The sequence below is a fragment of the Pinus tabuliformis genome, chromosome J, assembly GCF_031772625.1.
Source record: "Pinus tabuliformis cultivar Carrire ecotype Pingquan chromosome J, CPIR1, whole genome shotgun sequence".
NCBI classification, from domain to species: domain Eukaryota; kingdom Viridiplantae; phylum Streptophyta; class Pinopsida; order Pinales; family Pinaceae; genus Pinus; species Pinus tabuliformis.
The window spans coordinates 1,607,426,380-1,607,498,468 of NC_142295.1; the positions used below are offsets into that span (position 1 = coordinate 1,607,426,380).

Consider the following 72,089-nt stretch of genomic DNA (forward strand, 5'->3'; position numbering starts at 1 on the left):
TATGCATTATTTTTCATCCATCACATAAAAATATCAACATAAATATTTTGGATCTGATATCACTTTTATCCCCCAATTAAAAAAAAGATCATCCATCAAGTGGTCCTATAGAGTCCAGAATTATACAAATAGCATCTCAAGATAGTGTTCGAACTGTACCTGAGATCTCAGTACATAAATAAAAAGAAAAGCAAAAAATAGTGAAAACATAAGTTTGCATCCATGTGATCATACCAGGGATCTCAGTGCATAAATAAAAATAAAAACATTCTACCTGAGATCTCAATACATAAATAGAAAGAAAAACAAAAAATAGTGAAAATGTAAGTTTGCATCCATGCGATCATACCAGGGATCCATGTGATCATACTAGGGATCTCAGTGCATAAATAAAAATAAAAGGAAAAAATTCTGAAAACATAAGTTTGCATCCAGGTGATCATATATGGGTTGCTGATTGGTGAACTACAGGAGATCGGCTGGGTAAGTATGAAATCGATGTGTCTCCGTGAAATTCTAATATTCGCCAGTTTAGGTCCTTTCTAGAGATACCTTATGCTCTTTGATTTTATTCCTGGTAAATGTGTTGGCATGAAAAATGAGTGAGCATATTTTTTAATGTGAGAACTTCTTCCAATATGGTACATAAAAGAAAATTTCTACAAGCTTGTGTGTCATTCAACCAGTTGATCAAGCAAGAAGACTAGTAGTGTTATTCAATCCAACAAAACTCAAAAATTAGGAATGAAATTTGGACTTTATATTATGATGAGTCTAAGACTCATGACGCACCCGGTGCCAATTGTATCTTTATGGAACCCCAAAAAACCAAATTTTTGACTTCTTGTAGGTTATAATTTCAGTGCACTAACAACACTGTATAGTATGAGGCATTGATCCTTCAACTCAAAAAGGTTGTTGACATAAAAGTTGAATGTTTGAAGGTGATCGGTGATTCTGAAATTATCACGAGGCAAGTATGAAATATTATTCATTGTTTATCACCACATCTAAAAAATTATTAGCAGGAGGTATAGTGCTTCATTTCTTCTTTTAAATATTTCGGTATTAATTATGCTCCTAGGGTCAACAATGTCACCATTGGCACTTTAGCTAATGTTGTAGCTAGGTTTCACCTTTAAGAGATGGTTTTACAATTGAGATTTTTTACAAGCCCGATGTCCCGAATAATGTAAATAATCTACACGTTTTCAGTGATGATCAACAAATACTCGATTTTATGACTAATACCGAGTTGTTCAACGATGCGACAATAGATGAGGAAGAGCATGACAGAGTAGTGGTGGGCTCCAGTATTGTAGCAATAATGTTACAACTCCTGGAGCTTCCTATCTCTAATTTTATCAACCCGGTAGTTCGTAACAAACTTGGAAGCGACGGTGCTGTATTCACAAGTACTAGCTCTTGTCGCAGCTGTCACTTGGTCAGCTGGCACAAGTCTGCTAGGGCTCAAGCCAACTTCTATATGTTCTTAGAAGAAGCTTTCTAAATGATGGACGAAGGCTATCTCAAAGGAAATTAACCTACTTTGCAATAATGAACTGAAAGCCAACCAAACATGGAAACCCTAGTAAACCCTAATCTGACTAGCTTAATCTCTATGATGCAATGGTGGGAGTGCAAACTTCTATAAATGATGCCATTACTTCTAGTGATATGAGATGCATGAATTTAAACTACTTCTACTGAAAAGAACATTGTTTTTATATTTTTGCTTAAGTGGTTGGAGTTATTATGACTTTGTTTCTTATTAGGTTTTGACTGTGCAGGGGTAGTTCGAAGGGAAAGAAAGCTTGGGAAAGGTCAGGAGGGCTAGGAGAGGTTCCATGGGATCCAAAACATCATTCCACAGAAGTCCACAATGTTCAGGTGCTCGGCAACTGAGTTTGCAGGCTTCTACAGGATGTCTGCAGGGGATCCTACAGGAAGCTCGGGACTTCTACAGGAAGTCTGCTAACTTCTACAGGATGTGCTATAGTTGGAGTTTCGGGTGATGGAGGAGTCGAGGAGCTGTATGGGTGGATAGGTAGGATGAAAAGGGAGCTTGTAATGGCTCAGAGACAGAGGGATAAGATGGAGAAAGAGTGCATGCAGTTGGTTGGTGGATAGAAGGGTGGAAGCAATGAAAAGTCAAAAAGGTGGAGCTACGTGAACAGTAGAAGGGTTGGAAGGCAAACGAGCTGGACAGAGGTTAAGTAGGTGACTTTAGGCGCGGTTGAGAAGGAGTAGAAGATAATAGAACAATGATGCGCAGTGTAAAGGGAACAGATCTGCACAAAACCGAGAATTCATCAACCTATCCTAACTGTGTTATTAAACCAACGAACAGCAATGTAAACTTCAGAGAGAAATCGTGCATGGTGTTGGAATGAAAAAGTATTGATCAAGATCAGAATGCATGGATGGATCTACAATTGAAATGACTGTGTTGCAGCTTGCATGAACGTATAAGACTGCGTTTTTTTGGTGGCTGGTACGGTCTACACCCCCAATCTCTAAACAGAGATGGCAGTGAGTGCACTATCAACCTTTTCTTGGAGGTCTAATGAATGCTAATCCTCCTACTCTATTCTAAGCTACTGAAAGCACTTTAACCATAAACTAATCCTACTCAATCACATTAAAGAAATTAAATCAGCAGACTGTGTTTTTCAAATGCATGTCAAAGCAAAGAAATGAAGTGCTGAAAGGAAAGACAAATAACAATACAAGGAAAAGGAGGTCTATTTCTCTCAGGTTGGGCCCTAACCTAAGAGCTATAGCTCCCTTAAAAACTCAGAATTGGATCCAAAGCTGCCTGCCTTTATTAAATAATAATCATGAGTCTAACATCATGCCAAAACTGGCTTACAAAAAGCAAAAACCGAGCTGTAGCTCGTGCTTAGAAATTGCAACAGTAGTTCAAAGGTTCAAAAAGCCCCTATCAAAGAGCACGGCCTTAATATTTATACATGATGAGGATCAAGCTGGCTTCCTCAATTAGTGGAGCTCGGCTGTCCAACTAAAAGTAAACTGCTGTAAACTGCTGTTCCTGTAGAATCCGTTGGCTGCCTTTAAGCTCGGTGGGGAAAGCTGTTGGAGCTCGGAGTTAGGGTGGAGATCACGAGGGAGGTCATTTAAGGCTGTAGACAACCTCCCTATAAACCTGCAATGCCACCTTTGCTGTCTCCTTGTCTCCTTCTGCGTGGTATTTGCTCCCTTTAATGCCAAAAAACCTGAAATCATCATGTATTAGCCACATAGATATAATGCCTGCCCTTCTTCCTACAAATAACACGAATATACTAAGAAATGAATGCATAAGTGATAAAAGATGAAGGGTTGAGCAAGGTAAGTAGGCCAAATGAGCCCAAATTGTTACCAAAAATTGGGGCTCATCATCACCCCCCAGCTAAAATATTTGCTCATCCTTGAGCAACTTAGTCCAACTCTTCATCCTTCATTGCTTTTACTACTACCCTTACATCCCAAGCCTCCGTAGTAGTGTCCTCCTTGCTGATATGAAACCCAGCTTTCCTGTTCACCTCTTCCCATTGTTCACTGTCATCCTTCTCTGTGTTGTCTTCAGTCAATCCTAGCAGCAGTGGTGGGCTGAGTTTAAGGCCAATCCAGCTGGCCTGGAGGTTTTGCATGGATTTCTTGTAAAGGGCTACCCTTACCAAAGCTTCCCTCATCCGAGTTGGGGTATGGTACTCTCGGATTTTCAAACTGTGTGCCAATGTATTCCATCTGCGTGTGCATGCTTGGGCAGCATTTTCTCCTAACAGTCTTTCCATGTCTTCAAAATGAGCTATGGCTTGGGCCTGTTGATCCATATATCTCAAGGAAGCTGTGGGATCAGTAGACAAGTGTTGGTGTGCTGAGATGAGTGCAACTGGATCCTCTGGTTCTGCTTGAATGAACAATGGCTCGTTCAATTCTCGGTTCATGACCGATTTTGCTTCAGCTGCTCTTTGATCCTCATGGTTCAACCATGAAGCGAACGCCATAAATTGCATATCACCCAAGGCAGTATTGGGATCCCAGGAAACTTCATTAGGCAAGGCCAAATTGTGGAGGTAGAACTCTGCTAATTTGGCTTTATCTTCTGACGAACTAGTACTGCACAACTCAGAAAATTGCTGTGGGTCTTGGATCCGAGAAATACCTCTTTGTGCCAAGGTATTTATTTGGAACTGCAACCATTAGTCTTTCAAGTACAAACCATAGGATTTTGCATGTTGTCTGCACTGTATTGCCTCCATGGCCCAACTGGCCATGCAGGCCAATTGTGCCTCTTTTTGCTGCAGCTGTTCTTTTAGAGCTTGCACTTCAATTTGTGCTTGCTGTTCTGCTTCCTGTAGAAGTGTCATTGGCTCCTCAAGACCTGTGGTCAGTTCCTTTTTATCTTGCTGCTCTTCTGTGGTGTCTTTGGAGGTTGTACCTGTCCCTGCCTTCAGCTCCTGTAGCTGCAATCTTAGCTTCTGGTTTTCTTCCTGTAGGTACACTCTTTGGCAATTGGCCACATGTTTGGCCATGGCCAATTCACTCCTGGCCTCCTTGAGTTGCTCTTGTAAAGGACCTATGTCCGCCACACCCTTTGACTTGGCAATCTTCATCCACGTGTGTGTACGGACTCTTTCTTCCTCTAATGCAAAAAACAGGGGCACAGTAAATTTCTGCGGTATGATTTTGCCCGCCTCTAAAAAGGTGTATTATGAACTCAGACTAGGCTGAGGGCTGGGTTCTGGTATATGTTCTTTTTCTGCCTCTTTAGGTGGCTCTACCTCACCCTCCCTTGGTGGTGATGAGGGTCCTTCTTCTTCCCTCCTCTCTGTTTCCTGTAGCCGGGTCAGAGTTTCCTGTAGAACATTTTCAGCCTCCTGTAGCCGAGCTTTTTCAGTCAACAGGTCTAACCTTTCTTGCCACTTAGTTTTCTTTGGGCTCCCCTTCTCATAGGTGACTGTTATCCTTGAGGGGGACTTTTCCTTGGGAGAAGTAGGGGTATCTTCAATGACAATCGGGCTGCTGGACGAAGGCTGTGGTTTGCCCGTCTTTATTCGGACACTTCTTCGAGCTTTAAAGTATAGAGGGGTCTCCCTCTTTCTCTTCTCTTTTGGCTTAGGTGGCGTGCTGAGGGCGGCCAGCACAGCTGCTGCCTCCCTTGCTAGAATGTCCGCCTTCTTCTCCTTGGGTTTTACTTCTTCAGGGCTTCCTGTAGAAGACCCTGTTTTAGTCAATTTCGGGCTTCCTGTAGAAGACCCTTTTTTTTGTTTTCAGGCTTCCTGTAGAAGCCTGTTTCTGCTTTCCTGTAGACACAGGTGTCACCACCTTGGCTTGCTTTGCTGCATGGGTTTTGCTTTTTTGTTGGGTTGCGGGTGCTGATGAAGTACTTGTGCTGATGTGGACCTTCTCAGCTTTGTCCGTTCTGCTCTGCAACCTTTTCTCTCTTGCTGACAAGATGGGTGTGTCATCTTTTTCTTTGTCATCCTTTTTCTCGTGCTTCCTCCTTTGTTCTTTCTTCTGCACTGTGGTCGGAGTCTTCTGGCCTGTTTCTTTCTTTCCCGCGGCCACTGATTCTTTTCCTCACTGCTGGAGGAACCACTTTCTTCAGTCAACATCCTTATGTCTCCATCTCTTGTCAAATTTCTGAATGCTTCCCATGAGAGGGGAACCTTATATGAATGAAGCGCATCCTCCACAAGAAGTTTGATCAATCCATGGTGGGCTACCTGATCTGGTATGCCTTCTTTTAACTTTGTGGCACACTCAATTAGAGACTGTAGCAGGAAATAAGGGATGCTCAGTTTGTTTTCTACAGGAAGATCAATCTGGTGCCTTAATTCAGTGAGCAACCTAAAGTGATACCCGTACACAATGCTAAAACGGCCTTCACAGGTTATATACTTCATGATCTGCAGGCTAACTTCATTCCATGGTGGCAGCAAACTGGTTCTACGTACCCCATTTTTGTCCTCCGAGAATTCCTCCTCAGGTGGAAAGAATTCTTTCTTGGCCTGCTGGCTCAACTTCCTTTCTTCCTTATCCCATGGCAAACCCATTGGAAGTTCAGTAATTCGACTGATATATTGCGGGGTGAGCTTGAGGCTTAGGCCCCTGAAGTTCACGGTGGCCAATGTTTTGGATTTCGGCCTCAAAGCTTGTAAAAATTCTTCTGCCACTTCGTCGTCATAACCCTGCAACTTGTCACAAAAGGATATCCATTGCACCCGTGTGAAGAGTTCCACCACCTCCTGGTTTTCCCTTAACTTTGATGAATCAGTGGGTTCCCGTCTAATAAACCCACCCGGCATGATAAAAACTGTTGCTAGAGGTGGTGAATGCGGAAGAAATTTGGCCTACTGAGACAGAGCGTAGAATTACGCTTCTGTCACGTACATAATCCACGAAACTTATCCCTGAGGACCTTAACACAGTTTAATTACACTGACATCCTGTAGAATGACAGTTTATGCATGGCAGACAACAATTGCAACCATTTCCTACGACCAGACTGTAGACGACGATTCTGCCACCTTTAAAAACCAATTGCATGGAGAGTTCAGGGTTACCTTTTTATCTGCCACCTTTTTACGTGAGGAACCCGCCTTCCTGTAGAAACAGCTTTCCTGTAGGAGCAGCGCGTGATTCCTGGGGAAGACTGCAGTTGGTCTGCGCTCTCGGTGTTGCTTCACAGACGTTCTGATAGCCAAAGGCTTGGAGTTTCGAACTGCAGAGGGATCCGAATGTTCACTCGAGTTTCAAACGGTGAATGATAAATGCATGCGGGCAATCTAGCCGATTAGATTTGAATCGGCGGAATCCGTGGCGCGGGGGTGAGCTGTCCCCACCGGACCGTTGGATGACGTCGTTCCATCATTTGTCTGCGAGTTCACTTACTACCGCATCATCCCTCCAGCAGATCCGCCGCCGTTTCTTCTGCTAAATCTGTTTTTCCCGACGGGGATTGCTCTCACGTGTGTGCTGCCCATTCCTTTTGTCACGGCCGCCACCCAAACATCTGACTGGACCATTAACCGGTCGACGTGGCCAGTCAACTGGCCATACAGCCGCTCAACCCATTCACTTCACACTTTGCAAACAATTCAAAGTAAAATTCATGCAATCTGACGGAAGAAAGGGTCGAGACACTTACCTGCGCAGCTGCAACACGATTTTTCGGGTTTTGGACGATGATGAATGGATCTATCTGCTGCTGGTGAATTTGCACAGGCCCGGAGGTTCACGTTTACAGGCTGCCGACAATGGATTTGATGCTTGGCTGCATGCGTCCCCGTTTTCATTGCATATGGCCAGCGCTGTGGATAGTATACACTCTAGCGGGCTTAACTGTTACAGGACTCCCGCGGGATGTCTTGTAACAGTTCTTCCTCCTTGGGTGCATGCTGCACGACGAAGGATCTGGCCTCCCGATCACACTCCCAGGGCTTCTGGATGACTGGGATGGATATGGTATGAGATCTCAGCGTTTTTTATTTAAAAATTGCTTTTTCGTGATAACTCATCGATCTGCTTTGCTGGTGCAGGTAACTTCGTTGCATGTCGACAAGGATGGCAGGACGAGGTGACAACAATGTGCAAGGGAGATAACAATAGCTTGCATGCGTCCAAACCGATCCTTAGTTGTTAGATCTCCTCATAAAATGGATAATGGGCCGTCCTGAACTTCTACAGGAAGTTTCCTGTAGAAATACAGAGCTTCCTGTAGAAAGGTTGCGTTTCCTGTAGAAAGTCTTCGCCTTCCTGTAGAAATCTGCATTTTCCTGTAGAAAATCTGCGTCTTCCTGTAGAAGACTCAAGCCGTGATAAAATTGCACATACCTTGGAGAAAATGAGTATTCTTGGAGGAGGTGCTGGTGAGGTCTCCTAACAGCATGATAAGGAACCTTGGCTTTGAGTTGAGAGGCTTCCTCTCCTCCATAGATAACCTGCAACCTGCATGCAATTTTCACATTATGAACTTGCTGACCTTGTTTTTTTTTTTTTTTTTTATTGTTTTTTTTTCTCTTTTTTTTCCTTTTTTTTTTGAAAGATAACAGGGGCGCCTCAAGGAGGTTTTCACCCTTGCCATCTGCCTTAAGCGCCTCAGAGAGGTTTTCACTCAAGGATCTTTTTCAAATCTTTTTTTTTTTTTTTTTTAAAGACAATAGGGGCGCCTCAATGAGGTTTTCACCCCTACCACCTGCCTTGGGCGCCTCAGAAAGGTTTTCACCCAAGGATCTTTATTATTTATTATTATTATTATTATTATTATTATTTTTTTTTTTTTTTTTTTTTTTTTAAATCTGTCAGGGTGTGCCCAAAGCAGAGGCAGAACCCTTCTCTATGACCAACACTGATTTCTCCATTGTTTTGATGAACTCTTGTCTTGAGAGAGGTTTCCTGTAGATCTTCAATCGATGTCCATTGACAAGCATGGGGATGGCTTCCTCATCAATGGTCCGAATAAGAACAGATCCATTGTCATGACATTTTTCCACTGCATATGGCCCCAACCATCTGGTTCTCAGCTTTCCCTTGAAATCTTTGTATCTGGAGTCATACAACAATGCCCAATCTCCTGGCTGGAATTGCTTGTCATTGAGGTGTTGGTCATGCCACACCTTTCTCTGAAGTTGAACCACTTCTGAGTGAAGGAGGGCCTGCATTCGGTGCTCGTCCAGTCCATTCAGCTGCAATAGCCTTTCTTGTTGTGCATGGCTGAGATCTAGGTCCAGCTGAGCTGCCATCCTCAAAGTGTTGTATTCAAATTCAATGGACAGCAAAGCTTTCTTCCCATAGACCAGCTCATAAGGTGTGAAGCCGGTGGTGGTCTTCCAAGTGGTGTTGTAAGCCCATGTGGCCTCAACCAGGCGATCTGCCCAGTCCTTTCTGCTGCTGCTCACCACCTTAGTCAAGATCCCTTCCAATGCTCTATTGGTGACTTCCACCTGCCCATTTGCTTGAGGGTGATAGGAGGTGGAAGTCCTATGCTTGATCTTGTGATGAGCTAGTAGATCTTCAACTAGGTTGGATGTGAACTGGCTCCCTTGATCGGTGACTAGCTCTCTTGGGTAGCCAAACTTGTAGAAGATGTTTTCTCTTAAGAACTCGGCCACCTTTTCTTCTGTTGCTGCTTTGATTGCTTTAGTCTCTGCCCACTTTGTCAGGTAGTCAGTACACACCATGATGTAAGACCTTTGCCTCGAAGGAGGGTTGATTGGACCCACAAAGTCCATACCCCACTTCTCAAATGGCTCAAGAGTCACTTGAGGTTGGAGAGGCATCTCATCCCTTTGAGTCGGTTTCCCCATTCTTTGGCATTGGTCACATTGGCTGATATATCTTCTGACATCTTGATGAAGTGTGGGCCAATAGTAGCTTGCCTGCAGGATTTTGAAGGCAGTTCTCTTTGCTGCAAAATGTCCTCCACAAGGCCCATCATGACAGGTGAGGAGGATATCAAAGACTTCCTCCTCCCTTACACAATGCCTTAAGATCTGATCAGGGCCAAGCTTGAACAGATTGCCCCCGATCCAAGTAAATGAAGCACTTTTTCTGATGATTCTGCTCTTTTCTCTTGAAGATAGGTGCAGAGGGAACTGTGCTGAAACAAGGTAGTTAGCTATATCAGCAAACCATGGAGAGAGTGCTGAGATAGCAAACAGATGTTCATCGGGCATCTGGTCATCCACTGTTCCATCCTCATCTGCAGACAAATCCAATCTAGATAAAAAGTCAGCAACAACATTTTCTTTACCTGGTTTGTCAACAATGGTCAAATCAAACTGCTGCAACAAAAGTAACCATCTAATAATACGAGCATTCACATCTGGTTTATTCATTAAATATCTAATTGCAGCATGGTCAGTATGTACAAATGTTTGATAGCCAGTGATATAGTGTCGGAACTTGTTCAGTGCATGGACCACAGCCAAAAACTCTTTCTCAGTTACAATGTAATTCAGCTCAGCTTTGGACAAGTTTTTACTAACAAAGTAAATGACATATGGAAGTTTTTGTTCAACTTGTCCTAAATCTGGACCTATGGCTTTGTTCGAGGCATCAGTGTGGATGTGGAAAGGTAGGGCCCAGTTTGGACCTCTCAATATTGGGGCTGACACCAACTTGTCCTTTAATTCATTCAAAGCCCTCTGACAATCGTCAGTCCACTTAAACTCCACATCTTTTGCCAACAGGCCAAACAATGGCGAGGCTAGCTTGCTGAAGTCTTTAATGAATCTCCTGTAATACCCTGCTAATCCTAAGAAACTCCGAACATCCCTTACCTTTTGAGGAGGTGGAACCTTCTTGATGAGAGCAATTTTGTTAGGATCCACCTGTAACCCTTGGCAAGAAATGGTATGGCCTAGCACGGTCCCTTCAGTCATCAGGAATTCACATTTTTCAGGACTAAGGGACAGGTTCATCTCAATGCATTTGGTTAGGACTTTTCCCAGATTGGACAATGCTTCCTGGAAGTTGGCCCCATAAGGAGTGAAGTCATCCATATAGATTTCCACTGCATCATGGACCAGCTCCGAGAAGATGCTCAAGACAGCTCTCTGGAAGGTAGCAGGAGCATTGCATAGCCCAAAGGGAAGAACTCGGTAGGAAAAGGTACCCCAAAGACAAGTGAAGGTGGTCTTATCTTGGTCTTTCGGGGTGATTTGGATCTGATTGTACCCGCTAAACCCATCCAGGAAATAGAAGAACTTCTTTCCTGCCAGTCCATCCAACACTTGATCTATGAAAGGTAGAGGGAAATGGTCTTTCTTGGTAGCTTTGTTCAGTTCCCGATAGTCCACATAGATTCTCCACTTCCCATTTTTCTTGGGAACCAACACCAGAGGGGACACCCATTCACTATCTGAGATGGGGTAAATGAATCCGGCATCCAACAGTTTTTGCAATTCTTCCTTGACAATGTCCTTAAGGGCTGGATTCATTCTCCTCTGAGGTTGCCTAACCGGTTTACAACCCTCTTTGATGTATATGTGATGGGTACAGACCGAGGGATGGACTCCTTTCATCTCCTTATAGCTCCAAGCAAAAGCATCTAGGTGACTGGCCAACAGGCTACACAGCTCCTTTTCCTGGGAAGGAGATAGGGAGGAGCTGATCTTTAACGTTCTCTCAGGGCCGAACTCCACATTCTTGACTCTTGGAGTGACAGGGTTGGTTGTACAAAGATCCACTAAGGTGCTGGCTTGGCATCCTCCACCAATTCCTCTAAGGATAGTGCACTGGAAGGTGGATTCTGGATCAAGGTCTCAATCAAGTCATCCTCGGTTGGGGGGTCTCTTCTAGTGGTATCTAGGGTGCACAAAGGTGTTGACTACACTTCATCCTCTTCTCCTTCCTCCAACCAAAGTGGTAAGTCATGCTCTAAGGAAGGTTGGGCAGGAGGGTATAGGACTAGCTGCTTGGACATAGGACCATTTTTGATGGTCATATTTCCTGCACGACAACTTATGTAAGCATCTGCAGTGGCTAACCAAGGCCTTCCAAAAATAAGAGGATATCCAGTAAGCTTTGCCTTGGGTTGCAGAACCAAGAAATCTGCAGGGTATTCCCAAGAGTCGACAGAGACCAAAACATCCTCCACAATCCCTTCGAGAGTCACAGTGGAGCGATCTGCTAGTTGCAGTACTGTCGAGGTCTTCCTCAAGGAACCCTGAAGATTGAGTTTGAGCATGGTATCCCTGGTCATCACATTAATGGCAGCCCCCAAATCAATCAAGGTGTGAGGTATGATGGTGCCATTGATGTGGACATCTACTACAGGACTCCCAGGATCTAGATACTTTGGGCAGATGACTTGTCCTAACATAAGGTCAGACAGTTGTCCTAAGACATTGATGGTTAAAGCATCTCTCTTTCGCCTGCCTGGGTGTTTGAAACACTTTTCCTTAACCAGTTTGTTGTATATTGGCACATCCTTGATGGCTTGGAGAAGTGGTATTTTCACACACAACTGCTTGAGCTCACCCAGAAGCTCATCCTCCTCTGGGTTGGGTTGTGTGGTGGTTGTTAGTCTCTCAGGAAAGGGTGGAATAGCCTTTGGTTCACTTTCCTGTTTATCCTCCTCGTCCTCTGGGGGAGGAGGTTGGCGATCTGGAAGAGTCTTTCCAGATCGAAGATTGATCTCCTGGATCTCCACAGCATAAGTAGGGCATGATGTTTCCCCAGTGTATACCTGCTGGGCCTGTCTATTGTTGGGGTTCGGGTTCGGTTGAGCAGGCATCTGAGGTTGCCTTGGAGGAGCAGGAGGTAATGGTTGAGGTTGAACTGGTGGTGGAGGCAAAATGGCAGGAGGAGTGTTGTACTGGGGCCTCCACCCCGAATGAGGTGCATTCCACTGAGGCTGTGGCTGGGCATGTGAGTGATAGGAATGAGTAGTGGGTTGAGTAGGGTACTGAGGTGGGTAAGACCATGGAGGAGGCATAGACCAGGAAGGATGAGCAGGGGGACCCCAGGAAGGCATAGGAGTCGATTGGTTGGGGCTGTAATAAGCTTGGGGTGCCCCTTGCATCCCCTGCTGGTAAGGTCTAGGTCCTTGTGGCCTTCTTTGGTTGAGGAAATAGAGAGGTTCAGTGGGAGCTTCTGTCCCTTGGTACATGGCTTTAAATCCCGGTAAGGTTGGACATTGGTTTGTGGGGTGGTCCTCCTCACAAACGAAACACACTTCAACCGAATGCAATGGGCATTCGTTCTTAGGGTGTCTCCTTGTACATCTAGGGCAGAAGATAGCCAAGGCTCTCTCAGCTTCTTCCTTCTTCTGCTGGATCCTGAATGTGTCCAGCTGCATGGCAATGGTCTGTCTCACCTCACTCTTAAGATCTTCTAATTGATTTTCAAACTCATGTTTGGAGAAAGGGACACCAGCTGAGAGGAGGTTTCCTCTACCTCGTTTTCGAGCTGCCCTGGAGTGGTTTCTAAACACAGTCTTGATGTCCTCATAAGGTAGTTGGTAAATATCCCCCCCAGCTAACATGTGAAGGGTATCTAAGAGGTCTTCAAGGACTCCTCGGAGCAGGACCAACTTGAGGGATTCAGGGTCAAGTGTGCACCTGGCCCGCTTATAGCTAAGTTGGAACCTCTCCTCATAATCCTCTAAGGACTCATCAGTTCCCATGGTCATCTGAAAGATCTCTCCCTTGGTTTCCTTGGACCTACAGTAGTCCCGGTACTTGGTATTGAAAGCTTGCTGCATTTGAGCCCAAGTAGTGATACTATTCCCAGGTAAGCCCGTGAACCAGCGTAATGCTGCATCCTTAAGAGTGGAAGGGAAGAGTTTCAACTTCTGCTCATCTTCAGTATAGTCATAGGTTCTACAAAGGACAACAAACTCAAACAGGAAGGTATCAGGATCTTCAGTAGTCAGTCCATGGAAGTGAGGTAGGGCGGAGGGACTAATGTTTTTCATTTTCATGTCCCCATTGGTCTCTCGGATGGGGAAGGCACCTTCTATTCTCTCATCTTCTCCTCTATTGTCAGCCATAGCTTCAGATGGGATGGTCTCTAATTCTTCTTCTGCTATAGGATCTTCGTATATCTCAGGAGGTTCACCTATAGGTTCTTCTGGATCACTGTCACCGAAGAAGAGAGAAGGGTGACTCAGTGATGTGGTGGGGGTGTTGGGTAAGAATTTGCCTGTTTTATCTCGATTCCTACGAGGCATGAAATAGAAAGACTTTTTTTATTGCTTTTGTTTTTTCTTTGGTACCTGCAAAACTGAAACAGATTGGTCTACAACTAACTATCTTACTGAAATAAAGATGCAGAATTGAAAGAACTAATCTACTTTGCTCAAATGAAATTGCAGGAATGGAAAGGCTAGTCTACGCTTGCAGAATTGAAATGCTAATCTACGCTTGCAGAATTGAAATGCTAATCTACGCTTGCAGAATTGAAATTGCGGAATTGAAATGCTAATCTATGAAAGCAGGAAATTCTAATCTACTTTTGCAGAATGGAAATGAAATAAACTACTTGGCAGAAAGCAAGAGTAGGAAAGTAGAAGAAAAGCAACAATTACTAATACTCTGATGCTTCCCCGGCAACGACGCCAAAAAGATGGTGGGCTCCAGTATTGTAGCAATAATGTTACAATTCCTGGAGCCTCCTATCTCTAATTTTATCAACCCGGTAGTTCGTAACAAACTTGGAAGCGATGGTGCTGTATGCACAAGTACTAGCTCTTGTCGCAGCTGTCACTTGGTCAGCTGGCACAAGTCCGATAGGGCTCAAGCCAACTTCTATATGCTCTCAGAAGAAGCTTTCTAAATGATGGACGAAGGCTATCTCAAAGGAAATTAACCTACTTTGCAATAATGAACTGAAAGCCAACCAAACGTGGAAACCCTAGTAAACCCTAATATGACTAGCTTAATCTCTATGATGCAATGGTGGGAGTGCAAACTTCTAGAAATGATGCCATTACTTCTAGTGATATGAGATGCATGAATTTAAACTACTTCTACTGAAAAGAACATTGTTTTTATATTTTTGCTTAAGTGGTTGGAGTTATTATGACTTTGTTTCTTATTAGGTTTTGACTGTGCAGGGGTAGTTCGAAGGGAAAGAAAGCTTGGGAAAGGTCAAGAGGGCTAGGAGAGGTTCCAGGGGATCCAAAACATCATTCCACAGAAGTCCACAATGTTCAGGTGCTCGGCAACCGAGTTTGCAGGCTTCTACAGGATGTCTGCAGGGGATCCTACAGGAAGCTCGGGACTTCTACAGGAAGTCTGCTAACTTCTACAGGATGTGCTATAGTTGGAGTTTCGGGTGATGGAGGAGTCGAGGAGCTGTATGGGTGGATAGGTAGGATGAAAAGGGAGCTTGTAATGGCTCAGAGACAGAGGGATAAGATGGAGAAAGAGTGCATGCAGTTGGTTGGTGGATAGAAGGGTGGAAGCAATGAAAAGTCAAAAAGGTGGAGCTACGTGAACAGTAGAAGGGTTGGAAGGCAAACGAGCTGGACAGAGGTTAAGTAGGTGACTTTAGGCGTGGTTGAGAAGGAGTAGAAGATAATAGAACAATGCTGCGCAGTGTAAAGGGAACAGATCTGCACAAAACCGAGAATTCATCAACCTATCCTAACTGTGTTATTAAACCAACGAACAGCAATGTAAACTTCAGAGATAAATCGTGCATGGTGTTGGAATGAAAAAGTATTGCTCAAGATCAGAATGCATGGATGGATCTACAATTGAAATGACTGTGTTGCAGCTTGCATGAACGTATAAGACTGCGTTTTTTTGGTGGCTGGTACGGTCTACACCCCCAATCTCTAAACAGAGATGGCAGTGAGTGCACTATCAACCTTTTCTTGGAGGTCTAATGAATGCTAATCCTCCTACTCTATTCTAAGCTACTGAAAGCACTTTAACCATAAACTAATCCTACTCAATCACATTAAAGAAATTAAATCAGCAGACTGTGTTTTTCAAATGCATGTCAAAGCAAAGAAATGAAGTGCTGAAAGGAAAGACAAATAACAATACAAGGAAAAGGAGGTCTATTGCTCTCAGGTTGGGCCCTAACCTGAGAGCTATAGCTCCCTTAAAAACTCAGAATTGGATCCAAAGTTGCCTGCCTTTATTAAATAATAATCATGAGTCTAACATCATGCCAAAACTGGCTTACAAAAAGCAAAAACCGAGCTGTAGCTCGTGCTTAGAAATTGCAACAGTAGTTCAAAGGTTCAAAAATCCCCTATCAAAGGCCACGGCCTTAATATTTATACATGATGAGGATCAAGCTGGCTTCCTCAATTAGTGGAGCTCGGCTGTCCAACTAAAAGTAAACTGCTGTAAACTGTTGTTCCTGTAGAATCCGTTGGCTGCCTTTAAGCTCGGTGGGGAAAGCTGTTGGAGCTCGGAGTTAGGGTGGAGATCATGAGGGAGGTCATTTAAGGCTGTAGACAACCTCCCTATAAACCTGCAATGCCACCTTTGCTGTCTCCTTGTCTCCTTTTGCGTGGTCTTTGCTCCCTTTAATGCCAAAAAACCTGAAATCATCATGTATTAGCCACATAGATATAATGTCTGCCCTTCTTCCTACAAATAACACGAATATACTAAGAAATGAATGCATAAGTGATAAAAGATGAAGGGTTGAGCAAGGTAAGTAGGCCAAATGAGCCCAAATTGTTACCAAAAATTGGGGATCATCAAGTAGTACAAGGAGAAGCAGATGAGCACAAGGGCAATCCCATGCCCAAAGGTGTTGTTACGCTAGAAAATGTATTCGATCTACAGAACCATTTCTGGGGTCCCCCGAATACCAAGACTCAAATCTCCACACTCTCTCATGAACAAATCAATCTCGGAACTGAAGCTAACCCCAAGTTTATCAATCTGGGTGTCGGGTTTTCACTTGATAAGAGGAAATCATTTGTTAGCTTTTTCATAAATTATCGAGATGATTTTGCCTAGACATATGATGACCTAAATATGCATGACACCGAGATCGTCCAACATGTTATACTTATACAAGAAGGGGTCAACCCGTTCCAACAGAAACTAAGGAAAGTACATCCCATGTTGGAACCCCTTATCCAGAAGGAGTTGAAAAAGTTGTTGGATGCACACATCATTTTCAAAGTCATCCATTCTACTTGGGTGTCGAATCATTAGGGGAATTTTGAGGTCTAAAATGGGCCTCCTAAGGAAATTATAAAATAATAGTGGAAATAATAAAATAAGATTAGATTACATCATCAAATTTTAGAGGGAAAAAATAGAAAATTATTTATTCAACTCGTATTTTCAACTTATCTCCCTATGTGTTAACTCAAATTTTGAGCAACATCACTCGTTGGATGCAAAATTTGATTCCCCGTCCAAGGAGTATCCATGTTGCATACTTTCGATGAACCCTGCTACATGAAAAATGAGAAATACATGAAAAACATTATTGCAATCACATTGTTTCATGTATATCTCATTTTTTCATGTAGCAGGGTCCATCAAAAGTATGCAACATGGGTACTCCTTGGGTGAGGAATCAAATTTTGCATCCAATGAGTACTCCCGCTTGAAATTTGAGTAAAACCTTAGGAGATAAGTTGAAAATACGAGTTGAAAAAGTAGTTTTATTATTTTATTATTTTTTAAACTTTTTACTTTTTTACTCCAAAAATGGTGAATCATCCCCCATGGTTGACATTGTCATTTTGAATCATATTGGTTCCAATAAAGTTCATTTTGGTTGTACATTTTTCTTAGGAGGATGTTGGTTCCCGTATGGAAGAAGTCTTGCGAAATTTGGTTATGCATTGATTTTTGGAATCTAAACCAGGCTTCAGATAAAGATAACTATCTAGTCCCCTCTATGGAGCAGATCCTTCAGATGGTATCTGGTACAAAAATGTTCTCTTTTCTCAATGTTTTCTCCAGGTACAACCAGGTGTTGGTTACTGAGCCAGATCGTTTGAAGACAACTTTCAGAATGAAATGTGGAACATTTGCATTTTGGCGCATGCCCTTCGGCCTTATAAATGTCAGAGAAACATCCCATAGGGTGATGGATATCATTTTCAAAGGACTAATGGGTCAAATCGTGGTGGAGTATATGAATGATGTCATGGTCTTTTTGAAAAGGAGGGCATATCACCTCCACCATCTGAAGCAGATATTTTAGTGTTGTTGATGGTATAGGATCTCACTAAACCCCAAGAAAGGCATATTCATAGTATCTAAAGGCAACCTCTGTAGGCATATCATAACCAAAGACTATTGACCTTGAACGCATAAAAGTTATCGCAGAATCCCGCTCCATAGTAGCAAGAAAGGTATACAGTCTTTCCTGGGTAAAATCAACTTCCTCTGCAAATTTATTTCTGATTTTGCCAAAATCATTAAGCCCTCACAAAATATGATCAAGAAGGATGCGAGAGTTAACTGGAATCATGATGAGAAGGAAGCATTTGACCATATCAAGAAATCCATCACAGAAGCCCCTTCTCTATATAGCCCATGCTTCAACAAGGTTTTCATTCTGTACACTTTCGCCTTAGACTTATCCCTAGTTGTTGTTCTTACTCAAAAGGATGGTAACAACGATGAGTGGCCCATATACTTCATGAGAAAAGGATTACAGGGTGCATAGCTCAACTACTCGGACATGGATAAATAGGCATACATAGTCTACAGAGCGGTTAAACATTTATGACCCTACATTATGAAGAACCATGCAACAATGTTCAATGCTCATCCTGTTGTTACGTCATTGTTCATCCAACAAGAGTTAGGTGAATGAAGAGCTAACTAGATGACTTGCCTTTAAGAATATGACTTGGATTTCAAGCTAACTCACACGGTTAAAGGGCACATATTATGTAAATTGGTTGCCAAAGTCGCAGATCAACAAAATGAAGAATTAGAAGGATGGGACCATGAGATCGAGATGTACGAAACAGCCTCACAATGACACACAACTCTTCATATTGGTATGTTGATCTGCAATAATATTTAGGGCAAGGGACCCTGCCTCCTACCTTGTCTGCGAGACAGAAATGAGTTGTGAGGCTTAAAGCTACATCTTATTAGCTAATACAAGGAAATTTGTTTCGTAAACATCACAATGTCGTGTTTCTCAAGTGCTTGGTATCTGACAAATCTCAGCAGGTGTTGAAGGATCTACGTGATGGGCCAACAAGAGGCGATTATGCCAACGGTACCATGGCCCATAAAATCATGAGGTTTGGTTTCTACTGGGCCACCCTATTTAGATATGCTCATGTGTATGTTTGTAAATGCTCTATTTACCAAAAGTGCGCTAGAAGAGAATCTCGATTAGCCGCCCCACTCCAAGCTATAGTAGTCAAAGAACCATTTCAATGGTGGGGACTGTATGTCATTTGGGAAATTGTGCCACACTTGACAAAACAACACAGGTACATTCTCACAGCTACCGAATATTTCACAAGGTGGGTGGAAGTCATCCCGTTGCAGAAAATCAATGATCAAGAGGTAATATCTTTTATTATTCAGCACCTCGTGACCAGCTTCGACGTTCCAACCTCCCTCATTCTTTATAATGATACTTATTTCTTGTCTTTTAAGTTATATGATTTTTCTTTATAAAATGGTATTGTCTCGAAACATTTAGCTAACTATTACCCCCAAGGTAATGGCCTAATAGAGCCCACCAACAAAAAACTAATCCTCATTATCAAGAAAACCTTATTGTCACACCAAAGGAACTGGCACAATCCCCTAAAACATTCCTTGTGGGCTGACCGTGTCACCCCGAAACCATCTCTTGGAACCTCCCCTTATTTCCTAGTCTACGGGAAAGAAGCCATTTTACAGCCGAACTTGTTCCTACCCATTCTCTGGTAGGAAATCGACACCCTTCTTAAGCTAGAGGAAGAAAGATAAAAGGCTAAGGAGAAGCTTGTTGTGCATCAAAGCTGAATCAAGAGGTGGTTTGACAAAAAATCCGCAGGGAGTAATGAGTTTAATGTGGGTGACCTAGTCCTCAAATGGGATAAAGCCCATGAGGACAAACGTAAGCACACCAAATTTTAGGCCTTCTGGATTGGTCCCTTTCAAGTTAAGGAGAATATTGGTCAGCATACCTATAGAATACAAACCTTAGAAGGGAGGTTTGAACCCTTCCCCATAAATGGCCATGACCTCAAATTCTACTTCACCTATTAGCTCTCACAGTTGCTTCCTCATCCCTGTGCTATAGTTTCCTTTCTGGTTTTTTTTCCTGCATTGTTCTTAGTTGTAGCCCTGATTTTGCATTTTGCACTTAGTTTCATCTTCTTTCATGCCTTTTAATCATTGTATTTATGTTCTTTAATAAAGATCCTGCCCTAAATAAAATATCTTGGAATGTCGCCTAAGTGAGACACCTTAGGGTTGGGGTAGCCTCTACGCCAATGGCTGAGTTGTACCATTTATTATGTCTGCACTTGATCACTTCTAAAGTCACGACCTAGGGAAGGTGTGAAGATATATCTCGGTGGGAAACTCTGGTTATCCATGGCACCCTATCTTTCAACAGTAAGTCTCACTTTTGACGTGGCTATAGCTTGAATGGATCAGTTCATCCTACTGAATCGAGAAGAGGAAAGGAAAACCTTAATGAGTAACATATTTTGGGAAAACAATAATGTCTCTGAAAACAAAAAACAACCTCTCTTGCAAATAAAATAAGTCGGTATCCCTCATCCGCCCAATAAAATAAATTCCCAATGAATAAGTTCCAATGAGCACATGAATAAAATTTAAATAAAGGGAAAAGGATTGAGAAAGTATTCTTGCGCAGAGAGGTAATATAAATACTTTGTCAGGGTACTATCTAGGCTCACTATAAGTGGAGCAACACCAGACACCTATAGCCACAATACCGAAGATCTTTATGGTTCATTATCTTTGGTCTGTGTGGTTAACAAGGCAAGTCAAAGTAGTAGGGAGCTTATGATCAATACTAAGGGTAACTTGGAGACATCAGTGGGACCCATGATCTTGGAATGATGCACTCACAAAGGTCCACTACATCCTAAATCAAGGGCAAGCAAAGATACTGAGGTTCTACTAGTGAATCACCAATTGTTGTAGCCTCTACAACAACCCTCCCAAAATTTCTGCCCCTTCAAAATTTTGGGACCCTTGCACCAAGTTTGTACCTTTCACTTACCTCTAAAATATTGCCTCCACTTCTGGGCAATAAGCCAAGGCTCCTTGGTCCCCTCAAAATCCTAGTTTTGTGATACTTAAGGTTCATCTTCTTCCCAAGTTGCAGGTCGCACAAAATGAGCTTACATATAGTTGAAATCAGCTACTTGCAACCTTCATTTCCAAAATTTTATTTGTAACCAAGTCAAGTCGCAAGGTCGAAATTTAGTTTGATTGACTAACTTAAAATTTTGCAACCATCATCTCCTTACGACCATGCAACTAGGTGACTGGGTCATTAGGTCGCGACATAACTTATGTCCTGGCTCCAAAATTTGCGACCCTCACCAGCTTGTGACTTAGAGACCTCTCACTTTGAGGTCGCCAGGTCGCAATTCATTCCTATTATTCAAGACCAAGATTGTGACCCCACAACCTTGCCACCTTGTGACCTCAACTTTATAGGTCGCCAGGTCGCAAATTCACACGAGACTCTTAGACATCTTCCGGGACTTCACAACCTTGCGACCCAATGAGCTATGTCAACTTCGCAGGTATGAAATTTTTTATTTAAGCCGCTCACTCGCTAGTTCATTTGTTCATCCCACTAGAGCACTCGAGAAGCAGGAAGATTAGGTGACTGAGGGAGGCGTATGATTTCTTCGAGGTAGGTGACCCTTCCTCTCCCCTATGATCATTACTCCTCACCATTTTTCCTCCCTCATGGGGAATGTTTTAATTGGTTTTTGCCTCCCCTTTGAACTCATATAACCCTGAAACCATCTAGCTTGTCTTTCCTCCATCCAGCTTCCCTGTGCCTTAGCAATCCATCCATTCTATGGTTATTCTCCCTTGCCTCTTAGTGATCCAGGTTTTAGGGTTCAAAGAGGGCCTAAAAGCCGCAACCCAAGCCTCCTTTCTCCGTCGGACGGGTTGAAAGGATGGGCCATGCTACCAAACATTGCGATAGGTCTAAAGCCGCGACTTGCGACCTATGCGACCTGTGACCCAACAACTTATGTGATCTCACAACCCCATGACTTTTGCGGCCTATCTGTCCCTGCGACCCCCGCAACCCAGTGACTCCCTCTACCTATGACCTAGAAACTTACTTAATTCTGCGACCTAGTTAACTGAAGTCCCCGGGTCACTAATTTGGCTCCCTTGTTTCTTTTGACTCCTATCCTGTGTGATCCAGTGACCTCCCTTCAAGCTGAACTTTGGCCTGAGACTTTGTCCAATTTTTCAAAGTTCTAATCATATTTTTATTTTTTTATACATTATTCATGTTGTCTCTCTCATCGTGGGATTTATTGTTTGACATGACAAGTGACGACGATCTCAAGTGCATTGCATTTTCTTCTTTCTTTGGAGAAGTGGCACCTCTAGTAGTCAATCCTTCCTGCAAGAGAGCTAAAAGCAATATCCAGGAAGGCCACCAAAGGGAACTTGCTCCTATCTACATGGACATTGCATGCAACATAAATAAGACTACCAAACACTTCTAGTTCGACATATATGCAGACTTTTCTAAGCAGGACATCCCTGAGGACTAGGAAGACATCAAGGTATACCTCAACATTAAGAGGTTTACAATAGGGGTATTCTTGGATTGACCGTTGGGTCTACTCTTCTCAACAGGAACTTTGGGAGTAGGTGTCTTCACAAGGTGGACATCTTTCTTGGTCTGATCTATAGGCTTCATCACACCTACAAGTGGCCCTTTACTTTGTGTGTGGATTCATTAGTGTGGATTTATGCCATACTGTCTCCTTGGTCATCATTGTTCTCATTTGTATAGAAATCCCACAGTACGTTGATTTGGGATTCTTCTTCCAAGGGCTCCTCTACTTGGTATTCTTCCTCATCTTCTTGTTCTAGCTCTAGTTCCACTATAGAGTTGAGGAGCGATCCGATAAGAGCCAGCTCTTTTGTGTTTAAATTCCATTCATTGGGTGGAGCGGGCAGTGCAAGTTGACCATGACCACCTTCTGTTTTCTTACGATAGAAAGGCTTGAAGGGATTTCTGTTGTTATAGTCTCCTCCACTACTACTAGTACTCTCTTTATGATTCCTTTTCATATCAATGACTATGTTTGTCAGTTTCTTAATGATCCAATGCAAACCTTCCACATCCGTGGTATCCTTGTCTTTGGTTTCAGCCCCTTTGTTATCACTCCCATTATTCTTCTTGGATGCTTGAGAGGCTTTATTTTCTCCAGTCGTAGGGTGGCATGCTGTGAGACTGAACATTTCATTCTTGACTTTTACTGCTTCATCGATAGCACCTTGTAAGGTCTGCATGTTACTCCTTTTGACCCACATTGCAATAGGGACAGGGAGAGCGGTGATGTATAATTCCATAAGCACCTCTTCTGTAGGTCCGGAGGTGGCCAGAATTTTGTTAAATAAGGTTTTGAACCAGATATTAAAATCCTTAACCTTTTCTTTAGTTTCCATTTTCGAACGGGATAGTTCTAGGACTAAGGTAGCAGGGGTTTTGTCATTGCCATACTTTTCTAAAAAGGCATTTTGAAAGGCATCCCACGAGGTGATCGATCCAGTTCTCAAGCTAAAGTACCATGTGGAAGCTGCACCAGTCAGGGTAAAAGGGAATAGGTGACAGACTATATCTTCATCAACTACCCCAAGCATGCGCACGACCAGGAAAAATGAATTGATATGGTTTTCAGTGGTGTCTCCCCGCTTAGGGTCGAATTTAGGCAGTACCTTTTCTGCATTCTTGGGTAAGGGATGCTACTGCCCAGGTATCGTAATGGCATCCTGAGTGAGCCAGGGAGGCAGAGCTCCAGGAGGAGGTGGGAGTTGCTTTCCACCCAGTGGAGGAATATTAGCCATATCGAGGATAGGGATGTTCTGGTTAAGGGTTTCTTCGTTAGGATTTTCCAAATCAGGCCAGGGATTGCCTTCAGAAGGGGAACCCTCAGGAATTTATTCCCAAGGAGAGTCGATACTCTACAAAGAATCAAGCACAATATCTTCAAGAGAAGGGGCTACAGATGTCTCTTCGTTTATGTGATTGACCCTTGGCTTTCTTTTCGCTATCGGAGGTAAAGACTGAAAGATAGGGAGCTGTGATAGGGAATGAGCGTAAGCTTGAGTAAGTCTTCTGACTGGTTGTTCCTGAGTGACAGGATACTCCCACAGTGTCTCCTCTACGAAATGACGCTTTTCCGAATGAGAGGAAGGGTCTTTTCGACCTTCACAATCCATGTATTACTCTTTTTGAATACATGCTTGGCACTTATAGATGAAATCTTGAAACGCTGTGGATGACAGTTCAGGCCCTCATTCTAGCGCCATTTTGTTGACATGGCAAATTTCCACTATGCCAACAAGGGGAACTAACCCGATTGCAAGCCCCAATTAGACCTACTTTTGTTTGGGATGGATAGTTCCAACGGGTTTTAAAGGACCCCGTAAACTGTTAAATGTGTTGGTAGATTGCTTCTAGGAGGAAGACTTCAATTAAATCAACAAAATAAAACAGCTAACCTCTATGTATTAAATTCTATCTACGCTACTTCTAACTACTCTAATCTAGTCCTAGCTATCTTAATCTATCTTGCAGGAGCAAAATAAAAGAGATTAAAAACCATAAATAAATTCCAAATCCAAAAGAATCAATTACCGAGTCATGGATGAACAAGGTTGTATTAGAGCTTGATTGCACTCAGATTACTCATACATGAATACACATTCCTTTCGATACAAATAAACTAGCAACTGGTGTTTAATACAGTTTTGAATCAGAGATCACTCATAAGTTAACCATGTAATTGAATCATATTCAATTAAACAAGACTAATCATGAACAGTATGCCATCAATATGCATAAACACAAATCACATTTATATTCATGCCAACAGCAACACCCTGTTTCAAAACACCTCAAAGCAACAAGAAAATAAATCAGAATTAAAGGCCCCTTCTTGAACCAAATAGTCCTCTTTATTCACAATAATTCAAAACTTTTCTCTCCAAACAAAAAGCCCTTCTCTCCTCTTCAGAGGTAATACTTATGCAAAAGAACGTGAATCTCAGGCTTCCCTGCCTCTTCATCTCCCCCCACTGTTTTCGATATACAAACCAAGTATACAGAGATAGGATCGTCAGCGAAGCCGCTGACACATAGGAAACATATCTACTGGAGCGCTTCATTTCCTGAGGAAGTGAACAGATGTTGATAAAAAGGGTGACTGTGTGTCACCTCCCCATGATGAAAACTGGGACAACTTTGCTTTTGGAATGCACAGGCAACGCGTGGGATTCCGACCTGGAACGCCTAAGGTGGACCTTAAACACAACACTTCTGCATACATGACTCTTCAAATCCACTCCTACGTCTTTTACTTCTTGCTTGCAGAGATAGTTACCATTAGCTTCATGATTGTGAAATATATAACAGAAATTTTCAAACAAAACATACACACTACCTTCATTAAATTTTATAAAACTACGGGGAACAAGTGTGAAAGAAGAGGATTTACGCACAAAACACACGCAACACACAATTTCCCGCTCAATCCATAGGCTTGGCACGGTTTTCGAGGGCTTCACTTAATCGCAATCGGGTATCGGCCCCTCCGCGGGTCGCAGTACCCATGCCTTCCACTTCCCAAATGTACGATTACATTATCAAGACTCCAAAGGCCCGCCATTTACACTAAAAACCCGCTCCCTTTGTTATATCGGGAATTTTGGAAAACACAGGAAAGCAAAGAAAATCCCGCCCCGATCGCTCAGGCTAGACCTCAAATTTTATATGTCGGGGCCTATAAATATCTTCAGGTTCGACATATCGCATATCGCAATATGCACAAGCCTGGGGCTCCGCCGATTGCGACATGCGATATGGCCCTAGACCCGAAAACATACAACATACACACATATATATATATATATATATATATATATATATATATATATATATATATATATATATATATATATATATATATATATATATATATATATGCGTTAATACCACTTGTGGGTTCGTAGTAACAGGCTTGCCTCTGAAAACCGGGACTTCAATGTTTTTTGAAAAACAAAGGAATATATGGGGAAAACCATGTCCAACCATAAGGCTGGACTTGAAATGTTATACGCTCCAGTTCATAATAATCGGCGAGTCCGAGGTATAATGGTATGCCTTATATGTAGGCCCCAGGCCCTGCCGATTGCGATATGCGATTGGGAGGGCGGACCCGATAGAATATATATCGTGGTTAATATGGCTGTCGGGTCCGGAAGACATACGTGCCCCTTATATATATGGTTTTGGGGCTTGGCCGATAGCGATTTGCGATGGGGCTCCAGACCCAAAATATATGCATTTGGGTTAATAAAACTTGTCGGGTCCGGAAGCCATAAATGCGTTGTGTTGATTGCGATAGGCCCAAAAAGGGTTTATGCATGTTTTGCGAAGCATTTCCGTTGTAAGGAATTATGATGGGAAAATGATGCGATAGAGGGTTTTGAGGGCTTATAAGGTTCCGATGAGGGGGGATGGATAGAGGGCTAGGCTGGGTGATGAATGGAACATGCAGCAAGGTCTAAAAAAAGGGGGGCTTGACCCTTAAGAACTGAAGATTTGGCTGGGCAACGAGTTAAAGCTTCTGGGACTAAACAGACCATTCGGAGAGGTAGAAGACAAACTTTTAGGGGACCCATTCAAAATTACTGCCAAGGCAAGTTTGATAGGGTGGTGGTGGTGGCCACAACAGTACAATAAGTGACTCTCTTGGACTTCCATGTTACATTACATTGTTTGACAACATGGCCGATAGTAGAGATGTGGGCGACATGACTCATGACATGAGTCAACATGACAGTGCTGGTACATTCATGCTGCTACTGGAGTTCTTGTCAAGCTGCAGTGTTGCTGGGTGATGGATGTCTTCATGGTGTGTCATAGCTTCACCTCTACATGGCAAGGTGCATGGAGTCTTTTATGATCGTTGGTTTGCTTGATGTTGCTTTGGCACATTTCTCCTTGCTTGTATCTTGGAAGGCTTGACAGGTTCGTCTTCTTGCAAAAGGTGCATGTTCGTTTGTTCATCCATCTGTGAGCATAACTTGGATGTTTGCTCATCTGTCCATCCACGAACACATCTTTGCATGATCATCCGTTCACAAGCACATCTCTTCGCATGCATCGTTCGTTCATTAGTTGGTGGACCTGTCCTTCTGCATGTACTCCCTTCGTTCATCCCATTTGTCATCGCGCCATGTTTTTTAGTATACCTATACCTATAGTCAGTCATGATGAGATGACATCAAATAAAAAAACCTCATAGTCTACCATGACACATGATGATTTCAGATGCAAGTGACTAGAAGAAGCAGCAAGGTTGCAAGGTGGGATGATGGCTCTAGGTACTGCTGATGAAAACTGAGCAAGAGTCACTGGGTGATGAATATGGGCAATCTGAGTCGACATTGACTATCTGCGAGGTCTGGCTCGACTAGAAGGAAAAACTACTCAAATTTTGGGAGGGATAGTCCAGGCTGTAGGAAGGCAAGGTAGATAGAATCTGCACATTTTACTGAACGACAGGGCAGCTGGGGCTTGACATAAAATTTTGCGCAATTTTTTGGAGGAACAAGGCAGGCTACATAGAGGATCAGCAGGAAGAAATTTCACAGTTTTTTGGAGGAATTGGTCAAGAGCATGGCAACAGAAGTTACATAATTCCCAAGGGGAACTGACAGTCAACTAGCTAGGTCATTGACCGCAGAAATTGTGGAATTCCCAAGGGGAATTGGCAGTCAGCTGGTCGGGTCATTGGCAGCAGAAACTGTGCAATTCTTGGAGGGAACTGGCATTCTGTTGTTGGGAGTTTCTGGCGAGAGAAATTGCACTAAGGTTGGGAGGTCGGATTACTGATCATCTTTGCGCAATTTTTGAGCTAAGCGGACTTTTGGGCAGCAGAGGGCCTTCTCATAAAAACTGCACAATTTTCTCGATGAGCAGTGAGGCAACTATTGGGAGGACTGGTTGGAAAAACTGCACAATCTTCTGAGGGAGATAGGGACGGGCACTGGATGTCTATCCGGCCTGTCTACACAATTTTCCCAACCAGCGAAGTGGCCAAGGTCTACAACTTCTGCCCAAATTTTGTGGGGAATAAGTCCCGGATGGCCGTGGGGTTAAATCCTCTGATTTTCCAGCTTGAAGGATGATTGATATGCTTGCGGGTAGGCAACTTGAAATGACTTGCTTGATGCTTCTGCATTGGTCTGGGTGATAGTCGATCAAGTCAATGGCTGGGTAATTGTCTGACTCTCATAGGGAAGTCCGGTCATCGAAACTTCAGCAAAATGACTAAGTGTGTGAATGAGTGAAAGATGCACATGTGATCTTGCAAACACACACCAACATGACTTGACGACGAGATGACCCAAACCATCCAGACACACATGCTCAACATGACTGACTGATGGTGTGAGCGCGACACTTGTGATTGATCATTGATCGATCGTGCCAATACTTGTGTAACAATGAGTGTGACTCCATGTGTGAGTGCGACAGATGCTTTCATAGCGAACACAACATGTACACACGTAGCGAAGACCTTGAGCGTGACCAAAACATGGTTGCAAGCATGACTTCGATACCAACATGAAAAAACTTGGATGAAATGAACAAGAAAGGTAGATGCAAAGACTCACATGGGCTCACGGAGTGATCCTGAGTGTGTGCAACCATCAAGTGAAACTCTCAAGGGAAGCTCCAAAATTGGGTGCAGACCAAAATTTTGGAGGGTGGTTGTAGCTGCTACAACACTTGGCGACACACTAGTATAACTTGAGCTTCTCTATTTTGGTTCATTGATAGCATAGGGCCTTGGTCTCTCAGGGAGTATTGAATCGTTGTACAGGTTACTTCGGCTTCCCCACTTATCCCATGGAAATACATGGTTATCCTTTTGCCAACTCAGTCAAACACAATCAAAAGTTGAGCTTGATCACAATGTTTCAGATCCGAGAAGGGTAGTTTAGCTCGCGAATTGAAAATTTTCGAAGTATAAGTTTTCATCACTGGTGTTCCTCCACTACCAGTAGGCCTCGACAATACCCCAATGGAGTCACACAGGAACACACACATTGCTCCACTGCCAGCGAGCCTGGTCAGTACCCTAGTGGAGTTGCATTCTTCACCTCTCTGCGCAGGAAGCCTTTCTCTTCTTTTTCCTTTGTATTTTTCAAGAGGACTATGCATAGGAACTTATTTATTTTTGGGGCGGAAGAGGGATCTCAACTTATTGAGAGCAGAAAAGGTTGTTCCTTTAGAGAAGCATGTAAGACCTCTAACATGGGTTTTCTCATTTAGATTTTCCCCTCCTCTGTTTCTACTAGTTGGATGAGCTTGAACACACAGAGCTGGAGGCTGAGTACAGGCATGGGGCTTCCCAGTGTGGACACGGGTTCATGGTTGGACCAACACTTCCCTTGCAGATGGTTTGTATTTTCCGTCAAGACTTCATCGACTGAAGGTTACAACCAAGCACAGAGAAGACAGACACAAGATTGGCCAAGTGCTGCAGTGTCACAAGTCTCTTCAAATTTCAGCCACATACTCTATTCAAAAGTTAAAACGTAGTAGTTGGCAACACTTATTTCCATAAACAAAAATAGTAAGGTATTAAGCAAACCAAACAAAAGAAAACAAAAATAGTAAGAAAAGCAAACAAAGTGAAAACAATAGCAAGCAAGCAAAGCAACCAAGTCAACAAGAAAACAAACATGCAAACCTGAAAGAAAAGACAAGCGAAAAAGCAAACACTACTCCTATTCCTACGTTAAGCAGATAGGGTTATTTGAAATGAAATTTCCAATGAAACCATTGTAGGCATACCCAACCTATAGTCACAAAGATACGAGAAATTAAAATAGATAAAAAATAGTGTGCAACAGAAAATGAAAAAACTTGAAAAACTTGCACACGAGAGAGAAGGTCTCGCCTGTGGGTTGAAGAATATGTCACAACCACCCCACACACACACTTACCTCTTTCATGACTACCGTTTTTCAATAAACGTTGGAGGCCTCTTGAGAGTGTGTGTTGTTCTACACCAATTTTTTCAGCAAGTGTGAGGAAGGACTAAAGCTTGTTACTTGCAACACGACTCACCAAGTAAGATTGTTCCATCCATTTAGCGGTTGGATCATAAAATTTGTGATGGTTGTTTTGAAAGATTCGTGATCTTTGAGAAGATGGATTCCTGATTCGAGAGAAGGGATCATGATGGGAATCTGATATGGATAGATAGATATGGTCATTCTCATCAGTCATGTCAAGACAATGAGGGCCTGCTATAGCCATCAGTGCAGGCTGAAGTGCCTCACTTACTTGACAAAAGTTTAAGAAGAAAGATGTTACATGGTCAAGATCATAGTGTGCGAAGCGACTGTCATTAGATGTATTGTTGGGACAATGATAAACTACATGACAGCCACCCAAGATATAAGAGAAATTAGACCAGTCAGTCGAGATGCCAGATTCCTAGTTTGACATGAACAAAGAAACCTTTTGAACAATCGTGTGAATGCTTTGAATGAGGGAACCAAGTTAGATGTGCACTAGGCATGATAGAACACCCACATGCAACTGGTGAAAAATTGCGTGGGCATCATGGTCATCACAGAAATGTAGAAAGGATGTCAGCACTGTAAATGTGTGAAACCGGTTGGGGTGTGGTGAAATGAGAGTAACTTGATTCGCGTGATAGGATGTGTGCTCGTCATCACATAGGGAGATTGCTAGTGTGATGAGTGGGCAGATTTGACGTGAAAAATTTGCAAAAATACCAAGGAGTTGATTATGAGAGAGGACATATGATAAGTGTGATTCAAGATAGGGATAGTCTTGGAGATGATCAACTTCACTGTTCCATGATTCGATGAGGGACGGACACTCCCAACCCGAATTGGATGTAAGAGAGGTACATGAAGATAGACATGTTGTAACGGACTTGTGGATTCGATCATTAGAGAAAATCTGAAATTTTGAAATATCATACCCTGAATAATAAATATTCTTTACACGGGGATCCACGTCAAGTGTAATCATGTAGATAGATAGATTGTGCGTGAGAAACGAGATCTGATTTGGTTTGATGGGCTTACCAGAGTCGCGAAGTCCTGACATAACCATCAACAGACATTGAAGTGCCTTGACTCCCTAGCATGTCTTGGAACTTTCCAGAAATGAAAATTTTCATTTTGGGATGTGAACCAGATTATATATGCTTGAGGATAGCTGTTGTTACTGATTTCCAAACTTCTCTTAGGATGACAACCATCTCTGTCATAGGCTTCATCAAAATTTTCAGCAAGATGACCTAACGAGCTGTCTTCATGCAACACACAAGATGATGATGATGATTGGGAAGAGTCCTATGTGTTGAGACTATTTTCATCATGGACAACCTCATTACCTTGTGTCAATCGAGGATAAATCAGAAGATGAAGAAGCAAGAGAATGCGGAGTGTCTCTGATGCATGTTGATGCATTGTGAATGATAGGACACATAGGCAAGTGAGGTGTACAGGAAGCTTCGATATGGATGTTTGCTTTGATCGGTGCACATTCCAGATCTGAGTTAGAGTGTACATGAGATGACAATATATCATATGATGTGCTTGGGTATTCATCACAACATACAGAAGTGTGGGAGTGATGACAGCCCAAGACTGGAGGTTGATCAAAAGAATTGATTATGCATGATGTTTCACCAAGATTCGTGGATCGAGGATCAATCAAGAAAGGAATTTCAATGTTTTGTGATGAATTGATTGTGTCTTCACCGTCCTACTCCTCCACTTTTATGATGAGACTACCTTGCACATGACCGCAACTTGAGCCAGCAACTCGAGAATCAAGAGAGTGCATGCAACTAGCTTGTGAAGTAGATCGCTCAAGCGAGTCATGGTGCAAGGAGGCATGGCTTGTAGATGATGAAGGATGGCAGAGATGCAGATTAAACTTAAGATTTGGGTTAGGAATGGTGATTTCTGCTTGCGGAATGGAGGGATGAGTTTCTATCATATGCTTTCCTAACCATTCTGGAATTTCCTCCGTTGGGGTGGGAGACATCTGAGCAGATGGATTTGGAACATGCTGCACAGATTTCTCAGCTTTGCAACCGCTGCAAGGGGGGACCCACTACACAAATTTCTTAGTTTTGCGGTTGCTGTGAGGGGGCACCCTATTTGAGACATGAGGTGTCTCATGATCCGCAAGAGTTGAGGATGAAGGGAAATCAGGAAGGTCACCGTTTTGGGAGACATGAACCAAGTGTTTTAGCTCTTGGCTCATGAAGTCAAGGTCCACAAACTGCTCAGGAATTTCGTGACATGTGTGAAGGAAGCTAGTAGCAAAGTCCTCAACTGATTCGCCAGGCTTCATTCTTAAATGAGAAATTCTTTCATAGATATCTAGGTGGTCACACTCATTGAAGGCTTTATGGAGCTCCTTGAGGAAAGTGAGAAGGGAAAGGACGGAAGCAGGTGGCAAGGTATGACGCCACTGATTAGCTCGACCTTCAAGGGTGAGGAAGAAGAGTACACAAACAAGCTCATCACTATCGATTTCATGAGATTCCCATAAATGAATAAAATCATAAATGTTCTCGGTTACGGACATTCTGTCCTCACCGTCAAAATTTAACAAAGACAAGTGATCGAAAAGCTCATCAGGGATTGATAACTGATTAAGGAAGAAATGATACAAACACCCTGGGAGCATGAATTGAGTATTATTCATTGGGTAAGATATTTAACCCAGATGTACAGGCTCAGCTTATAATCTGGCCCTCCTTCTAGTGCCAAACGTTGACGATGCTGGATCCGCCAACATCAGGGGATCTCCTCGATATGAAGTCCCAACTATACATCACATTGTTTGGTGTAGGAGTCCCATCCGGTACGATGGCCTGATTTCCATTATCTTAAACATTCACCTCAACTCTTGTCAGCACAAGAGAGTGGTCTGCTTTGTCTTCCGAGAAGTGAGGTTCGCATGCTTGGTGAGTGTAAGTGTCACTTGCGTCAATGGTTCTTTCACGATAGAGGGAGAGGGTGGGAGTGAGTCCCAACTCTTCTAGGAACACACAACACAATATGACATGCACAGCTTTCGGCAGAGCAGTCCACACGTATGCGACAATCACAACACACAAGGGAAGATAACACATATAACACTCAACGGATTAGTCAGCGTGAGTATAATGGTTGTTATAGAAAGTTCCATGTGAAAGGTTTGTTTGATGTCCTGGAGAGTAGTCTACATGGGCGAGATAGCATTAATAGCATATACAACACATTTTAATTAACATATGTGTATTACAACAAGTGAATTAGTTCAAGTGTTAAACACAGGTTCAAGCAACATGCATTACAAGTGTTAAAGATTAGTCTTACAACATATACGATACATGTTTGAAAACGTGCTAACCTGTTAGAAGGCTTCTGAATTAATCGAAAGATCCAAGACACATCGTTACACCATACATCACTAACCCCACGTGCAGAGCGTTGGAGCCACTACTTACTCCTCAAAGAAAATATTACAGACTCTCAAGTCTATGTGGGAGGAGTTGAGGTGAAAAGTCCTTTGCATGTACAAATGAGGGGGCATTTATAGCCAAGGGAAAAAATGACCCTTGTGGCTATTCGACTACCCTCATGACTATTTGACTTCCATGAATTTTCGACTTTACATGACTCTTTGTACAACAAGTGGGTCTCTTGGACTTCCACGTTACATTACATTGTTTGACAACATGGCCCATAGTAGAGATGTGGGTGACATAACTCATGACATGACTCGACATGACAATGCCAGTACATTTGTGCTGCTGCTGGAGTGTATGTCCAGCTCCAGTGCTACTGGGTGATGGATGTCTTTATGGTGTGTCATAACTTCACCTCCACATGGAAAGGTGCGCAAGTCATCGATGCTTGTTGGTTCGCTTGATGTTGCTTTGGCACATTTCTCCTTGCTTGTATGTTGGAAATCTTGACAGGTTCATCTTCTCGTGAAAGGTGCATGTTCGTCCGTTCGTCCGTCCGTGAGCATATCTTGCATGTTTGCTCGTATGTCCGTCCGTGAACACATATTTGCATGATCATCCATTCGTGATCACATCTCTTCGCATGCATTGTTCATTCATCCGTTGGTGGACATGTCCTTCTGAATGTACTCCCTTCATTCATCCCATTCATCGTCGTGCCATGTTTGTTAGTATACATATACTTCCAATCACTCATGACGAGACGACATCAAATCCCAAAACCTCCTAGTCTACCATGACACGTGATCATTTCGAATGCAGGTGACCAGGAGAAGTAGAAAGGTTGCGAGGCAGGATGATGGCTTCACGTACTGCTGATGAAAACTGCGCAAGAGTTACTAGGTGATGAAGATGGTTAATCTGAGTCGACAATGACTGTCCACAAGGTCTGGATCAGTTGGAAGGAAAAAATACGTAAATTTTGGGAGGGATAGTCCGAGCTGCAGGAAGGAAAGGCAGACAAAATCTATGCATTTTACGGAACGAGTGGGCAGTCAGGGTTTGACAGCAAAATTTGCACAATTTTATGGAGGAATAGGTCGGGCTACATGGAGGATCAGCAAGTATAAATTGCGTAGTTTTTTGGAGGAACTGGCCAGGAGCCTGGTAGCAAAAATTGCGCAATTCCCAAGGGGAACTAATAGTCAGCTGGCTGGGTCCCTAATGGCGGAAACTGTGCAATTCCCAAGGGGAACTGGCAGTCAGCTGGCCGGTTCATTGGCAACAGAAACTGCACAATTCCTAGAGGGAACTGGCAGTTTACTGCTGGCGAGAGAAACTACATTGAGGCTAGGAGTCTGACCAGCTGATCATCTCAGTGCAATTTTTGAGCTGAGCGGACTGCTGGGCAGTAGAGGGCCTGCTCATGAAAGCTACTCAATTTTATAGATGAGCAGCCAGTCGACTGTCGAGAGGACTAGCTGGCAAAAATGCACAATTTTCTGAGGGAGATAGGGATGGGCACTGGATGTTTGTCCGGCTTGTCTGCATAATTTTCCCATCCAGCAGAGTGGGCAAGGTCTGCAACTTCTGCACAAATTTTTGAGGGGAATGAGTCCAGGGGTGGCTGCCGGGTAAAATCCTCCTATCAACTAGCTTGAAGGTTGATTGATATGCTTGTAGACAACGCAACTTGAAATGACTTGCTTGATGCTTCTGTGCTGTTCTGGGTGACAATCGATCAAGTCGATGGCTGGGTTGTGTTCTGGCTGTCAAAGGGGAGTCCGGTCATTGAAAATTCAGCAAAATGACTAAGTGTGTGAATGAGTGAAAGATGCACATGTCATCTTACAAACACACACCAACATGACTTGATGACGAGATGACCCAAACCATCCACACACACATGCTCAACATGACTAACCGACGGTGTGAGCGACAAGCACAACACTTGTGATTGATCTTTGATCGACCATGACAACGCTTGTGCGATAGTGAGTGTGACTCCGTGTGTGAGTGCCACAAATGCTTTCATAGCGAACACAACATGTACACACGAAGTGAAGACCTTGAGCATGACCAAAACATGGTCACAAGCATGACTTCGATACCAACATGCAAAAACTTGGATGAAATGAACAAGCAAGGCGGATGCAAAGACTCACACGGGCTCATGGAGTGAACCCGAGTGTGTGCAATCATCAAGTGAAACTCTCAAGGGAGGCTCCAAAATTGGGTGTAGGCCAAAATTTTGGAGGGTGGTTGTAGCCGCTACAACACATCTCTCAAGGGACTCCAATTCCTTGATGAATCCGGCCATAATTGAAAACCAACTGCTATACCTGTCAAATACATGTTCATGAATATAGCACATATCCACATAATCTCAGCCAAAATCAAGGTTAAGAAGACTTATTGTATTCATGCAAAGCACTCATTGGTTTGGAATTGTGGTTTCCAAGCATAGCCAAAAGAATTCTCATCCAATTACTTTCTTTTACCTTTTTCCTTATTGCAATTGAGTCTTACTATGTACTATCACATCACCCAGTTTTTAGCTATATAAACAAATCAATTGTAAACTTGCCATGATAATGCCAAACATGTTTCCCTGCAGCTTTTCACACATGTCAGTCACATGTTCCAAAGATCAATACATCATGTCTATTAATTTGAAATCAGCCCTTACCAAGACTAACAACCATATGATAATAAACTCATAGTCATTAGTCATAATACTACTATTGTAAATAAGTTGTCATTGATGTCAACATGCATCAGCTAGAGGCACGGGTGTTAAAGAAATACCTCAAGAAGTAGGCTCCTAACACACAAGAAAGGAAAAGGATCAGAATCAGTGCAGTGGCTTTAAATCTATTTCTAGAGTAGTTGATCATCTCAGGAGAAAATGGAACCCACCTAGATGGATAAAGCTCTAAAAGACCTTTCCAACTGTATGTGGAATTTCAAAAATGGATTTCTAGATCGTGAGATAGAGCCATTCAAAGTTGGTTACCCCAAGTCCAACCTTGTAGAGTTAAGAGGTGGTTGGGTGAGATTTTTGCGCACAACCAAGTTTGGAACATTTCCAAAATACAATGCCAAGACTAGCGAAACCTCTAAGAGAGAGCACTAGGAAAACTTGGAGGACATCTTCGCAACAAAAAATGTTTTCATTGGCAATAGGATGATGCCATCCCGATGGTGTTACCCTGGCAGGAGCACCCTAGAGGATTCATATATGGAACAAATGTAAAGCGACGGGATGTAATAGAGCGAGTGGATCCCACCTCACTATGTTAACCTGATGTCATTACCGTGGTGCAATCCCTTTTAAGCACAAAGGGATGGATCGTGAGGAAAGACCTAGGACATGGTAGTGTTGAGCGATATCCAATAGAAAATAGGTGGAGGACCACTCCGCCAGCTCAGCATGTGGAGGGCGATCCTAAAGGCATAACAAGGGGGCAGTGTAGAGGATAGCCAACCCGATGGAATTCTATGGAAATATAAAGGAAAAGGTCGATGAGCCAAAACTGAATTTAATGAATAAAAAGGTTGCAAAATAGGTCTCAAATGACCTTTCTCTCTCCTCCCTAATAGGAACAGGTGGTATCATATCATTGACTCAGACATCGGAGGATAGTGACTTCAGCACCAACCAATAAGAGGTGAACACATGGCATGCATATTAGGTTTTTGGGCACCTAAAGGTCCCATTTTTGGGTGACACATGTCACCACTCCAGAGGCGCAAGGTGTCCCTCGTGTTGTCATCACAAAGTCATCTCGACGGGATGACCTCAATTTTTTTTTTAAATAGCGCAAGATGTGTTGTAAGGTAGTGGGAGTTGGGACACGTGGGCACTGACAACATGATGACAATCAACCAATGAGCTTCAGGCATGAGGACCCCATGGGGAAACTCAGCTTGCAGGACAAAGCCTGGAAGATTCAATTTGGTGCACTTAGCAGAAGTTTTAGAAATCAAGTGTCAGGCCACGAAGGCACCATGGTAACCAATTGGATGTTGGAAAGTAGATCACTACTGGCGGGGGTGAATAAGTAGTGAAGGTACTTATAATTTTTTCCCCAATTAATTATTCTTTAACCATGCATAAACTGAAACACAAAAGTAGAGATCATAGCATCAAATATAAATTTCATGAAACCATGGAAGAAATCAACACAATGAACATAAATATTTATGGTGGAAAACCCTCTCCAAGGCAAAAAACCACCCATTGTTGCTGTGTTTCTCAAATATTCTATTATTCAAGCAATTTCTTTACATAGAGATATAGATATGGCTACTATGAAATGTGGATTGTTTCTCATTCAGATCTACCACTACCATCTTGTTGACGGTGCTGGAAATCTGTCAACAAATGGGGTCTCCCTGATCTGAAGTCCCAATTAGACCTCACACCATTTGGAATAGGAGCCCCATCTGGGGTATTGGCCTGGCTACCATATATTCTTACATATTTTCCATGTCTCTAACTGTCAGCAAGAGAGAGGAGTGAAAATGTGCCTTCAAAAAGAAAGGGGATATGCCTAGTGAGTGTTTAGTTGTATGTGTGTCAAATTTCGTTTACTGTCAGGGGGGGAAGAGAAGTGATCCTCTAATAGAGAGGTAATAGTACATTGGTAGAGACACACATAAACAAGAAGAATTAGTTCAACATCTAGTGGAATAGTCCTCAAAGATGTGAGAGTCATTGCAACCATTACAAGAAGAAAGATGTGTATAATATCCAGCGGAATAGTCCACGAGGATGCGACAATGATAATTACCATTATAGCACAATCTCAATATTATAAATACCAAAATAACCGAAATAGTTCAACTACTTTAGCACATATGAAAGCAAACATGAATTACAAACATTCACATAATAGTCTTACAAATATTCATAATCCATGCATGAAGAACGTGTTGGCCATAAGGCTTCTGATATTAAGTAAAAGTTCCAAGACACATGTATACAATGAACACCACTAGCTCCAATAGTGGAGCATTGGAGCCACTCCTTACTTCCCGAAAGAACTAGCTTGTCTATTTAATGCTATGCAGGAGGAGTCAAGCTGAAAAAGTCCTTTGCTCATATAATGAGGGTGTATATAAAACCAATGGGGTGATGCTTCACCTCCCTTGCGACTCTTTGACTACCCTCATGACTGCTTGACTTCCTATGACTTTTCAACTTTACATGACTCTTCATCTTTTTACATGTCCTTTGGACTTCCACTTTACAATACATTTTCTAATAAGAAATTACATAATCCACAAGAATGATGTGGCATATGGTGACTCATGACATGACATGGCATGACACTAATGACAAGGACTTCCTGAGGGAATGGAAATGTCGTACCATTCTTGTCGCTCCTTTGTGTTCAACAATATATGTTCAATGCTTCATCTTCATGAGAGATATCCTTTTTTCTCCATATCCACCCTCTAAAGGGTTATGAATCAAATGGAGTCTTCATGTGGTTCTGATCTTTGATCTTCTGTTGTGATCTAGTGTTCCTCTATCTTCTCGTCCGATGATAATCTGATCTCTTTAGCTCCATATGTGTCTTCTAGCATGTCCTCCTTATCCATTTGCTTCTTCATCACCCTGCCATAGAATGATAGAGTTCTCGCATATGCAATCCACTCATGACAAGATGACATAAGTCCAATAAACACCTAGTCTAAGATGTTGCATGATGATCAACTAACTAAGCTAGAATCGGGTGGAAAGCTGAGGGAGAGGCCCAGTGACTACACAATTGTGCAACTTAGGCGGTCAAGGGTCATGCTTGAGCCTTGAGACTACGCAATGCGCAGTTCAGGATTGGACTGAGCAAAACGATTACGTAGTTGGGGAGCTCAGGGAGCCAACCTGAGGGCTTGAACATTGATTTTTCCCATTTCATAGTTCTGGAAGACCGAGGATCCCAAGTTATTGAAAATTGCATAGTTTAAGGGCTCAGGGTTGAGCTTGAGCCTTGAGACTACACAATGCGTAGTTCAGGCTCGATTGTGCAGGAAGATTACACAGTTTCGAGGCTCAATGAGTCAGGATGCAGGGTTTTACATTGTTTCTGTCAATTGCATATTTCTTGGAGATAAAGAAGACTTGGTGATTGGGCAGTTGTGTAGTTGAGGAGCTCAGGGTTTGGGCATGAGCTCAGATACTACACAATGCGCAGTTGGGTCTAGGTTGGAGGGATGAATTGCGCAATTTTTGAGGCCAAGGCTTGGGCTTGAGCACTGAAACTGCGGAGTTAGCAGTCCTGGAAGGCAGGAACTAGGCATAGCACAGTGTCAAGAGGAAGGGTTGCAGCTTGAGGGCTAGGACTGTGTAATGTGCAGTTCAGGAAGGTTGGATGAGGCTAAGTTGTTGGGAATTTTATGAAATTTGGCTAAATGTGGGATCAATTAAACTAATGTGAACAGTGATAGGAATTGACTGTGATCACACACTTAGAGTGCTTGATAAAACAACATAGATCATTTGAAATAGATTAAAAACATACTTACTTCAGTGTGACAACCTTCACGACAACTTATGACAAGTGTGACACTAAAGATACACTTTGCGATGACTGTGACAACACTTGTGCGACAGTCCTTAAAACTTTGGAAAGGAATGTGACGGAGGTTTACATGGTAAGATCATCTCAGTTACACAAGGAGAACCTCTTGAATCCACCAAAATAAGATTATGTACATTGGGGGACACTTAACATACCAGAAGATGACAAGTGCTAAAGTGTGAACGACATTTGCAATATGCAAATGACAGTGAAAGAAACACATGCCATAGAGAAGATAATATGAAAACGACACTAATTAGAGTGAAAGAAAGCAAAAGAGACCCCCGAAAACATCAAAACAACACTCGTGAAAACAAAGGTGCATGAAAGCGACAATTTTCATAACTCATTGAAATAGAAGTACAAACACAGCTAGAAGTGAGAAACTGCCGATGTGAGTGCACACTGATTGTCGACATGGATTGGGCATTGCACATGCATAGTCTTGATGGACCGTGCTATGCTTGTTGAAGCTTGCGTGAAAGAATGTGTTCATGAATGTGTTGCAGACTAAGCATGTGTGAGAAAGTACCCTCGACACTTCCAATCCAAGAAGGGAGCTCAAAAGCATCAACTAACCAAGAAGTGACTATGGAATGACTGATCGCAAGATCCACAGTAGGATCCAAAATTTGAGTGTATGCAAATTTTGGAGGGTGTTTGTCGCAACAAGAACACATCTGTTGAAGGCCACCACGGTCAACAAAACCATCCGGAAATCCAAATCTCAACCAAATAGAAGAACCCCATCACACTATGGCTATCTACAAAACGGCAAGGCTAGAACCACTGTCACACCCAGTAAAATCCATGTCAATGACAACAAGAGGACCAAATACATGCATGCATGTACCATGCATTCACAAACTAGCTAGGGAATCACACATGCAACCTGTTACCTGCAAGTCTTCTTTTTGAAGTTGCTTGATCCATATTTTCCTTACTTGTCCCTTGATTTCCTTTGCTTCCTTATCCTTCCTTTTTGTTCCTTGTCCAATGCTAAAGCACTCCAAGAATGCTCTAAGTGTGAAAGATTATGAAGGAGTGAGAGAATATAAGGGAGCTCCAAACTAAAATTGGCAAAAGGTTATGAATTGATCCTCATAATCCTTTTTATCATTGAGGCCTCTACTTTCTTTAATTTCCTCTATTTTCCTTCAATTTTCCTCCTCATGCAAACTTGTGTCCTTTCACCTCCTTTTTCTCCTATTTTCATTTATTTTCACAAATAAATGCCAATTAATGCCTCTTTTCCTTTTCCAATTCCTTTTCCAATTTCCTTAGCAATAATAAACTGAAATGAACGTTCATGAGGGTGTTTTACCCAACATTCATCTTGGAATACATGTCCCATGACCTTGATCTTATATTTTTTTACATGCAAAATCAACAAGGGGTTGTTACACATGTGGGCAGACCTACATATTCGTGAAAGTGACACTATGCATTATCTTTTGCATGGAAGAGCAGAACTATGTGTGAGGATATTATGTGGAGGATTTGCTACAATGTAGAGATTTTTGAGATAAACCTTGTGTTTTTTTGTTGATGTGTATGATGGTGTTTTTGTTGGGTGTATTATAGAATGACTATATCTATTAGAGATTTATTTTGAAGGCATTGTGGCTATTCATGATTTTTTGTTTCATACCATTGAATGACGTCATGTGCTCATTGTAATCCTCACAAGAAGGACACTCATGGTGGACCCTCATTATCAATTCACATTAGCTATTTTAGATCTGCCTTGGTACCAAAGTGCCTAGATTCTACCAAAACTATGGTTGATTGTTGTGTGTGAAGTTTGCATGGGTCTTGGGTCAATCTGTTTGGTCGTATCATGTGCACAAGGTTTCATCAGTCCATTTGGCCACTCCAAAGGCATTGTCAGTGTGTATTTTGCATGTTTCTCATGTAAGAAATATGGCTGTGGTTCCTGAACTTTCCCCTATCTTTATTCTATCACTGGTAAAGAATGATTTTATCGGTTTGAAGCATAAATATTTCAGCGATGACTTGGGAGAAACAAAACCTAACCTATGATTCAGCTTGAATTTGAGAAACCAAATTTAATGATTTGTCCAAAGACAACCACTATACGTGAATGAATTTTTTCTAGATGTCGTAGATTGTAAGTTTCAGTGCATTGTTTCGTGTATGAACATGTCATGTCATGGTAAGTCTGGTTGTCACTGGAGCGAAATTACTATGTCAAACTATTGTCACAAGTTTGAGTCTCTATTGAAATTGGTCATTCAGACAATATACAAGTTTTATTTGCAAGAATTATTAACTACCATATATTATGGATGCATGGAAAATATTTAAAGAAAACCAAAATGATAGTGGTTGGAGCAACAACAAAGAGTAAATGACATTGGAAAAGATTGAATGTGTGTGTAGAATAATAACAAACTCGTGACCATATGTGAGTCACACACATTCTTTGTAAGCAAGTTTATGATGTTTTGTAGTGGTCCTTGAAAATTTTGTAATAGTATGTACCCTAGTCATTTATGATGTAAACCTAATAAGGCATGTGTACCCCTGTGAAGTTTATGGTAATCTTCAAACCACTTTATAAGTGCGAGTTTATGGTAAGTCAGAAACCGCTTTGTAGTGTAGGTTTATGGTAAGCTAGAAACCAAGTCTTGTGAGAGTGAAGTGGATAGGAATTCTTATTGCATGGTTGAGGACCAACCGATAAAACCATGAGTATGGTTTAGGGTAAGTCGATAAAACCCAAATCATGGTTACGGGTAATAAAAAAAACATAGGTTGATAGTGATGCAGGAGGCCTTGTAGGTAGAAGATTATTTACGCAAATATAATGGTTCACTAAACCAAGTACACAAAGGACATCCTAGTAGATTGGTAGTTGCACTGGTTGGGTACCGATGCATTCTGTGGATGGTTGTTCCTTTATATGGATGTCAACATATTTTTTTTATCATGTTTGCAAATACCAAGTTAAACCATAGCTAGAATTTGTTGATTGAGACTAAGACAAGTAGTCATTAAGGGGGAGACTTAGAAAATATAATTCCTACTTGTCTCAAGTGTGATGCTTTCTAAGTAAAAGAGTTTGTTACTGTTCTTTAGGATTTTTTTACATCTAGATGTTTCCCTAGTTAGTGTGTGGCTGAGATCCAAGTGATTGTGTGTCCAAGATAGTTTTCCTATCTTGAGACGACACTACATGTATTTATATGTAACATTATTTGATTAATAGTGAGTGTGATCAATACTTTAATTGAAGATGTTCACACACACACAGATGTATATAGATATATATAATCGTTTTGACACCATAGATTACGTGGTCAACTATGTCCCTTTTCTGCCTCAAAACAAACACCCATTTCACTACCTTTGAATCCCATAATTCTATATTACAACACTGTGTCAAGGAGTTGTGGTCAAAATGTTTAACTGTCACTCTCACCCATAAATAAAATATTTCAATATTTATGTCAAGTAAAATAATTTTATATCAATTTTATAATAGATAAAATAATTGAAAATAAAGAAAAAAATATATATTATCACTTTTGAAAATGAGATATATGTATAAAGAACTTTTTGGAAGAAGTCACATTGAAGATTTTGGTCGATGTGTTTGGAACCAACAAGTGTGGTTCATCTTCAGGACACGATGAAGAAACAGATCTAGGAAGAAGGTTAAATAGGGAGACAGGTCAACCTAACAACTAGAAGAAAACGGCTATGTTTGACTTGGGGAAGGGGAGGGGACATGTTTAATAATATTTAAATATTTGTTTTTTATTTTTTATTTTTTATAGTATATATATATATATATATATATATATATATATATATATATATAACTAAAGATTAAAACTATAACTATATATATAATTCTTGTATTTTTAAAAAATGTTTCAATAAAGAAATTAAATAAACTACTTGAATATCTATGTTAACCAATTTATTTTAATATAAACTTTTTATATATGTATATATAGAGAAAGTATTAAAATTAATGTTTATCATAATAAAATATTTCAATAAGCAAAGAGGAGAAGTAATTGAAAAAACAAAAAAAGTTTGTTACAATTAAGAGTAATAAGAGGGAAAAATATAATTCATTCAATTATTAATATAAAATTGGTATTAATATTTATTAATATAAATAATAATAAACAACATTATTCAAAATTAATAATAATAATTATTTGCAGTGAGCCAATTGAGCCAACAATGGAATTGTATTAATTTAAATAATAATAAAAAACATTATTCAAAATTAATAATCATTATTATTTGCAGTGACCCACTTGAGTCAATAACATAATTAGGCCAATAGGCTTTCCTATGCATCAACTTCTTTGTCAACACTTTTACCCTGCTCCGTTCGATCAAGTGAGACACTTTCAACCGTTGATCTAAACCAGAAAAGGAAACAACGGAAAATAAAAAAAAACACGGAAAGTCGAGAAAGCACAAAAGCTCACGAGAAAGGATTCTATGCATAAAATCAAGAAATCCCACCCTTTTTTTCTGTGGAAAAATCATCAATCCCATGCCTTTCCACCATGAAGCACTATCATTTCCTATTATGGAACTATAGGAACATGTTACAAACATAGGCAACTGTAGCGCCGTGAACGAGCTCACCCTCTGTCAAAGCCTCCTTTAAACACCATACTCCCACATTCGTTTCCGCTCCGCAGTTTTCCCGCAATCGACGACATACTAGCTATAGCCACTGTGTAATAAGAGCCTTTTGAAGATCCACCCTTAGATATTCAAATTTCAGCCAAAAATGGCTCTGAACAGGGCTGCGTCTGATATGGATGGATTGGTTCATTCAACTTTTGCTTCAAGATATGTTCAAGAACCCTTGCCTCGGTACGTCTTCCTTCCTTCCTTCACCGCCATTCTACTGCTTTGCTTTTTCCAAGGATCGTTTTAATTCCACTAGCAAATAATGTGTGCATTCAAGATCTTTGCCATCTGTCTAGTCTGGTTTGAATGTGTGTGTTCTCAGGTTTCGAATGTCGGATGGGTCCATTCCCAAAGATGTCGCGTACCAAATCATCAATGACGAGCTGATGCTGGATGGGAACCCTAGGCTCAATCTTGCCTCTTTCGTCACTACATGGATGGAACTTGAATGTGATAAGCTCATCATGGAGGCCATCAACAAGAACTATGTTGACATGGACGAGTATCCTGTCACCACAGAATTGCATGAAATGGCAGTTCTTGTGATAAACTTCTGCTTTTACTATTTCTAGATCTGAAATCCGCTCTCAGATCTGTTTTGATCATTTAGGCCCTCGAAATTTTCTGAAAGGTTTGGGTGCTTTCCTCTTTTTTTTTTTTTGGAGACAGAGGGGCCGTGGAACTTCTTCCTCTTTTGAAAACCTCATCAGCGGAGCGACCTTTGTAAAGTCGTGGCACGTAGTCAAATGGTGGAAGTTCCAATTCATTGACATCTTTGACAGCCATGGTCCCTGATTGTTGTGAGAGGAAACAACAACTGCTGAGAGACCCCGAGGATCGAACCTTCGACCTCAGGCTATTACTGCCAAGCAAAAATCTCAACATATTTTCCCCGTGTAAAATGGAATGAAGCCTCTGCGTCTGAAAGGGAATGAAGACTGAACCTTAGCCCATCTCCACTGGTTTTTATCATGAGCATAAAGTAGCAGGGCATCGCCGGGAAAATTGGATGGAAGTCCATGTTGGTCTGACTCAGTCAGAGTCCACTTTCCAAAATTCTGAGAATCTAGATTCCAATAATGTTTGAAACATGTACGTTGTGGTGTGTAGCTGTAGATCCGCTTAGTCTGATAAGGCTTTTGCAAAATATTCGGGTAATGTTTTGATAAAATTTAACGGAATTTTTTAATTTCCATTTTAGTTATAGTGAGAAGTTTTAAAATTTTAGGTATTTAAGAGTTTTTGACGGTGATAAATCTATTTTCACGATCACAAACAAAATTCAAACACTATCAGATTTATTGAGAAAAAAATAACCATATCCAAACAAATTTGCCTCTCTATAAACAACGCCCTTTAAATTAAGTGATGCAACTAGCAAAGTTATTCACCGTCAAATTTGTGTTTTCAATCAATTTAGCAAAGTTATTCACCGTCAAATTTGTGTTTTCAATCAATCTTTATTAAATCGACGGTAATTTTTTTCAAAAATATCACTTATAAACACCCAATTTATTTTATAATTTAACTTATTAATTTTCTAATTTAACTCGTTATCACTATTCACAATTAATTCTTTCGATTTGATTTTGAATATTGTATTGATATAATCTAATTTTGTTGATATATTATTTCTATTTCTAATGTAACCCGACCACCTTGGTTTTCACAAATATATTATAACACATGTTAAATATATTATGATATACAATTAGATATAACAAAAATGCTAATGACAACCAAAACTATATATTAAAACATCCTTCCGAAATTGTAAGGAAAAGTAGATGGCGGCCCAGTGAGTACAAAAGAACAGCCAAAAGCAACATGTTGTTTTTGTGATTGGGTCCTCCTCCACTAACGCTATTTTGTCGGATAGCGAGGTGGGTCCTCCTTTTTGTTAGTTGTTCCCGATGTGGAAAGAATGGGTAGTGCGCTCTTGACCAGACGCCACTTTGTCGTTTCCCGTTGCCTCCCCACTTGCACCCATGTTTCCCTTTGCTGCTGCTGCTTCTTCTTCTTCTTCTTGCGGGAGATCTATCGTCTTCTCATTCTCCTTTCCTTTGCATCTGCCTCTCCACTATTTCTTTTTTTCTTTCTGTGTTTTTTGGAAGAGCCGAAGGGGGTCAGTCATGGGCGGGGAGAACGAAGAGTCACGGGATCGAGTCGCAGCGGGCAAATACAAGAAAGTGGCGCTATGCCAGGATGAGGTCGCCACCAATATTGACATCCTGAACGAGATATTCAAGTATCTGGATGCACCGTCTTTGGGCATGGCTTCTTGCGTCAGCAACAAATGGAAGCAGGTCGCCCACGACGAGGGTCTGTGGGAAGGCATCTGCACGCGCCATTGGCCATCCACCGCTTCGCTTCAGAGTGGGCAGTTGAAATCCGTTGTGGTGGGCCTCGGCGGATTCAGGCGTCTCTACGTCAACTGCCTACGCCCTCTTCTCGCCAGAAACAATAGCAATCGCAAGCATTTGAAATCGAAGGATCCTTCATCTTCTGCGCCCAAGCAAAAGTGGAGCAAGGATGAGGTCTATCTTTCCCTCTCGCTCTTTCCCATCGATCGCTATGAGAGAATAATCCCTCTGCATCTGAATTCAGCTCGCAGGGCCGGACTTGTATGGAATCCCTGTTCAGATGAGCAAGAGGCAGCCTCCTCCTCTTCCACCGCCTTCGCTTCCGATGTGCACCGCCTTCTGGACGGGTGGAGAGGCAACTCTATCCCTCATCATTCTTCAAGGAAGATGGACATTAAGGCTGAAGGTGCAAACTATTGGTGGGGATCCATGGATTCACAATCCGCCCCCAAATAATCGTCACATACAGACAGCATTAAAGGTACCAGACACTTGTTACAGAAGGCTTGACTATCTTCAATTCTGTAATATTAACGTTATTCGTCGATTACTTTCTAAATCTTTTAATCACAGAGATGTATCAGAAAAGGTTTCCTTCTCCCGGGTTGCAGATGTTTGCATTAAATTCACGGCGGATGAAAATGACATATCTTAATCTTGTTAGGGTTGTTAAAAGTTGGAATCTCTGGAGATGTAATACGACTTTCAAAACTCCGTGAAACCGTGGAGGTCTAATAATATATTATTTGTAGATAATGGGTGTAGCAATCATATGGCATGAAATATAAATCTATTTAAATTTAAATGATATATTATAATGATTTATTTTAAATTAATGTTAATTTGGGGTTAAAAAATATTTTAAATATTATGTTAAAAAGAATGGTCAATATGTTGACAAAAAAACTAAAACTAGATGTATTATACCCTAAGGTTGAAACATAATCTTTTTAGTGCTGGTGAAATTACTCTAAGAGGATATAATGCAGTCTTTAAGGGAAATGGTTGTTTTATATATGATAAACCTCTTTAGTAGATGTTGATTGTTAGGAAGGAGATACAAAATAATAGAATGTATAGCCTTGCCATGAATTATGATAGATATGATGTCTCATCTATGAAAAATGTGACATGTTTGGATGATTTTTTGTTGTAACATTTTAAATTTGGTCATTTACATTTCAGTGGCATAAAATTATAGTAGAAGAAAAAGATGGTTGAAGGTTTGCCTCCCATTCAAGAGCTAGCTAGTTCATGTGACAACTAGAATTTGGAAAAGCAACACAAAGATGGTTTCCTAAAGGAGTGTATTTTAGAACAAAGACACCATTAACGTTGGTTCATACAATTAGTTCTATGTCACCTAATGCAAATCCAATCACTACGCGGAAGTTGCTATTTTCTAACCTTCATAAATAATTACAACAAAACAATTTGGGTGTAGTTTTTGGCAAAGAAATATGAAACCTTTGACAAGTTCAGAAAATCCAAGGCATTGGTGGAGAAACAAAGTGATCAGCGAAATAAAGTGTTGAGATTAGGAAGAGGAGATGAATAGGATTCAAATGATTTTCATTATTTTTGCAAGTAGCATAGGATCAATAGAGTGACAATTCATGATAAGGTGCACTCCTTAGCAAATTGGTTTAGTAAATAAGAAAAACAATACTATTATTAGTATGGCTAGAAACATGTTGAAATCATAACATTTGTTAAATGATCTTTGGCGAGAAGCAACGTCTTACTCTATTTATGTTTTGAATAGATCTCCCACTACAAGTGTGAAGAACAAAGTCCCATAAGCAACATGGACATATGTGAGCCACAATGTAGCACATTTCAGAGTATTTGGTTGTGTAGCATATGCTCATGTGCATCATTATTAGGTACACTTATAAGTCCAAGGAATATAAATCATATACCTAGTTACAATGGAGGCGATCATTAAGGGAATTTTTAGGTTAAAAAATGAGTCTCAAACCAAACAATGTACTAAAAAAATTAACTTTAAAAGAACCAATAGGATTCAATATGATGATTTCATCCCTAGGGGAGAATATTTCAAAGGGAAAAGAAGAAAACTATTTTTTTAATTGTATTTTCAGCATATCTCCTTATAGGTTTACTCAAATGCCAAGTGTAGACACCTGTTGGATGTGGAATTAAATTCCACATCCAACAAGTACCCACTCTGCATACACAGATCAATACACTAGTATTCTTGACGTGGTTAAAACCCTCAAAGAGGGAAACAGTCCACGACCTGAGCCAACACGGCCACTTTAGGAAATTTATTAATGAAAAAGAAAGAAAAAGTACATAAGCTTATCTCATGAATGGTCACTTAACAAATGACCCTCCATGCTCTTTAAATAGATACCATGGACCAATCGGGTGTTAGGCCACAGATCAAGTGTTGGTAATACCGAGGAGATAATGAACCGTTGGATTACTTCATGTCTAGAACATATCGTGACTGTCAGATTGTAAGTTACAAAAAGTACATACTAAAGAAACACACTTTACCTAAATATACACTAGACCAAGTTGTACTTAATTATTTCCTATGTGTCGGAATATCCTAACATCCCCCCTTAAGAACAACTTGGGATAAGATTTGAAGGATGTACAAAAATGACACAATAGGAGAAGGAAGGAGGCATTAGAGCCTATCCCCCCTTAGTGACAACTTCCTGAACTCCAACCATAAATCGAAATTTAGTAAACTTCACCTCTGTGAGAGCCTTTGTAAAGATGTCTGCAACTTGATCATCGATTGAACAATATTGTACTTCACGAACATGGTCATGAATGAGCTTTTTGATGAAGTGCATGTGTAGTTCAATGTGTTTTCTATGTTGATGTTGGACTCGATCTTTACATAGTTGAATGGCACTTTGATTATCACACCAAAGTGTAATTTGATGTTGCTGCTGAAAACCAAACTCTGACAGGATCTGACGAAGCCATATGGCTTCCTTACTAGCTTCAACAATGCCATCTGCTTTTGTTGAAGAAATAGAATGGAAATTTGTTTCTTGCAAGCCCATGTAATAGGTCCAGAAAAAAGAGTGAATACATAACCTGCAATAGACTTCCGATCATCAGGGTCACCAACCCAATCAGAATCAGTAAAACCAACCAATAGAGGAGATGCTTTTGATTCTAATGAATCCCAAACTGAACTACACCTCAAACATAACAAAGTATTCTTTTAACTACTTTCCAATGACTTTCATGTGGGTTTTTTATAAACCAAGCAACAAGGCCAATAGTAAAGGAAATGTCAGGATGAGTATGGGTCAGACAAAAAAGTTTTCCAACAAGCTAACGGTATAAGGTAGCACCAAATTCAGGGGAAGTACAAGTGACTAAAATTTTGGCTCCAGACTGAAAGGGAGAAGGGGTTGACTTACAGTATTCCATGTGAAAGTGGCATAGAAGATCACAAGCATACTTGGACGGGGAAAGGGAAATACCTTCTTTGGATTGCAGGACTTGAAGACCAAGAAAATAATGCAAGTGTCCTAATTCTGTCATTTCAAACTTCTTTTTAAGGCTAGACTTCACATGGTTTATAAGGTTGGGATCACTACCAGTAAGGATAATATCATTAACATAAAGAACAAGAATGATAATAGACTTACCCACTTTCTTGGTGTAGACAGTATTGTCAGAATGACACCTACAAAAGCCAGTGTCTAAAAGAAAGCTATCCATTTTGGCATACCAAGCCCGAGGGGCTTGCTTGAGATCATAAAGGGATTTATTAAGCCGACATACAAGGTTGGAGTCTATGTTTATAAAGCTAGGAGGTTTTTCCATATATATTTCTTCATGCAAGTCCCCATGTAAGAAGGTGGATTTAACATCCATCTAATGGACTTCCCATTTGAAAGAGGCAGCAAGGGAAAGAACAAGGTTGGATAGAGTTCATTTTGGCAATAGGGGATAAGGTTTTAGTATAGTCAATGCCTTCAACTTGTGAAAAACCCTTAGCAACAAGACAAGCTTTATGTTTATCAACTTTTCCATCTAGTCCAAACTTGGTTCTGTAAACCCATTTTCATCTAACAAGTTTTCATCCCTTTGGAAGAGGAAGAAGGTCCCATGTAATGAACGATATTTTTGATTCATAGCTGCGTCCCAATATGGATGGCTTGAAGCTTTTGCAAAAGTGGCAGGATCATAATTCGCTGAAGCTTGAGCTAATAAAGAAGAGGCTCTATCGAACTATGAACGTGTACGACGTTGATCTGTAGGATCACCTGTAAGAGCACCTGTGCATCTCGAGTAGCACGGACCCATTTTGGAAGCTAAGGAGGTGAAGGAGGATCTCGAGAAGGTGGGGGAGGATTGTCATCCTCGCTGTCATCATCTGAAGAAGGAATATTTTCAAAAGTAGAAGGGATAGAGAGAGGTGGTGCATCCATCGAACTAGGCTCATAGGCCAATATATTTTCAGCAAATTTTACATCTCTTCTAATGATAACATTTTTGGATTTAGGTTGAAGAAGTCTATATCCTTTGACATCTTCAGAATATCCAACAAAAATACATTTTTCACTCTTAGGTTCTAAAGCTTTATGTTTCTTATCTAGAGAATGGGCCCATGCTTCACTTCTAAAAACACGAAAGTGACTTACATATGGTTTAATTGAGCTCCATGCTTCTTCTAGAGTGATATTCTTTAAAACCTTAGTAGGAGTGTGATTTACTTTGTGATTTTCACAGCTAATTGCTTCTGCCCAGAAATTAGGAATTTACAGGGTAAGTTCCTTAGATAGAACACCAAAGGACACCATTCACAAACAGATTGCAGATCAATACACCAGTATTCTTGACGTGGTTAAAATCCTCAAAGAGGGAAACAGTCCACGACTTAAGCCAACGCAGCCACTTTAGGCAATTTATTAATGTAAAAGAAAGAAAATTTACATAAGCTTCTCTCATGAACGGTCACCTAACAAATGACCCTCCATGCTCTTTAAATAGAGATCATGAACCAATCGAGTGTTAAGCCATGGATCAAGTTTCGGTAATACTGAGGAGAGAATGAACCGTCAGATCACTTCATGTCTAGAACATATCGTGACTATCAGATTGTATGTTACAAAAAGTACATACTAAAGAAACACACTTTACCTAACTATACACTAGACGAAGTTGTACTTAATTATTTCCTATGTGTCAAAATATCCTAACATTAGGAAGCTCATTTATAGCTCGAAATTATCCTAATAAGTTAGTAGCGATGTTGAATTAAAAGAAGATGAAGCGTGGGATAGGATCATAGAAAATACTATAACCACTGAAGAAGCAACATCTTAAGAAAAATATGATGCAGAGTTGTACATTACATAATATGGCCACCAAGGTTCACAAACTTAATCATTAGTCAAATATAATACAACAAGTTCTCCAATAAGTCTTGTTCAAGGTGATTCATCTTGTCCAACGACCTAATATTTTCCTAATTTTCAATTAAATAATTGATCTAATCCTACAACTATTTCCCTAAAGTCTAGAAAGGCTAGAAGTTTGATAGAACTCTTTGAAGATCTAAATGTGTTTTCACATTTTCAATTGTTTACTTTTAAAACCACATATTTTGAATAAGAAATTAAATAGTGGAATTGGGTCAAAGTGATGGATGAAAAAATGGATTCCATAGAGAAGAATGATACATTTAGTGGAACTATGAGAAGGTAACTATTGTATTATTATAAACGGAGTTTATAAAAATAGATTTAACGTGAAAAAAGAAGTTGAAAAGTACAAGGGCAAATTCGCTGGAAACTATTTTGAACAATGATATAGAGCCAATTATAGTAATACCTTTACACTAATTGCAAATTTAGACACAATTAGAGATTTCCAAGTCATAACAACTCAAAACATGTTGAAAGTTTATCAAATTGATGTAAATTCAACATTCCTAAATAGTATTTTATAAGAATTCTATGTAGATCAGCCACCATGATATGTGATTAAAGGACATGAGGATAAAGTGTATTGATTAAAGAAATTTTTGAATGGGATTAAGCAAACTTCCACATGATGGTATAGCAATATTGATTCATATCTAATCATAATGAGTTTAACAGAAGTAGGAGTGAACCCACACTGTATACAAAGGTGAATAAACAAGGTCAAATATTGATTGTTTATTTAAATGTTGATGATATGATCTTCACAAAAAATCTATCAATATACAAGTTTAAATCAACCATGAAACAAGAATTTGAAATGATTGATTTGGAGTTAATGTGATATTTCCTTGTTATTAAAGTCCTCCAATCAACTTTATAAATAATTTTGTTTAAAAAAAACATATTATGGATCCACTGAAGAGGTTCATGACGATGAACTATAAACCAACACCAACTCTAATTATAATGGGGAAAAATTCCAGTGAAGAGGATAATGAATCTAATGTAGATCGAACTCTATTTAAGAGATTGGTTAGTGGCCTCAAGTAACTCACTACCACGAGGCTATTGCATACTATCAGTTTGATTTTAAAGTTCATGGATTCTCCAAACACTACAAGGAAAATACCTTCTAGCAGAGGTTTTTACAGAAGCCCCTATAAAAATAGCCCAAATATCTATTTGTAGCTAAGGTCACTAGCAGAGGTGGGCAGGCGGATATTTTAGACGATGTTTTTTTAATAATGCATCTAAAATATACAAACGCACTAGTGTTTTACTATCCATACAAGCACTGGTGCTGCAAATAACATGGTTCACCATCGAAAATTTATTTTTATAAAATAAAAAAACATGGTGCGCTACATAACATAATGCATCGGTGCTTGAATAGTCGATAGCATCGGTGCCCTTCACATGGTAAAACATCTTGATGCATACTAGTAAGGAGCACCGCTATAATTTTAGAGAAATGTGGTGCTATTTTCCAGTGAAGCCCCGGTGTGGTACACTTAATAAAATGGCCTCAACCAACTTCTAAAGAGAACTGCTAGGTGGTTTTTAAATTCTAAAAAAATGGCCATGCTATAGTACTTGTAGCAAAACGCCCCAAGGTGTCTCAAGAAAAGCACTGTGATATTTTTTAATTAAAAAAAATGTTGCTTTTGGATATATCCCGCACCAGTGTGTTTGGAAAATGCACCAAAGGAGGGTTAAATAAAAAAAACCCTCCTAGCCGTAATTTTCATTTTTACAATCTATAGTGCAAGAGAGTTCTGAAGCACTAGTACCACTCTTCCCAACTATGGTTAATATAGTCAAACATGGTCAACCTAGGTCACCATGGTAAAATAGGTCAACCATAGCTATCCTTTATCAATATGGACAACTATAATCTATCATAGAAAACTACGGTAAACCATTGTCGAAGTGGTCAACCCATATTCACCCATTGTTAACTTCATCATGCCAAGTTCACCCATGGTTAAACCATGCTCATTCATAGTAAGGGTTTACAGATATTTAATAATATTAATGTTAATATCATTTCAAACACATTTACTAATATTAATTGGGTTCGATAAGCTTTTATTTTTTTAAATTTAAAATTGTTTATTAATCTTAATATTAAAATTATTTATTAATATAAATATGGTTTAAAAAAACTTAATCTTAAAGTTTATTAATTAATAGCATTAACAATAAAATGAATAAGGTTTTAAAGAGTTTAATAAGAAGATTTATAATAGCATTTATTAATAAGGTTTTATTAGTAAGGAATTATATTTAATAAGGTGTCATGATAAGATTTATATTTAATGGTATTTAGAGTTTAATTAACATTTAATTTTTAATATGGTTAATAAAACTATTTTTATTCCCTAGATGGGGCGATGATCAAGACAAAGGTGGAGGTGGTGGGAAGGGGGGTGGGGTGCAGGTTTCCACCACCCCACCTAGCTAATGAGTTAGGGGATGTGGTAATGTGCCCTCAACGAGTATAAATTATGGTGTGTGTGGCTTTGGTGATCCCTGTAGCAGTTATAGTGAAGGGACGATGACGTTCAGATGGTGCGCTAGTCGAGAGGTTTAAGCATGTGGAGAGGGAATCACTCATAATGATTTTGGTACCATTAAATCCTCGAATAATTATATAGGCTTCAGTCATGGGAGGAGGGAATTGACAGTAGGAACCTAGTTTCAATGCTATAGGGGAGGCAAGAACTTTTTTTATTGGGCCCAAAGCAACCATGAAAGATATGTTTCCTTAGTGACAATGCATTCCTAGTTGCATGTTTACCATAGAGGAGATAACACAGGTCTTCAAGAGTGGCAAATCCTAGTGGACATAGGTAATTATGTTGGGCACTCCATTATTAGAATTTTTATGCTAATTTGGTGGAATTGTAGATATTTTGGTTTAAAACTTGTGCTAGGGAAATTATAATGGTTGTTTTTATCTTACTTCTAGCATTTAAAGTGGTAATTCTCCTTTATTATTTTAGATGCTTGTTATTGTTTATTTTGGCAATGATTTTTGCTTGTAGATATATTTTTTTCTTTCTGTTACTGGCCCTATGAGTGCTATTTGTCTCTGTTTGAGGTATAGCTATTGGATGGTCTCTTTGGTGGGTTGTGTAGAATCCTTGCATTGGGTTTTGGGTTGCTAGAAGGAGTTTGGGGACTGTTATCTCTTTTCCAGTTTGTGTTCGATGTTTTCTATCTATGGACCAAGGCTCTCTTCTATTTGGTGATTGTTTCCTAGTTCCTGGGCGACTTTTTTTGTTTAGAAGGTGGTCAGTTAGAGCCTTGGTAGTGGTAGGAGTCTTGATGGGTGAATGAGTTTGGCTCTATTTCTAGTTTCTTCCTTCCTTCTCAATCTACGAGGTTCACTTCATCTTTATTTTATGGTGTTGCCTTTGTGATTCCTCTGTGTGCATGGGGGCTTCCTTGTTTGTGGCTCGAGTGGTGGCATGAGGTAAGTTGGTGGCTGGAGGTGTGGTTGTAGTCTTCGTATATGTGTTTTTTTGTATTGGAACTTAATATAGTTGGCTCCTATAGTATCCATTTTGGAGTTTTAGGCATTATATATTATGGGCATCCCTGGGTTATATTGGGCCTTTAGTTTGGTGATTGTTTCCCATTACTTGAACTACTTTTCTATTGTGAAGGTGGTCATTTTGGGGCCTTGGTAGTGGGAGGAGTCTTGTTGGGTGAAGTAGTTTGGATCTGTTTATGATTTATTCCTTCCTTCTCGTTCTACGGAGTTGGATTCATATTTATTTTATGATGGTGTCATTGTGACTCCTCTGTGTATATGGAGGCTTCCTCATTTGCAGTCCACGTGGTGGTGTGAGGTATGTTGGTGGTTGGAGGTGTGGTTGTGGTCTTTGTGTATGTGTTTTGTTGTATTGGTTCTTATTCCAACTAACACATGTGCTATCCATTTTGGCATTCTAGGCATTATATATTTTAGGTTCCCAGATTTGCACCTGGTAAGTGGGAAAAAAATATTGTCTTTAGATAGTTGGTTGTCTAGTTCCTCATGCCATTTCAGCGAGCTTGAGTCTGGATATGTGTCACTTCTTATCAAGAGCAGATCTACAAGGGAAAAACTCACATGGATTGTTCGATTGAAGGTTTCAGCTTGTTTCCAGGAGCTCACTCTTGCTCCTGTACAAGATGAACTCACTAGTATGGAGGGGGAATCGTCTTCTCATAAAACCTCCCTTTCAGACACATAAGTTTTAGTTAAATGGGTAGACTGGATCCTAGATATTGGCCATAAGAGAGCAAGGTTTACCAATATGTGTAAAGAATTGACCTTTATTAGCAGATGGAATTTCTGATGGGGCGAACTCTCTTGGATCATCATGAATCTTGAATGGACATCCTTCAATCCCTTGAACACTTGCATTAGAATCTAAGGAATCTTGATAGGAGGTTGGAGAATATTAAGCATCACCTTGGCATCCCCCCAACAACAAGACAAACTTCAACAAACTCGGCAACACCCATCTTCACTACAGGAATAGATTTAGAGACCTTGGCTTGATTGTGATATGGTCTTAGTGTGTGATTGCATAGTTCTAGCTTCTTTTGTACAAGGTTAGTTAGGCCATAGTTTTATATATAGTGTGATCATTGTTGTATCTTTCAAGTTTCAATTGGCTCTCTAATCCTTAAGGAGAGTATGTTTTCGGATCTAGTTTAGGCTCCCTTGTGAGAGACCAACCTAGATTTGAAAATCGTTATGTAATTCCCCTTTTTTTCAAATAACAGAATTCATCCCACAAAAAAAAAATTATTGATATTATTATTAATAATAATTTTTTTGAATATGGTTTAATATTTATATTTAACAAGGTTTAAGTTCTATTTAATATTTAATTGGCATCACAATGTGATGAATAAAAACTAACATCGCTTGTGTTGAACACAAAATTCACATCACATTTTGATGAATAAAACTCAATGTTGCAATATGACAAACACATCAAAAATATTACAACATTATGTCATAGTCAAATGTAGCCAACTTTTATAGTCAATGTTTAAATAGTTAACCACACCCAGACTTAGTCAACCATATGTTTACCATAGTCAACAATAGTCAACCTTCTTCACTCGTAGTGGTATTTAATCAACCTTGCTCGACCATATTCAACCATAGTCAACCACAGTTGTCCAAATTCAAACATTATCAACCCTAGTCAACACGTTTTAAAATGTTTAATAATAATAATAATAATAATAATAATATTGATAAGGTTGGTTATTAACTATATTATTAAGAATATTATTATTAATATTAATATTTAGCTGATTAGATTAATATTAATGAGATTTCTTAATAATATTGATATTAAATGTTGTGGATAAGGTTTAATATTTATATTTAATAAGATTTAAGGTTTATTTAATATTCAACATTGTAGCATGATAAACAAAAATTAAAGTATGGTTGATCATGGTTAACTAAGGTTTACACTAGTTAGCCATAGTTATCCATGTCAATATTGGTCAAGCATAATCAACCATGAGAAATCATGATTAACCTTAGTCGGCCATGAACAAGCAATATCATCTTTGATCAACCATAATCAACATATAGTCAACCATGGTCAACCATTATCGACCTCAGTGGACCATAAGTAAACATGGTCATCTTTGATTAACCATAGTGACCATAATCAACCATAACCAATCATTATCAACCATAGCTAATGTGGTCAACCATAGCAAATGTGGTCAACCATAGTTATATATGATCACATGGTTTACTATGGTTGATTATGGTTGACTATAGTTAATTATGGTAGCTTGACTTATTAGATACTCCACACAATTCGAGGTCTTAAATTTCACAGCAGATGACCTACTTTGTGTAACTGTAGAAGTAATGGGCAAGAGAACTTATGGAACTGTGTATAAGGTTATTTTGGAGGACAAGAATCAAGTTGCAGTGAAGATGTTGAGGGAGTGAATCAAAAAGAGTCAAAGAGGATTCGAGACAAAAGCCAATGCTCTTGGGCAGATCACGCATCCTAATTTGCTTGCTCTAAGAGCTTATTAATGGGGTCCTAAAGATAAAAATATCTTTGTCTTTGACTTCATGCCTGGTGGAAGCCTTACAATATTTCTTCATGCAAGAGGCCCAGAGACACCTTTGATATGGCACACGAGAATGAAAATTGCAATTGGTGTCGAGAGAGGACTTGCTTATCTACACAACAATGAGAACATCGTTCATGGAAATCTCACTTCCAACCACATCCTGCTTGATGCAAACATGAATGCCAAGATTGCATATTTTAACTTGTATAGGTTGATGACAAAACATGAATGACAAGATTGCATATTTTAACTTGTATAGGTTGATGACAACTACTGTCAATTCCAATGTGATTGCCACATTAGGGGCTCTTAGATACAGGGTTCATAAGCTCACAAAACTAAAGACAGACACCACCAAGACATATGTATACAACTTTGGGATTGTCTTGCTGGAGCTTCTGATTAGCAAGGCACTAGGCGAGCCCATGATTGTAGACAACGGGATGGACCTTCCTGAATGGGTTGCTTCCATTGTGAAAGAAGAGTGGACTAATGAAATTTCTGATTTGGAATCGATGAAAGAAGCTTCCAATTCTAAAGACGAGTTGCTTAACGCTTTGCAATTAGCTATGCATTTTGTGGACCTTATGCCATTTGCAAAGCTAGATATGGATGAGGTTGTGCATCAGCGAGAGAAATCAAACCCGAATTTGATCACTCCTCCACTTCAGCAACACCACAACAGTGAATAATAAGACTCATAAATAAGATATCATATAATAACTATACAATATATTACAATAGATTCGTTCTTTCAATTCATTCTTTGATTTTATTGTTAGGTATGGCAGCTTCCCTGTTTTGTTTTTTAAACCTATTTGAAATTAAATATTGTTGTTTTCTTTTAAATATATTGTTGACCGTAAATAAAAACTTTGTGGATAAACTAAATAATCTTTCTAAATCTTGAGCGTATCTTTGCACATTTTAGAAACCATTGCTAATAAATAAAAACTGTAGACATATATTAAAACGCCTTCACGAAGTGGCCAGGAAAAGAGGGGCAAGTGAGTAGAAAAGAGGAGCCATCGGCAACGTGTTTTATTAAGTTTTAGCGTGCAGGTCGTCTCCCAGTCCCACTACCACGACCGCTATTTTGTCGGGAGAGACGTGCATCTGCGTTTTTGTCAGTTGTTGCGACGTGAAAAGAGCGGAAAGTGCTCCAGACGCCTCTCTATCCCTCTATCATTCATCCAAAAAGATGGACATTAAGGCCGAAGATGCTGGGGATCCATGGATTCCCAATCTTCCTCCAAATAACTGTGATGCAGACAACATTATAGGTACCGGACACTTCGGTTTCTTTCTCACAGTTTGCAGATATTTACATTAAATTCTCCCCCAGTGACATATATTTATATTATTAGGGTTCTTGTGCAAAAATTACAAGTTAAACCTCCATTAATACGGTTATATATTTTGGTAAACTATTCAAAGTAGTTTTTCAAAACGCCTACAAGCCCTAAATTCACTCAATCCTCCTGAAAGACATAATAGTGTGTATATAGCGTCTTTTCAGATTTTACTTTATACTGTGCGTCAACAATTCTAGTGTCTTCGTATGTGCTGAAATACAGATGAATTTAGAGCAGAAAATAATGGTGTTCAAACGCTCTTTTCAGATTTCATTTTATCTATACTCTCTTTTCGGACCATACTGAATGTATTTTCGTGTGCCACAGGTCGGTATGCGAAAGCTTTTTATTAAGTCACAGGTCCATGATATTTGTTATTGTGAAGGCGTTCTAAAATTTAATGAGAATACACACTACTTGTTTGATCCGTGAACTTAATTTGAATTCTCCGATTGAGAAGTTTTTTTTAAAGAAATAATATATTTACTGTTAATTATAATAATAGTTTAATTATAACCTTTTTTAATTAATAATATGATAACCTTTTTTTCACTGGTTTTCAATTCCAGTTTTATTACATTTTAGTTTAACTTTTTTCTGTACTTTTAATTTTGTAATAAAATTTTAAATTTCTCTAATTTTAAATTTTAAATTTCTTTAATTTTGTAATAAAAGGATGTTAGCAATGACAAAAGTGATTGCTCTAATCTTAGACCAAAAAAATAAAAGCTAAATATTACTTTCACACAGTTATTTAATTATTAAAATTTACACTCCTTAAAATTTACTCTTCTATTCAAATTATACACATATAAAATTCACTGTTATTTTCAAAACAATTATAACTTATTTTAACTTAAGTTTTATATATATATATAATTCATTGTTTTTAGCGCAAGGTTCAATGTTAAGTTGGATCTCGAGTGATAATAATCTTATTATTTTAGCCGAAACCTAGGAGCATAATGAATTTAGCGTGTGATAATAATCTTATTCTCTTAGTCGAAACTTAGGAGCATGACGAATGTAGGGTTCTCCACATTGATGGATTCATTCTTTGGTCTACTTAGAAGAAGAGATCGTCTCTTTGAGGGGTGGGTTGTATAGCCTATTATATCAAAAATAACATTGCTTCCCACATGCAGCTTCATAAGGTTGACCCCCTTAATCAATACATTTGGATCGAAATCTTTGACACTAATACCAATAGAATTTTCCTTGCAACTTGTTACTTTGCTCCCATTAACTCTACCTCCTATAAGAAAAACAACCTAGATAAGAATTGCCTTTTCATTAACTTAGAACATGATATCCACAGCTTAAGGAATGAAGGAAACATCGTTGTGCTTGGCGATTTTGATGCTCAGACTGCCACTATCCAAGCCACTATATTAAGTAATAACTCTAACTCTAACCCCTTGTGGCTTGGTGAGTATTATGTTCTAGCTAGTAAATTTCAATGAAACTTCGAAGACACTACCAAGAACCTTTTTCACACTGAGCTAATTAAGATTTGCAATTCCCAAGACCTGATTATCTGTAATGGGATCTGGTTAGATGACTTGTATTCATGGGCGTGGTAACAATGTTGTGGACTATGCAATATTTGATACACAAATTCTCCACCGTATAGTTAATTTTGATCTTCTAAATGACGATGAGCCTAACTCTAACCATAGACCTCTCTTCTTAACCCTTAATCTTGATATGTACACCAACCACATGCATAAGGATGGTGACAGTCAAAGACATGCATTTTGACAAAACTAAATAGTTCTATTCTTAGAAGTTTTAACAAAGGAATTAGCTTTCTTAACATATAATGGCAACATTGATCACATCTACCACAATTTTACTACTATCCTCTCCACTACCATTAACAACTTCCCTAAGGAGTTATCATATAATAAGAGTAATAAGACTTCCAACCCCTGATATGAAAATGATTATATATATGTTAGGAAAGCAATTAGAGATGCTCCCAACGAAACTATTAAGGGTGAGAAAATCAAGGTGTACAAAGCTCTTATCAAAAGGAAAAAAGGAGAATATATAAACAAGAGGCAAGATCTTCTCCTTCACCTCTCTAAAGTTGAGCCTAGAAAGTTTTGGAGGAGCATTCTTGCCCGTAAATCGAAAGAGAACAATTTGATCCCTTTAAAGGAATGGGATGTTTATCTTAGGAACCTTTATGACACCCTAGAGACCATGGGAAACATAAAAAACACACCTATAGAGGGAGGTACATTTTTTTGGAAGACGTGGAGTCCGAGATTAAAAAGCTCGCTAATGGGAAAGTTATGGATATTGAAGGATACCAAGATGAAATTCTCAAAATTGGAAGGTCCATCCTCACCTTGTACTTGCACAATCTCCTCAACTTGGTGGTTATACATGGCTTCCCCAGGTTGTGGATGTAAAGCGGAGCCTTATCATTCCTATCTTTAAAAGTGGGGTTAAAAATGTTCCCTCTAACTATAGGACTATTATGATTAGCCACATTTCAGGAAAGTTGTATGGGCTTATTCTAGAGAAAAATATTAGCGCTTGGCTTGAAACCCATGGTAAAAGAGCATTTGGGCAAGCTTATTTTAGAAGACACCACTCTGCGATTGACCACCTTGTCACTCTTAGGACCATTGCCGAGGATTGTCGTAATAATAAGACTAATCTCTTTTCTTGTTTTATTGACTTTAGAAAATCTTTCGACATTGTTCCTCGAGAGAAGTTATGGCAAAGGCTCGATGAAATAATGTTTCCTCCCAAGTTAAGGTGTTATAGACATTTTTGTGCCTAACAGCATGAAGCATGAAATGTCGATAATCTAAGGGATCCAAAGTCCCTAAACATGTTGTTCCTACCCCTAGAGGAACAAGGTCAGCAAACCACAGCACTAAATATCAATTCTCCACCTGAAAACACTCAAAAACAAGCTAATTCTGGATCATGTCAACTGCTCCACTGAGCATCTGCGCTGAATGTCAACTGCTCCACTCTGTACCTGTGCTGAATGTCAAAAGCAATGAAGGCTACCTGCGCTGGGCGAGATTGGCCAAGTGGCACAGTCATTTTGCAAGGTGTCAAATGCCCAGGAAGCTTCCAAAATGACACTTGGATAAGGGAATTCGCCTTGTGATGAGTAAGAGGATCTAGATCTCCAAGTGGAAGCAAGAAACTCCAAGTGGACTCAAGAACTGAAGTATAACTGAAGTGGGAGAGGACACTAGTCAGCTTCATGCCAGCCTCAAGCTGACTCATCCTTTCTCCTAATCTCCTATATATAGAGCTCTCTCATGAGGTCTAGGGAGGCTGGAATCTTGTGAATGTAAGGAAGTGTTGTTGGTTTGAGTATAGAACTATTGGGTGATTGCTTTGAAGGAGGTGAAGAGGAGATTTCTTTCTGCTGGGAGGTGTTGCTGGATTGGGCCTATTATGGTTGTAACACTCTCAGAACTTTACTTCTTCCATTAATAAAGCATTTGAGGTTCTTCTATATGCATGTGTCTCTGTGGCGTGTTGATGCTTGTATATTTGATTTATTCTAATCCTTGAATCAATTATGGATGTATGCTTCTTGTAGTTTCCCTTTCTTGTGCTTTTGCAGGATCTTTGTGTAGCTGGGCCAGTGAAAGAGCAAGGAGCTGGGAGCAAGCAGCAAAGAGGGAAGATTGGATCAACCATTAGCGGAAGACAACGGTTAGTGGATCCCTTTCTCCTCTCTCTTACATCTCATAAAGAAGTAATCTTGAATAGCTTTGCTTTGATTGTTGCTGAGGTACTATCACCCTTAGAGTGGGATAGGGTCATTCCGTATTGGATACTTTTCCCAACAACAAATTGGCGACTCCGCTGGGGATCGTATCTTGTTGGTTGTTTGTGTTTTTGCTATTCATTTCATAAACAAAGGGAGTACCGAATCGAACTGTATTTGAATCTTTCAAATGCAAAGTAGAGGGCAGCTACTCTAGCTCAGTTTCTGGGCAAGTTTATGATTTGAAGAGCTGATCCACAAGGACTCTAATAAGCTCTTAGTGATAGCTTTTCATCCTCCTTGTCATCTCTTAGTGTGTCCTTGACTGATAGCTTCTGATTTGAGCAAAAACTGTGAATGTTTGAGCAATCTGTGACCCGGAAACCAAGAGAAACGAAAGTTTCGTTCTTCAGTGCAGGCTGTACAAAGGCTGTCTGCATTTCAGCGCAGTTCCCGAAGGGGCTACCTGCGCTGAAGGTCAAACAGACAGTGTCCCACCTGCGCTGGACCAGTCTTGCCTTGTGCTACTGGGGTTTCCTGCTGTTTCTTGCCCTGTTTTCACTCTTGTTTTTGCTGCCTGTTACCAGTCAATGTGCCTATCTGAAACCAACTTTCCTTGCCACTATTCTGCCTCGGTTGTATAAAGAAACTGTGTTTGTTCTTTGTGTATTTCTTGTATCATTTACAGTTTCCCATAACGAAAGTGAACTAGTCTTGCTGTGACCTCTTAGATCTAGACCTGTGATAAAGTGTCGTTTTGATCTTAAGAGTTAGTTTGTTTGCTGTTCATAGCTGATTGGGTTTTTGCTTTCGTTGTTTGGTTTGAGTTTATATATTTCTAGTGTCGAAACAAGTAAATCTTAAGGTGTCTTTCGATTTTGGACAAGCTTGTTTGCTTTCACTTGAAATTGAATTCAAAGTTATACAACAGCTTTCTTTTTGTGTCGCACAAACATTAAGGAAGAGAAAAGAAATACTTGCATTGTGCATGTGCATTATGACAGCTTGCATGTTGATTTAGGGAAAAGTGCATTAGTGTGTGCTCTATGATCTGTGTGAAAAGATGTTGTCTTTCTTTTCCCTCAGTAGTTAAGATTTTCAAAGTTGAAAGATTGAAAAGCTTGCTTATCATCTTAGACTGCATTTAGGAGTGTTATCATACATCTTGTGGTGATCCATAAAGGCAAACTGCTAAACAAGATCAACCTTAAAATAAATTGAATTTACATAACAACGCATTGAAACATAACGCAAACACATAGAGGTCTAAGCTAGAGACGTGTTCCGGCGTCGTTAAAGGTGATATCTTAGCGTTGAGTGGTTGGGTGATTCCTCCACGGTGAAGCGATAAGTATCAATACGGACTTGTGCTCCCACGTACCGTCGCGTATATATTGGGAGACCCCTATAGGATCAAAGCCTTTATCCAATAGGAAACCGTGTCGGCCGCCCTACTGATCGCAATGCAGTGAACACAGCATTCACGAAGATCGACCACTCGTACCGTAAAACGTATTCTGTGGTTTTGCGAAAAGTTTGGCACACCCTCTGCCTAGAACTCCAGAGCGGTTTCTTTTGGCCTTTTTCAAACTCTATAACTGAAAAAGTCCATCCGAGCATTTGTCACTTCGGGCTCGTTAAAATATCGAAGGAGACTAGAGTCATCTTTAGCTTTTTCTCGACTCTTAAAAAGTGAAAAAGCAAGTTGTGTCTAAAGCGTCGTTATAAAATTTATTTTAAACGGAACATAATCACCTCCTATTCCCGCGTTGATCTTTAGGTTGAGAACATGGAACGCCCCAATCAAGGAACTCCACATGATGGAAATCCTAGTCCTTTCTCCTCTTGGGGAGAAGTTGGTGCGCCCCACATGGCCACATTGTCGCTTCCAGGACTGACAATTGGCCTGCCTATTTGGCTATTCTCAACCAATGTAGTTCAGACCACCATGGTTCCTGAACAGTCGAGTCAACAGTTAGATCAGTCTAGAGCTGCCCACCAGCCTTCTACTTCCTATAACTCTTCCTCCAATCCCTCATCTTCGCAAGGTAGAGCCGGCAAAAGCCAAGCTCCCATGGAGAAGAAGGAGAAGAAGAAGAGAGAGAAGAAGAAGAAGGAGCCTAAGGCGACTGGGGGCAAGCAAAAGACATCTAACAAAAATCCACACACAGCACAGACCGGGCCTAAATTGCCATGTGTCATATGTAAAGGAGACCATTTCCATAGAGATTGTCCCTGTATTCCCCGGATACTAAGGGACTGGTCCCCTCGTTTGCACAATTCGGGAGCATCAACCTCTGATAGCCATGTTGAATGCTTACCCTCAACCAGCGAAAGTGAAGGTTCAAGACAAAGAGGGGGATCAAGATCCCCCTGCAGACTGTGTGAAGGCGATCACGCCATCCACCGTTGTCCCTTCTTAGACGAAGCGAAGAGAGTTTTGGAAGATCGTCCGGTTTCACCGGTAATACTTCCTCCTGGATACAAAAAACTCGTGCCAAGTCCTTCGTTGGTTGAAAATGCAGCTGGCCCGCTCAAGTGGTCAGCTGAAGCGTCAGTCATTGAAAATGAACCTACTGAATCCAGACCAGACGAAAGTCTAAAGGTCGATATGGCAGTTGACCCGGTTCTTCCTTCAGAGGTTTCATCCTCAAATGACACCGTCACTGAAGATTCATCTTCAAATGACACCCTCACTGAAGAGAAAAAGGATGACACCATCCAGATTCTTTTCATCAACACAGATTCTGATGAGCATCAGGGCAATGCGCCCATTCCTTTATCGCAGGAAGGAACATCGTCAGGGTCGTATCCGGCCGTGTATTCGGTCCCACCACTAAGCAACCTGGTTGTGTCCTTTGATTGGAACCAACTAGGCAGACCCCGGTTACCAGCCAGTATACCATTCAGAATCATCGTCCAAATTTACAGGATGGTAATGGCTGGAACTATCATTGATGAAGGGGCATCTGTGAGTATCCTTTCCTCTATTGCTTGGAAAGCACTGGGTTCTCCGGAGCTTTTGCCTGAGATAAGAAATCTCTCAGGTTTTGATAAAGGAACCAGTCGACCGTTAGGGATCCTCCCCAATGTGCCTGTTACATTGAAAGGGAAGACCGTTCAAATGAATGTGATGGTCGTTCAAGGACCCTTGGATTATAACCTACTCCTTGGACGAGACTATATATATTGCATGGGAGCTATAGTCTCCTCACTCTTTAGAGTAATGTGTTTTCCACACGAAGGGAGAATGGTCAAGCTTGTAGACCAACTTTCATTTCCGGGATCACGCATCGCAAATAGTCACATACCAACCCTCAATGGTCTATTCACCCAAGAAATGTCTCCACCCCCAGTCCTCCTTCCCGATGAGTGCGAGTGATTCGGAAAGATGGGACTGGAACCCAGGGGGCATGCATCCTGGTCTGCTTTGGGCAGAGGAAACCTTGGGTATAGGGTAGAATTTCCGCGAAAGAATATGACTAGTCCGTACCCCGTCCATGGAAGGAAGAGGGGTTGTTCTAGAACAGGATTCTTTTGTCAAGGTTACTTGTTTGACAAAGTTCATTCACCATTGTCCACTTCGGTAGACAGTGCCGAGGAAATGTTTTCGTTTGATGGTGTTAACAAAACAATCTTTGGGTAACCAGAAAGAGGCAAGCCTCACCCTTTAAAACAAATGTTTTATCGGATAAGTAGGGGCAGCCTTGAAATTATACCTTACACCTGGGGGCATGCAACCTTTTGGAGTGCAAGCAAGGGACGACTATTTATTTTTTTAAATTTTTAGGTCCTCCCTTTAAACCTGTAGGTCTAACCCTTTAAACTCGTAGGATTAGCCGTTTCCAAACTTGCATAAAGAAAGGATATGGGGCAAAGGTAAAATTTGCCGCATTAGGAGCATAGCTTCATGAGATAAAGCTCCATAAAAAATAGCTATCTCACAAGAGACATTCTTATCTTATGACTGGTATACCGAGCAGTTTTAGCGTCATAGTTCATGCTCGTTAAAAAATAAACATAAGCTATCGAGCAGTTTTACCGCGGAATTTATGCTTGTTAAAAAATAGAAAAGCGAGATCCGAGCAGTTTTAGCGTCATAGTTCATGCTCGTTAAAAAATAAACATAAGCTTTTGAGGAGTCAAGCTCATTAAAAAATGAACACCCCGGTAAATAACCATTGTGATCGTAAAATCATTAGCCATAAAAGCCTTGGTCGTGTTTGCACCCGCCACCTCCATTTCATTTGGCCAATCGTTCACCTCCATATGATTGTTTACCCATTTTGAGGAACAGCTGCGAAGAGTGATTTCACTTAGCCATCCTTGTGACACTGCCGTGATTGGAAAATTCCAACCTGTACCTGGAATCTGTTGCTATCCCTGTTTATCACTCGTTCCTCAAAAAACGAGTCTTCTTTGAGCTCTTTTCATCTGACTCGTAAAATATGAAAAGTTTGCCGAGTTTTGGCCTTCCAGCTCGTTAAATTGACCGGAAGAGCTATCCCTCCTCTGGATTTTAATCTTTTTGGACCTGAGGGATTATTGCACAAAAAGGTCGAGCGCTTGTTTTATTCGGCTCGTTAAAATTATCGAAAACTCATCCCTTCTGTATTGTTTTATACTTTTTCGGACTTAAGGGATTAGATGACGAAAAAGGAATTTTGGAGTTAACTTTCTGTACCTTTTCAGACTCTCTAAAAATGAAAAGGACCGAGTTTTCCTTGTCGTTAGACTCGTTAAAATGATTAAATAGTGACAAACTTGTCTTTAGACGAGAACGAGTTTCCCTATCGCTAAGCTCGTTAAAACATAGCGATGGGCTTGCCCGAAGGGCAGGTTATAGAACAAACATATGTTATCCTCCTCAAGCTTGACAAAAATAAAGAGGTACTGGTCAGAAATGACTGGGGAAAAATTGGGAGAACCTCAAAGCTTTAATGGTAGCAAGTCGCTCTTGAACATGACACTTTGTCCTCCGTATCACATCGGGTTGGGTTGTTTCATTCACCGGTCTCATCACCATGGTCCTCGCCAAACCATCCACATTTGGGGTAATGCTACCGATCCATCACATCAGTGTCGTTATATGTTCAAGAGATGTGTTCAGAAAGAGTCAACCGTGTCCCATCCACTGCCATACATTATCCTTCATCCACCCATGATCGCCACCCTGAATCATATTTCACAGATTGTTTTCACCTCCACTAAAATCATTAGCTCCGTTCCATGTCATTGATGTGGGATTCATTAAGGCCCTCCTTTGACGGATCGCTTCTTGTCGACTTCAGCTCATTATCCAAGAAGTTGATCTAGGAACACCCCCCCCAGTACTTTGAAGCTTGCATGCCTCAAAGGCAAGTTTCTCACTTCCAGCGACAGGTATACATCAATGACCTTCGACCAGAAGATTTTGCGTGGTGTTTGACGCCAAGTCCTTTATTCACACCACGTGAATTGTACTGCAGTACCTTGAGGATCATTGTCATTATTGGTGATTCCTCTCGCGCTTGTTAATGGTTTACATTATTGATCGGTAATCAAGCGATGTCTTTCCATGTTCGACTTCAGCGCAATTCTCACATGGATCGACTTGTACTTAGAGTGAAGATCGAACGAGTTTGAAGACCCCGGATCTAGTTTCATCCATCCGGGCTGCGATATATATTCAGGAAATATAAAGACATTTGATATGTACATCATTGCAGCAGATGATCATCCTACTCAAAGGATGATAATTTCAGCAGAGGATTATCAGTCTACCATCAGACGATCGTCTGTTCTATGTACCAAAATGAATTTATAAAGCTGAGCATGGGAATGCCCGCCTCAGCTAGATCATGAAAGCAGAATAAAAAATAATGTATTGTATTGTATTTTATTACAGGGCACCTCTCAGCGATTGAATGAACTTCGGATCCTCCTGATAAAGCATTTCACCCGATAAACGACCTCATACTTTAGGGGGCAACTGTTATAGACATTTTTGTGCCTAACAGCATGAAGCATGAAATGTCGATAATCTAAGGGATCCAAAGTCCCTAAACATGTTGTTCCTACCCCTAGAGGAACAAGGTCAGCAAACCACAGCACTAAATATCAGTTCTCCACCTGAAAACACTCAAAAACAAGCTAATTCTGGATCATGTCAACTGCTCCACTGAGCATCTGCGCTGAATGTCAACTGCTCCACTCTGTACCTTCGCTGAATGTCAAAAGCAATGAAGGCTACCTGCGCTGGGCGAGATTGCCCAAGTGGCACAGTCATTCTGCAAGGTGTCAAATGCCCAGGAAGCTTCCAAAATGACACTTGGATCAGGGAATTCGCCTTGTGATGAGTAAGAGGATCTAGATCTCCAAGTGGAAGCAAGAAACTCCAAGTGGACTCAAGAACTGAAGTATAACTGAAGTGGGAGAGGACACTAGTCAGCTTCATGCCAGCCTCAAGCTGACTCATCCTTTCTCCTAATCTCCTATATATAGAGCTCTCTCATGAGGTCTAGGGAGGCTGGAATCTTGTGAATGTAAGGAAGTGTTGTTGGTTTGAGTATAGAACTATTGGGTGATTGCTTTGAAGGAGGTGAAGAGGAGATTTCTTTCTGCTGGGAGGTGTTGCTGGATTGGGCCTATTATGGTTGTAACACTCTCAGAACTTTACTTCTTCCATTAATAAAGCATTTGAGGTTCTTCTATATGCATGTGTCTCTGTGGCGTATTGATGCTTGTATATTTGATTTATTCTAATCCTTGAATCAATTATGGATGTATGCTTCTTGTAGTTTCCCTTTCTTGTGCTTTTGCAGGATCTTTGTGTAGCTGGGCCAGTGAAAGAGCAAGGAGCTGGGAGCAAGCAGCAAAGAGGGAAGATTGGATCAACCATTAGCGGAAGACAACGGTTAGTGGATCCCTTTCTCCTCTCTCTTACATCTCATAAAGAAGTAATCTTGAATAGCTTTGCTTTGATTGTTGCTGAGGTACTATCACCCTTAGAGTGGGATAGGGTCATTCCATATTGGATACTTTTCCCAACAACATAAGGGTCGTTGTCATTAGATTATATGAGAATGTTATTGCCAAGCTTAAGACAACCAAGGGTTGGTCTACTAAAATTAAATGCAACATCAATGTTAAACAAGGGTGTCCCCTATCCCCCACCCTTTTTAGCATTTACATTGACAAGCTTGAGGAATGCTTAGAAGTTCCTGGTTGTTAAGGACTCAAGCTTGCTGGTATAGTGATTATTCTTCTCCTTTATGCTAATGATATCATTCTTCTTACTAGGAGACCCAACGATCTCGAAAAGGAGCTTAAAACCCTCCATGATTATTGTATCAATATGGGTGTGTCAGTTAATACTAACAAAACTAAAGTTATGATTATTAAATCCAAAAAGATCACTTATGACAATTTCATCTATGATAACAATTACTTAGGGAATGTTTCTTCTTGCAAATATTTAGGTATTGGCATTCACCATGAGCTCAATTAGAACTATAGCATTGAGAAAAGGATTTTAGGAGGTTGGAAAGCTTACTATGAGTTTGAAAACAATTGTAAAACAACTGATCTTTAGGTTTGGAGTAAAAAAAGTTCCTCTTCAAGGCTCTGGTCACCCCTATTATATTTATATGATGGGAGGTGTGACGTTGTAGTCTATCTAGATATTCTTGGAGAAAGATTGAAATAATCCAAAAAAAAATCATAACCTACAACCTCAAGACTAAAGGTAATACTCCCTACCCTATTCTATTGGTTGAGGCTAGCCAAGAGGCTCCCAAAATTTGCTTCTAACTCTAGTCAAAACCACCTTCAGCTCAAGTGAGGGTGGCATAAGGATGCCAAGTCCTTGCTCAACCATTTGGAGATAAGGGAGGAGATCCTCTTAGGGATAAAGGATAACATTAAAAATGTCATTACTTCCAAATTTATGGATAAGTTGTGCAGTGATAAGGAGTTAAAAGGGAAAAGAAAGTTAAGATACTATAAGGAGGTAATCAACCCCACACTTGCTAACTAGAATTAACTTTCTGTATTAACAAGTGCTAAGAAGTGAATGAATATGCAAGGATCAAAACTAATTCTCATGAGCTCCGGAGTGAAACTCAGAGTTAGTATATTCCCAAGATTCCTTGGGATGAAACAATATGCCTCCTTTGCGATACTAAGAGAGTCGAAGAAGAAAAACACTTTCTATAAGAAAAAGTTTTTCGGTGTAAATCACATGATAATACATTTGTTGACGTGTTTTGAACCAACGAGTGTGGTTCATCGCCGGGACAAGTTGTCTTGATGATGAACCACACTCGTTGGTTCGAAACACGTCGACAAATGTATTATCATGTGATTTACGCCGAAAAAATCTTTCTTATAAACTCGATATGGATCACAGAAGCCTCGATTCAACAAAAAAAAACACTTTCTCTTGGATTGTCCAGCCCTTACTCACATTCGTTCTCATTTCCATAACATTTGCCTCACTACCAACCTCCTTGACTTGCTCAATGAAGAAAACTATAGTGACCTCATAATGCTTATTTCCCTCCTTTTTTATCAAAGCAATAAAATCTTAAATAATCTCAATTAACCACTTCTTTCAATTAACCACTTCCTT

At 40.4% G+C, this 72,089-nt stretch overlaps 1 protein-coding gene and 2 pseudogenes across 1 annotated transcript; all 3 read left to right on the forward strand.

The window, feature by feature from the left end:
• The first annotated feature begins 44,557 nt into the window (after positions 1-44,557).
• On the forward strand, positions 44,558-45,032 carry LOC149233629 (glutamate decarboxylase 1 pseudogene; annotated as a pseudogene).
• A 1,450-nt stretch (positions 45,033-46,482) lies between these two features.
• On the forward strand, positions 46,483-47,553 carry LOC149233630 (F-box protein GID2-like). Its single transcript, XM_089376785.1, has one exon. It carries the CDS (start codon positions 46,593-46,595, stop codon positions 47,277-47,279), a length of 687 nt encoding a protein of 228 aa, XP_089232911.1. The 5' UTR covers positions 46,483-46,592; the 3' UTR covers positions 47,280-47,553.
• An 11,043-nt stretch (positions 47,554-58,596) lies between these two features.
• LOC149233631 (probably inactive leucine-rich repeat receptor-like protein kinase IMK2 pseudogene) lies at positions 58,597-59,064 on the forward strand (annotated as a pseudogene).
• Positions 59,065-72,089: the final 13,025 nt, after the last annotated feature.

What these genes read in the sequence shown, in the direction of transcription:
- LOC149233630 (XM_089376785.1), top strand. Translation starts at nt 46,593, where the DNA reads ATGGGCGGGGAGAACGAAGAGTCACGGGATCGAGTCGCAGCGGGCAAA.